Source organism: Nycticebus coucang, chromosome 10 (genome assembly GCF_027406575.1).
Source record: "Nycticebus coucang isolate mNycCou1 chromosome 10, mNycCou1.pri, whole genome shotgun sequence".
Lineage (NCBI taxonomy): Eukaryota > Metazoa > Chordata > Mammalia > Primates > Lorisidae > Nycticebus > Nycticebus coucang.
Genome location: NC_069789.1, coordinates 122,285,850 through 122,357,938, shown reverse-complemented (window position 1 = coordinate 122,357,938; position 72,089 = coordinate 122,285,850). Strand labels below are relative to the sequence as shown.

Sequence of the window (72,089 nt, the reverse complement as noted above, 5' to 3'; positions counted from 1 at the left end):
CGGTCTCTCTTATTTTCCCTTTCCTCTCTCTCTTTCTCTTTTCTCTGCTCTTTTTCTTCCTCAGTTTCTCTTTTATGGTATACTTTCTCAGCTTCCTTAACTAAATCCTGCAAGGTATAGTCCTGCAATCCTTCAATCCTCTGCAGCTTTCTTTTAATGTCTACAGCTGACTGCCCTATGAAAGTCATAGCCACGGAAGCCCTCTGTCCTTCAGAGGCAGGGTCAAATGGGGTGTAGCGCCTAAAAGCTTCCATTAGGCGCTCAAGAAACACTGAGGGGGGGTTCCGTGGCCCCCTGTATTACTTCTCTTACCTTAGCCAAATTAGTGGGGCATCTTGCCGCCCCACGGAGGCCAGCCACTAGAGCCTGGCGATAGACTGTCAGTCGCTCCCTACCTTCTGCCGTGTTGAAGTCCCAGTCAGGTCTGGAGAGGGGAAAGGCAGCCTCGATGATGTTGGGGAGCTGGGTAGGACGCCCGTCCGCCCCGAATACATTCTTCCTAGCTTCTAGTAAAATCCTTTCCCTCTCTTCAGTAGTGAAGAGAGTCTGTATGAGCTGCTGGCAGTCATCCCATGTGGGCTGATGAGAGAACATCAGGGACTGTACCAGCCCAGTCAGGCGTTGGGGGTCTTCTGAAAAAGGGGGGTGATTAGTTTTCCAGTTATACAGGTCTGCGGAAGAAAATGGCCAGTACTGGAGGGGCTGGAGAGGAGGTGGTCCCTCATCTGTTGCCACCGGCAGGGGGCCGTATGCCCTCAGGGGCAGGGCAACAGTAGTGTCGGGAGACATTCCTTCCCGCCGGTGACTCCTGGTACCTTGTGCGGGCCCCAGTGAAGGTTCCCCCGGAGGTGCAGAGGGGGCAATCGCCGGATCCGGCGATGCTGGTCCTCCCTGCCCCCTGACAGGAGCCAAGGCGGGAGGGTATGGGGGCGGAGGGGGCGGAGGGTTGAGGAGAAGATGATCAGTCTGAATTTCCGGGTAGATCTTCTTAGGGGGGTCCGAGCTGTCGCTCCCTTTTCTGGAACCGGAAGATTGGACAGTGAGCACCCGATGATTAGACGGGGGCCTGGATGTGGCAGTCCATGGCCGAACCCAGGGGGGCGGATTCTGCACCAGGTCCTGCCAGACAAAGATGTAAGGTTGTTGATCCAGATGGGCTCCCGATCCTCTCTGAAAAACAATCTTTTTGATAGCAAAAATAAGAGATAAGTCAAAGGTTCCTCCTGAGGGCCAGCCGACGTTAAAAGTGGGCCACTCTGAGGAGTAGAAAGTCTGCCATGGGCCTTTTTTAACCTCTACTGACAGGTCATGACCTCTTCTCTTCACTTCAGTCCAATGATCTAGAGTCAAACTCAGAGGGGTTGTTACAGTCTGTCCCATCATCAGTAGATATGTCAGAAACACAAATAACAGGAATAACAGACATATTACAGATACAAGGACCTACCTACCACACTTGGTCCCTCACAAGCCTACAACAGAATCAGACGGGCACGTTTCCCGTAATTTTTGATCGAACAACCGGACTCGATCAGCGCCCTTACAGCAGGAGACAACCAGGCGTCCCTGGTTCTCCTCAGTTCCTGGGGCGTCCCCCAGGATTTCAGCCTGTGGTCCTCCAGGCACGTCTACTGACCACTGTCCGGCCACTCTCACGAGGTGCCGGACGGCTGCAAAACCGAAAGTGCGCACAGAAAGTCAAACAAAAGACTGAAGACACAGACCAGACAGTTTTCGGGGTACCCCTTTCTTACCTCCAAGGTCAACTCTGCAGGTGAAGGGTGGTCGTCAAATCCTGGGAGAGCCCCCAAATGAAAGACTTGGGGCAGGACCCCCCACTCTGCCCTGAGCTCTGACGACCCCCCAATCAACCGCAAGAGACGGCGCTTGATGCAAAACGCAAGAGGATTTTATTCCAGCATGCTGGGACTTGACTCACAACTCTTTTAGGAGCCGAGAAGTCAAGCCCTGAACAGCAGTTTTTACAAGCTTATAAAGGCAAAAACCACAAAGTAGGGAGGGGCAGCAGACATAGCAGGGGCTTTAGGGAGGGGTAGGAGACATAGCAGGGGCTTTAGGGAGGGGTAGCAGATATAGGGGCTTTTCCAGATAAGAAGAACTCTGGTTCATTACTCATCTATCTTAAGACAAGATCAGCAGTCAAACATTTGCTTAGTTTTTTTTCTTTCAGAACCAGTTACCGGTTATCTGCTTCAGCTTGGGGCTATTTCGTAGGACAGTTACAAAAGGTCACATTCTTATGGTAGGGGGCGAGGGGTGCTGCTACATATCTGGTCCCACCCCCCCCTTTGGATTTGGTAGTACTTTCCTTTAATGTAATTCTGTACTCACCAGTTAATGAGATTAGCCTTTACTTCACTTGCTAAATAGTAATAAAATGGTTATTATTATTATTATTATTTTTTTTTAGTAGAGACAGAGTCTCACTTTATGGCCCTCAGTAGAGTGCCATGGCATCACACAGCTCACAGCAACCTCCAACTCCTGGGCTTAAGCGATTCTCTTGCCTCAGCCTCCCGAGTAGCTGGGACTACAGGCGCCCGCCACAACGCCCAGCTATTTTTTGGTTGCAGTTTGGCCGGGGCCGGGTTTGAACCTGCCACCCTCGGTATATGGGGCCGGCGCCTTACCGACTGAGCACAGGCGCCGACCAAAAGGGTTTTTATTATTAAGAGGATTCCAGAGAAAGTTTAACATAAAGTTCATACTAGATTCAGTAAGTCAGGTCAGCTTGGATCATTGATGTTCACTTCTACTTTAGCAGCCGTTTCCACTAATCATATGCTGTAAAGTTGGGTTCCAAGCAAAATCAATGTCTTTTTCATCTTGGGACTGAACTTCTGTCACTTTGTGATGCATGTGAGTGTTCTGACTTCCTGTGTTCTCTAAGTTTGGTTTTCTGTCACCAGGCAATTCACAGGATGAAATGAGCAACTGCCTAGAGGGAGAATCATCCAGGTTATTGAGATAAACACCATGAAGCAGAGTATATGAATGAGTGAATAAATAAGTGCTCAGGCAATGACTGAAAGAGAGGCTCTCTAGAGTCGGCATCTTTTAACTGTAAGTGCAAATGCTGAGTCATGCAAGCAAGGAAGCCAACAGCACAGTTGACGACATTTTGTATTTCTTCTCACTGTAGTTTGATAATCACTGGATTGATACCGTGATCTTTTGTTCCTTCTGTATTTATAAATGAAACACCTTTATTAGTGAGTCTAAACATAAAATCTACTTGGTTTGAAGTCAAGTGGTATGGAACACTTTCAACTGAGTTTAAGTATGTTGATTGAGAGTTTCATTGAGGAAGTTTTCAGTCAGCGTGATCAGTTTGATTCTGTAATGAGCATAGCACCTAATGTTTTTGGGTGTTCTGTTTTCAGGACTAATGCTCAAAGTGATTTTGTTTTTGAGCAGTATCCCAGTAGACCTGATTATTGGCTTGAGGTCTGATTTTTTTTTCCTAACAGATTTAAGAATTCTAATTGAAAACCTACACATTGGTGTGGAACAAAGCCTGGAAAAGAGAAAACTAGATTGAATATTAATCTAATTTCATCTTAGTATGATAGAGGAGGGAAAGTTTACGTCCCAAAGTTTCTCCCTTTTTGGTGTTGGACTTAAATCAGTTGAAATGTATTTCTGTACCACATTTAAGCTTCAATAAAAGTTTAATTGTCTAGTGACCTAAAAAAAAAGTCCTAAAAATAAGCATCAAGAGCCCTAAAAAAAAAAAAAAAAAAATACCATAAGGAGCCCTAAAAGAACAGCATGGAAAGTGCTAAATACCACTTGACTTCAAACCAAGTAGATTTTATGTTTAGAAACACTAAAAAAAGGTCTTTCATTTATAAATACAGAAGGAACAAAAGATCACGGTATCAATCCAGTGATTATCAAACTATAGTGAGAAGAAATACAAAATGTTGTCAACTTGCAGGGCCGTGTGCACAAAAAGAACAGCACACAGAAAGTCCTAACAGCATCAACAGTCCTACGAAAATCATAGCATGGGGTGGTGCCTGTAGCTCAAGGAGTAGGGCGCCGGTCCCATATGCTGGAGGTGCCGGGTTCAAACCCAGCCCCGGTTATGGTAATTTTTAGGGCAGGCTTGCTATGTTTTCTTTGGATTCTACATGCTATGATTTTTGTAGGACTGTTGATGCTGTTAGGATATTCTGGGTGCTATTCTTTTTGTGCACCTGGTGCTATTGTTTTAGGACCATTTATGGTAGTTTTTAGGGCACTTTTTGCTATTTTTTTTGGATTCTACATGCTATGATTTTTTTTTTTCTTTTTTTTTTGTTTTGCAGTTTTTGGTGGGGGCTGGGTTTGAACCCACCACCTCCGGCATACAGTGCGGGCGCCTTAGGACTGTTGATGCTGTAGGACATTCTGTGTGCTGTTCTTTTTGGGCTCTTGGTGCTATTGTTTTAGGACTATTTATGGTAGTTTTTAGGGCACTTATTGCTATGTTTTTTTGGATTCTACATGCTATGATTTTTGTAGGACTGTTGATGCTGTTAGGACTTTCGGTGTGCGGTTGTTTTTGTGCACCTGGTGCTATTGTTTTAGGACTATTTATGGTACTTTTTAGGGCACTTTTTGCTATGTTTTCTTTGGATTCTACATACTATGATTTTTATAGGACTGTTGATGCTGTTAGGACTTTCTGTGTGATGTTCTTTTTGGGTCTTGGTGCTATTGTTTTAGGACTATTTATGGTACTTTTTAGGGCACTTTTTGCTGTTTTTTTTTGGATTCTACATGCTATGATTTTTGTAGGACTGTTGATGCTGTTAGGACTTTCTGTGTGCTGTTCTTTTTGTGCACCTGGTGCTATTGTTTTAGGTGTATTTATGGTAGTTTTTAGGGCACTTTTTGCTATGTTGTTTTTGGATTCTACATGCTATGACTTTTGTAGGACTGTTGATGCTGTTAGGACTTTCTGTGTGCTGTTCTTTTTGTGCACCTGGTGCTATTGTTTTAGGTCTATTTATGGTAGTTTTTAGGGCACTTTTTGCTATTTTTTCTTGGATTCTACATGCTATGATTTTTGTAGGACTGTTGATGCTGTTAGGACTTTCTGTGTGCTGTTCTTTTTGTGCACCTGGTGCTATAGTTTTAGGTCTATTTATGGTTGTTTTTAGGGCACTTTTCGCTATTTTTTTTTTGATTCTACATGCTATGACTTTTGTAGGACTGTTGATGCTGTTAGGACTTTCTGTGTGCTGTTCTTTTTGTGCACCTGGTGCTATAGTTTTACGTCTATTTATGGTAGTTTTTAGGGCACTTTTCGCTATTTTTTTTTTGATTCTACATGCTATGACTTTTGTAGGACTGTTGATGCTGTTAGGACTTTCTGTGTGCTGTTCTTTTTGTGCACCTGGTGCTATAGTTTTAGGTCTATTTATGGTAGTTTTTAGGGCACTTTTCGCTATTTTTTTTTTGATTCTACATGCTATGACTTTTGTAGGACTGTTGATGCTGTTAGGACTTTCTGTGTGCTGTTCTTTTTGTGCACCTGGTGCTATTGTTTTAGGTGTATTTATGGTAGTTTTTAGGGCACTTTTTGCTATGTTGTTTTTGGCTTCTACATGCTATGACTTTTGTAGGACTGTTGATGCTGTTAGGACTTTCTGTGTGCTGTTCTTTTTGTGCACCTGGTGCTATTGTTTTAGGTCTATTTATGGTAGTTTTTAGGGCACTTTTTGCTATTTTTTTTTGGATTCTACATGCTATGATTTTTGTAGGACTGTTGATGCTGTCCGGACTTTCTGTGTGCTGTTCTTTTTGTGCACCTGGTGCTATAGTTTTAGGTCTATTTATGGTAGTTTTTAGGGCACTTTTTGCTATGTTTTCTTTGGATTCTACATACTATGACTTTTGTAGGACTGTTGATGCTGTTAGGACTTTCTGTGTGCTGTTCTTTTTGTGCACCTGGTGCTATAGTTTTAGGTCTATTTATGGTAGTTTTTAGGGCACTTTTCGCTATTTTTTTTTTGATTCTACATGCTATGACTTTTGTAGGACTGTTGATGCTGTTAGGACTTTCTGTGTGCTGTTCTTTTTGTGCACCTGGTGCTATTGTTTTAGGTGTATTTATGGTAGTTTTTAGGGCACTTTTTGCTATGTTGTTTTTGGCTTCTACATGCTATGACTTTTGTAGGACTGTTGATGCTGTTAGGACTTTCTGTGTGCTGTTCTTTTTGTGCACCTGGTGCTATTGTTTTAGGTCTATTTATGGTAGTTTTTAGGGCACTTTTTGCTATTTTTTTTTGGATTCTACATGCTATGATTTTTGTAGGACTGTTGATGCTGTCCGGACTTTCTGTGTGCTGTTCTTTTTGTGCACCTGGTGCTATAGTTTTAGGTCTATTTATGGTAGTTTTTAGGGCACTTTTTGCTATGTTGTTTTTGGATTCTACATGCTATGACTTTTGTAGGACTGTTGATGCTGTTAGGACTTTCTGTGTGCTGTTCTTTTTGTGCACCTGGTGCTATAGTTTTAGGTCTATTTATGGTAGTTTTTAGGGCACTTTTTGCTATGTTGTTTTTGGATTCTACATGCTATGACTTTTTAGGACTGTTGATGCTGTTAGGACTTTCTGTGTGCTGTTGTTTTTGTGCACCTGGTGCTATTGTTTTAGGTCTATTTATGGCAGTTTTAGGGCACTTTTTGCTATGTTTTTTTGGATTCTACATGCTATGACTTTTTAGGACTGTTGATTCTGTTAGGACTTTCTGTGTGCTGTTCTTTTTGTGCACCTGGTGCTATTGTTTTAGGACTATTTATGGTAGTTTTTACGGCACTTTTTGCTATGTTTTCTTTGGTTTCTACATGCTATGATTTTTGTAGGACTGTTGATGCTGTTAGGACTTTCTGGGTGCTGTTCTTTTTGTGCACCTGGTGGTACTGTTTTAGGTGTATTTATGGCAGTTTTTAGGGCACTTTTTGCTATGTTGTTTTTGGATTCTACATGCTATGACTTTTGTAGGACTGTTGATGCTGTTAGGACTTTCTGTGTGCTGTTCTTTTTGGGCTCTTGGTGCTATAGTTTTAGGACTATTTATGGTGCTTTTTAGGGCACTTTTTGCTATGTTTTCTTTGGATTCTACATGCTATGATTTTTGTAGGACTGTTGATGCTGTTAGGACTTTCTGTGTGCTGTTCTTTTTGTGCACCTGGTGCTATTGTTTTAGGTGTATTTATGGTAGTTTTTAGGGCACTTTTTGCTATGTTGTTTTTGGATTCTACATGCTATGACTTTTGTAGGACTGTTGACGCTGTTAGGACTTTCTGTGTGCTGTTCTTTTTGTGCACCTATTGCTATTGTTTTAGGACCATTTATGGTAGTTTTTAGGGCACTTTTTGCTATTGTTTTTTGGATTCTACATGCTATGATTTTTGTAGGACTGTTAATGCTGTTAAGACTTTCTGTGTGCTATTCTTTTTGGGCTCTTGGTGCTATTGTTTTAGGACTATTTATGGTACTTTTCAGGGCACTTTTTGCTATGTTTTCTTTGGATTCTACATGCTATGATTTTTTAGGACTGTTGATGCTGTAGGACTTTCTGTGTGCTGTTCTTTTTCGGCTCTTGATATTGTTGTTTTAGGGCTATATACCTATATAAGAGCTGACTTCTAAACCTGAGACTTCAGAATTTGTTCCTGACAGAACTTACACAACAGAGAGACGACTCATTATGGATTTCTTATTTTTGTGCTTCGCTGGATTAAGGATTTGCCTTCTGTGTTTTTCTTTTATGTTAAAGTTCCTCATAGGTAACTGGCTTTCCATAGCTGGGACTGTTTTACATTTTTAAACTTTTTAAAATTATTTTACATGGATGTACTTTTTTCATTTATAATAGATAAAGTCATAGATAAGGTGACAGAAAAAGTGGTTGATTCTCTCATCCATCAGCTATTAGCTTCTCCGTTAACACCTCCTGCAATGAAAACTAGAGTGGAAATAATCTTAAAGCAGATTATTCCATTTCTAATCAGGAACATACTGACATACACCCTGAACAAAACAGCTTCATTTTTCTGCAACCAGTTGTCTATTGAAGATACCGAAAACAACATTATAAATTTCTTCAGAAGGAACAGAAACAGCCGACAAGAGTAAGGAAGTGTGGTTTAATATCTGCTTATAATATGACTACTGTCTTAGGCATTGCCGGGAAATCCGAAATTATAGCACCACGTATGAGTTTTAAATTTATGACTTAACATTACAGAATGACAACAGAAATCCTTGCAGCGGTTACTTGCCAAATGGAATGGAAGTTTGAAAAATTGACAGTAGAGGCCAGGCTGGGTGGCTCTCACCTGGAATCCTAGCACTCTGGGAGGCCAAGGCAGGTGGATAGCTTGAGCTCAAGACCAGCCTAAGGAAAAGCGAGACCCCATCTCTAGTACAATTAGGAAAGCAAAAGCATCTCTCAGATGCAAGACTTGGAGGTTGCTGTTGGCCATGATGCCACAGCACTCTACCTGGGGCAACAGCTTGAGACGCTTTCTCAAAAAAAGAGAAATTTACAGCAGCGATTTATGGATACATTACCAATGATAAATCTTGTGCCTTATGTTCACCACCTTCAGGAGAATCAATACACTCCCCTATTATTTACTGACCCAATGATGTATGTTAACTATCTTCAGGAGAACAACCACCCTCCCTTGTTATTTGCTTACCCAGGGATGTATATTAACTATCTCATGAGAATCAACACACTGCCCTATTGTTTGGTTACCCAGTCAGCTATGTTAACTATCTTGAAGAGAATAATCACACTCTCCTACTATTTGCCTACCTGGGGATGTGTTTGTGTCACCATCAACCACTACTCAGAAATATCCCTCGTAAATAGTCGCTTTCATGTTACCAACTGTATCTCCACAACAAAACACACCTATGATTTTGAAACTTCCATTACTTTTCTCATGCTCTGCATTGAAGTTCCTACAATAAAGGGTTTTTGAAATGCAGTGCGGTCTCATGTGTGTTTCCCTGGTGATTCCCTGCCCTGGTTGGGGTGTCTCTGGCCTGTACTCTGAGAAGGGGAGTCTTCTCCGTGTGGAAAGAACCAGGGAGTGGGGGAGGAGATCTCCAAGGGTCTGGGGAGCTGAGGTCTAGGGACGGGCCTCAATTTAGGGAACCGGGAGGTGTTAGAGATGGGAATTCTGGAGGTCTGTCCTGAGGGTAATTGAGAAACTCGTGCCTCCGTGGCGGAAGTTCCAGCAGGCAATAAGTACAAAGTATAGGGCGGCACCTGTAGCTCAAGGAGTAGGGCGCCGGTCCCATATGCCGGAGGTGGTGGGTTCAAACCTAGCCCGGGCCAAAAAAAAAAAAAAAAAAAAAAAAAAAAAAACAATAAGTACAAAGTATGGGTGCTTTGGGGGTGCTATCCACTGAGCCAGAGGCGCAGCCCTTTTTAGGGCTCTTTATACTGTTTTTTTAGGGCTCCTTATGCTATATTTATTTAGGGCTTTTTACACTGTCTTTTTAGGGCTCCTTGTACTTTTGTTTTTTTTTACAGGTCTTTCTGCTACTTTTTTTTTATTATTAAATAATAGCTTTGTACATTGATATAATCATGGGGCATTATTCACTAACTTCACAGACCATTTACCAAGTTTCACATATACCCTTGTAAGATGCACCGCTGGTGTAATCCCACCCATCCCCTTCCCTCTATCTGCTACTTTTTTTTAGCCCTCCTTATGTTATTGTCTTATGACTCTTTATCCTGTTTATTAGGCCTCTTTATACTATTTTTTTAGGGCTCTTTATGCTATGTTATTTTTAGGGCTGTTTATGCTTTTTTATTAGGACCCTTTATGCTAATTTGTAGGGCTCTTTATGCTATGTGTTTATCAGGGCTCTTTGTGCTGTTTTTTAGGGGTCTTTATGCTGTTCTTGTAGAAGTTTTTATGCTTTTTTAGGGCTATTCATGCTATTTCTTTAGGGCTCTTCTTGCTGTATTATTAGGGCTCTTTATGTTATTTTCGTAGGGCACTTTATGCTTTTGTAGGACTCTTTATGCTTTTTTATAGGACTTATTCAGTCTTTTTCGGGCTCTTTATGTTGTTGTTTTAGGGCTATTTATGCTCATTTTTAGGGCTCTTTATGCTATGTTTCCTGTAGGGCTCTTTTTGCTGTTTTGTTAAACTTTTTATGCCTTTTGGGGGTGACTCTTTATGCTTGTGTCTTAGGCCTATTTATGCTAAGTTTTAGGCCTCTTTATCCTGTTCCTTTAGGGCTCCTTATGCTATGGTTGTTACAGGGCCCTTGATGCTGTTTGGTTGGGACTTTCTGTGCTGGTTTTTTGGGGTTCTTGATGCTGTTGTTTTAGTACTATGTATGCTAATTTTTAGGGCTTTTTTGCTGTTTTTAGGATTCTTTATGCTATGATTATTGTAGGACTGTTGATGCTGCTTTGTTAGGAGTTTCTGTGCTGGTTTTCTGGATTCTTTATGCTGTTGTTTCAGGACTATTGATGCTAATGTTTAGGGCTCTTTATGCTATTTTTTTAGGACTCTTCATGCTATGTTTTCTTTAGGGCACTTTTAGCTGTTTTGTAAGACTTTTTACGCTTTTTGGGGGGCTCTTCATGCTTTTGTCTTAGGGCTATTTATGTTAATTTTTAGGCCCCTTATACTGTTTTTTAGGGCTCCTTATGATTTTTTTTTTTTTTAGGGATGTTGATGCTTTTTTCTAGGACTTTTTTTTATGTCACTAGACAATTAAACTTTTATAGACACTTAAATTGTGGTACAGAAATACATTTCAACTGATTTAAGTCTAACACCAAAAAGGGAGAAACTTTGGCATGAAAACTTTCCCTCCTCTATCATACTAAGATGAAATTAGATTACCATTCAATCTAGTTTTCTTTTTCCAGGCTTTATTCCACACAAATGTGCAGGATTTCAATTAGAATTCTTAAATCTCTTAGGAAAAAGAAAAAAAATCAGATGGGTCTTCTCTCTGTCAGTGTAAGTTCTGTCAGGAACTAATTATGAAGTCTCAGCTTTAGAAGTCAGCTCTTATATAGGTTCATAGCTCTAAAACAACAGCATCAAGAGCCCCAAAAAACCAGCACAGAAAGTCCTAACAGCATCAACAGTCCTACAAAAATCATAGCATAAAGAACCACGAACATAGCAAAATGAGCCCTAAAAGTTAGCATAAATACTCCTAAAACAACTGCATCAAGAACCCCAAAAAACCAGCACATAAAGTCCTAAGAGCATCAACAGTCCTACTGAAAGAACCAAACCAGCGCCATCTTAGGAGTTAAGTTTGCCCCCACCCCACACCACCCCCCACCCACCCCCGCCATTTAGTTTCACTTTCCAGGCATGCCCGGACAAGCCCAGGCAAGCCCAGGCATCATGAGACAACTGCCCACCCCACCGAACCAATCCAGAAGCGCCCCTTTGTTTCAAGCTGTGCATGCCCACCCGCTGCACGGGACCATAAAAACCCCTTGCTCCACAACTCTGGGCTCCTGGCTTGGATCCGTTGTAACGGAGACCCCAGGAGTCCAAGTTTGAACTTGCAATAAAATGGCTTCTTTTGCTTTTGCATTGGTTTCAGCTCCTCGGTGGTCTTTGTGGGGATTTCAAGATCTGGGCACAACATTTGGTGCATTGGCAGGGAAAATCCCCCAGGACCCCCTGAGGACATCCAACCCGAAGAGCCGATATGTGGTAAGTGTTTGTCCTGTCTATTGTGCTAATTTTTTGGGATTGAAGGTCTGTAAATGGTGTGGTCTGCGTGAAGTCAAGGTGGATGCGCTGAAGGCTGCCGGCTAAGAGAGTCGCGGAGATGTCCCGGCCTCCTCTGGGGCAATTTCGCGGTCGCTCCCGCAGTACGTCAGATTACTTTTGGTTTTGTTTCCGTGGACCGTCTGTCTGGTTTGTCCTTTTGTGCGCTGTGTGTTTCATTGGTGTCTTTGTGTGGTTGTGGCTGGCCTTGACGGGGCGACTCTGACTTAGACTGTAACATGGGACAGACTCAAACAACCCCCCTTTCCCTTTTCCTTGACCATTTCTCAGACTTCAAGTCCAGGGAACAGGACCTAGGACTCATGGTGAAAAGAACTAAACTCATCACTTTTTGCAGCAGCGAGTGGCCAACTTTCAATGTTGGCTGGCCTCCCGATGGAACATTTCACCTTCCCATCATTTTCCAGGTTAAGGACATTGCCTACCGCTCATGGACCGGTCATCCCAACCAGGTTCCGTACATTACCACTTGGATGGATTCGGTGGAAGATCCCCCTCCTTGGCTTAAGGCTCTTTTGCCTCCAGCAGATAATCACTGCAACAGTACGGCAGTTCTTGCCGTAAGCGAGAAGCCCCTCACTGAGAAACCCAAACCCAAACCCTCTGCACCGCTTTACCCTGTGTTACAGGACAGCATGGACCAGGATTTCTCTTGTCCTCCTCCGTATCGTCCTCTCTCCCCTCCACAGGTTGCTTCTCCACCTCCTGGAGAGGAGGCAGTGGGGGAGCCAGCCGCAGAAGCTGAGTCTGTAGCTAGACCTGGCGCTGGGAGCCCACCATACACAAGGCAGCGGGCCCAGCGAGAGGCGAATGCTGACTCAACTGTCCTTCCTCTGAAGGCTGTAAGCCCCCCAGATGCACAGGGGGAACAAGATTTTTATTATTGGCCCTTTGCCACAAGTGATCTGTGGATCCCTTTTCCACAACTGGAAAATGCAAAACCCTACCTTTTCTGAACAGCCTAGTGTGTTAGTTAATCTTTTAGATTCTGTTCTCTTTACTCGCCAGCCTACCTGGGATGATTGTCAGCAGCTTTTACAGGTGCTCTTCACTACAGAAGAGAGGGAGAGAATTCTGTCGGAGGCTCAGAAGTCGGTTGTGGGTGCAAACGGGGCTGTGACCACTAACCCTGCTGAGATTAACGCTGTTTTCCCCCTTACCTGCCCTGATTGGGACTTTCATACAGGAGATGGTCAGACGAGTCTCTGAGTTTACCGCCAGACTCTAATGAGGGGTCTCCAGAAAGCGGCCCGTAAGCCGACTAATTTGGCTAAGGTAGGGAATGTGCAGCAGGAAAAGAATGAATCTCCCGCTGCCTTCTTATAGAGGATCATGGAAGCATTCCGTACTTATACTCCCATGAATCCTGAGGAAGGTAGTAGCAGGGCTGCAGTAATCATGGCCTTTGTTAATCAATCTGCTCCTGATGTAAGGAAGAAGCTTCAGAAAGTAGATAGATTGGCTGAGAAAACTTTACAGGATTTGCTTGCAGTAGCTGAGAAGGTTTACAATGACAGAGAGACACCGGAAGAAAAACAGACTTGCGCTCGGGCCAAACAAACTTGTGATTTGGCTAAAATCCTGCTGGCCGCCACAGCTGCCGAACCGAAAGATCGACAGGCTTGACTGAAGAGATTGACCACTGAAGGTGAGGAGAAACCCTGGGAGGGGGGACGCAGACGCTTACAGAGAGACTAGTGTGCCTACTGTAAGGAGATAGGACACTGGGCCAGAGAGTGTCCTAAATGGAGAGCTGGTAAGCCTGTCCCCCGTGGTGAAGCCCGAATCTTGGGGATGGGGGAATTAAGTGATTAGAGGGGTCAGGGTTCAGTGCCCCTCCCTGAACCCAGGGTAACCCTCAAAGTGGAAGGGACACCAATTGATTTCCTTGTGGACACCGGTGCCCAGCATTCAGTGCTTTTAAGAGACCAAGGAAAACTAGATACAAAGAAATCTTGGGTCCAAGTGGCAACCGGGGTGAAGCAATATTCATGGACTACCCGAAGAACTGTAGACTTAGGCACTGGCCGGGTATCCCATGCATTTATGGTTATTCCAGACTGCCCATACCCCTTACTTGGAAGAGACCTATTAATCAAAATCAGGGCTCAGATATCTTTTAGGGAGGATGGCCCTCAGGTAACAGATGGGCAAGGGCGACAAATACAAGTTCTGACTGTTCAGTTAGAAGATGAGTACGCACTCCACCAAACACCGCATGGAGCCCTGGCTGACATGGGCGACTGGCTCCACTCTTATCCATTGACATGGGTGGAAACAGGAGAGGTAGGGTTAGCCCTTCATTTGCCTCCTGTCTTAGTAGAACTTAAGCCGGGAGCAGAACCCATAAAAGTGAAGCAATACCCCATGGCCGTAGAGGCGAAGAGGGGCATAATCCCGCACATCAGACGCCTCCTTCAGGCGGGCATTTTGATCCCCTGTCAGTCTGCTTGGAATACCCCCCCGTTGCCTGTTAAGAAACCCCTTACAAATGACTATCGTCCAGTACAAGATTTACGAGAAGTAAATAAGCGGGTAATGGACATCCACCCCACCGTACCTAACCTGTATACACTTCTCAGTGCTCTGTCACCGACTCAAAAGTGGTACACAGTACTAGATCAAAAAGATGCCTTTTTCAGTCTGTCTCTAGCCCCACAAAGCCAGGCTATATTTGCTTTTGAGTGGAGCGATCCAGAGGAGGGCATCAATGGACAATTGACCTGGACCCACCTGCCCCAAGGCTTTAAGAACTCTCAGACCATCTTTGATGAGGCTCTACATGCAGACTTAGGTGAGTTTTGTAAATCTCACCCCAGCTTGACCTGTCTTCAGTACGTGGATGATATATTAATAGCAGCCGCCACAGAGCACGATTGCCTGCAAGGAACAAAAGATCTGCTTATTACCCTGGGAGACATGGGATATCGCGCATCAGTGAAGAAAGCCCAAATTTGTCAGCAAAACATGACTTATTTAGGGTATGTGCTTAAAGATGGCCAGAGATGGCTAAGTGAAGCCAGAAAGCGCACTGTGCTTGGAATTCCTGTTCCGACTACTCCCAGGCAAGTATGGGAATTTCTGGGGACGGTTGGATTTTGTAGATTGTGGGTGCCGAGGTTTGCAGAAATGGCTAAGCCCCTCTATGAGGCCACTAAGGCAGGACAGTCCTTCCAATGGACAGAGGAAAGAGATCAGGCATTTAAAAACCTTAAGACTGCCTTGCTAACCTCCCCTGCGCTAAGTCCCCCTGATATCACCAAACCTTTCCATCTATATGTGGATGAGCATAAAGGGGTGGCAAAGGGGGTACTAACCCAGACTCTGGGACCCTGGACCCGCCCAGTAGGTGACTTGTCTAAAAGACTCGATCCAGTTGCCTCGGGGTGGCCCTCTTGTCTACGTATTATAGCGGCTACTGCTCTTTTAGTGAAAGATGCCGATAAACTCACCTTGGGGCAGGAACTGTTAATAACAACCCCTCACACCATTGAGGGAGTTTTGAAGCAGCCCCCAGATCGGTGGATGAGCAATGCATGGCTGACTCATTACAAGGTCTTCTTCTGAATCCACCGAGGATTCAGTTCTTGCCCAGTACAGCTTTGAATCCTGCCACCCTTCTGCCCAACCCGGATGCAGAGGTACCGCTGCATCACTGTCAAGATATACTGGTGCAAGTCCACAGCCTCCGCCAAGATTTGGCCGATCAGCCGCTGCCAGATGCTGAGGAAACCTGGTACATGGACAGCAGCAGCTTTGTGAAAGACGGACACAGGTATGCGGGGGCGGCGGTGGTTTCAGAGACTGAAACGTTGTGGGCTGAACCTCTTCCAAGTGGAACTTCTGCCCAACGAGCAGAACTTATAGCCCTTACTAAGGCCTTAGTACTGGGAGAAGGGAAGAAGGTCAACATCTATACAGACAGCTGTTATGCATTTGCCACGGCCCATATCCATGGGGCCATATACCGAGAGAGGGGATTACTGACAGCAGAGGGAAAAACGGTAAAGAATAAGCAAAAAATACTAGACCTCTTGACAGCTATCTTGTTGCCAAAAAAGTTGGCCATCATTCACTGTCCGTGCCACCAGAAAGGAAATTCCCCAGTGGCCAGAGGGAATCACCGAGCCGATGAAATAGCCAAGGAAGTGGCCTTTACAATGGCCCAGGAGCTAATTCTCCATTTGCCAGATCCAGGGGCACCAGTGTTACCTGAAAAACCCAAATATTCCCCTGAGGACCTGGCTTGGCTCCGCACCATTCCTCAGGCCCATTGCCCAGACAAATATAATGGCTGGTGGCGCACTGCAGATGGCAAGACTATTCTCTCCGTGCAGTTAGGAATGGAAGTGCTCCAACGCATGCACCAGGCCACTCACATGGGCAACAGAAAGTTAAAAGATCTAGTCTGCCATGCAAAAATTAAAATAGAGCACCTAGGCAACAAGATAGACCAAATCATCGGGGCCTGTAAAGCCTGCCAGCTCACGAATGGCAGAGCGGGCCCTGCTGCTCCGGGAACCCGAGAACGAGGAGACAAACCTGGTGTGTATTGGGATGTGGACTTCACAGAAAGTCAAACCAGGTCGGTATGGATATAAATATCTTTTAGTCTTCATTGATACCTTTTCTGGGTGGACTGAGGCATTTCCAACAAAGCAGGAAACCGCCCAGATGGTGGCGAAGAAACTGCTAGAAGACATCTTCCCCAGGTATGGACTACCAGCCCTGCTAGGCTCAGACAATGGCCCTGCCTTCGTATCACAGGTAACGCAGGGGGTGGCTAGGGCTCTGGGAACTACCTGGAAATTACATTGTGCTTACAGGCCCCAGAGCTCAGGACAGGTAGAAATAATGAATAGAACTCTAAAAGAGACCTTAACCAAATTAACTCTTGAGTCTGGCAGAGACTGGGTGGCTCTCCTTCCCTTTGCTTTACATCAGGTGAGAAATTCTCCCTATAAGCTAGGGCTTACTCCTTATGAGATACTATATGGAAGACCACGCCCCATCATTCCTAACACTCGTATAGATTTAATAACTGAGGCAGATGATGAAAATTTCCTCCTCTCCCTTCGGTGTTACCAGCAGGTACAGAAAGAGTGTTGGCGCTGCCTGCGGGCTACTTACGAGGCTGGTCCCGTACCTAAGCCCCACAAGTTCTGGCCTGGCGATTGGGTCTACGTAAAAAGGCATCACCGAGAGACTTTGGAACCCTGGTGGAAGGGCCCATATGTCGTGATCCTGGCAACACCCACCGCTCTCAAAGTAGACGGCATTGCCTCCTGGGTACACCACACCCACGTGAAGCTTACAGACCTGTTTGCCATCCAAGAAGACTTCATTCTGCAATGGAGAATCCAGCAGGCTGAAGGCAATCCTTTAAAACTCAAACTAAAGCGCTCCCCACCTACTCGCTGTTAATATTGATTGTATGTATGTATCCCTTTGAGTGCCTTTCCTTACCCTAATCCCCATCAGCCGTATAATGTCACCTGGTACGTATATGGGGGACCCGTGCGGGGGAGGTTCCGGGGCACCTTTGTTCGAACTACTGACTGGATGCTGTTGAATGCTACATGGGGTATCCATCCTAAGAACACTTGGTACCCAGATTTATATATAAACCTAGATCAGGTAGTGGGGCTCACACACAGTACCTGGAGCCCTCGACACAGCTTATATTATGTGTGCCCAGGTCATAAAACAGACAAGTGTGGGGGAAAGAACTATTTTTTCTGTCAACATTGGAGCTGTGTATCCACGGGTCAGATCTGGTGGGCACCACCGAATACCCCAGACTTAATTACAGTAAAGAGAAGTCCTGGTCCTTGGTCACATACAGTCGGCAGAGACAACTGCCGGTGTACGGGGCTCCTCGGGTAATTAAGATTATGTGACCCGGTGTGCATTCAATTCACTAGCCTTGGGAAAATAGTTACACTACCTGGGAAATAGGAAAAATTTGGGGACTCCGTTTATACAGCCACAATCGAGTGGCAGGCTTTAACGGTGCTGTACATGATAAGGGAGGGTTCATTAAGATAAAAGTGGAATACAGACCAGTTCCTGATAAACCCGCCCGAGTTGGGCCTAATAGTATCCTCCCTTACCCAGCTAATGTTCAAGTATTTTCCAGATTGATCACTTGTGCCCCTATGGCGTCCCCATCGCCATCCAGTGCCAGTGAAAGTAAGGGTCAATTTGCATACCTGGACCCAACATGGGACCTGCTTACCAATACGTATCAAGTGTTAAATTTAACCCAGCCAGACCTAACGGCAGCCTGTTGGCTCTGTCTCAGTGTAAAACCGCCTTATTATGAAGCTGTTGCCATCCAAGGGCAATATACTACTGGAGACGCCACAGCCTGCCGATGGCATCAAAACCACCCTAGACTTACTGTTCAGACAGTAGTGGGAAAGGGCTTGTGTGTTGGAAAGGTACCCATTTCCCACCAGCGTTTATGTAATGCTACTAGCCCATGGGATGGAGCCGGGTATCTGATACCCCCGAGTGATACCTGGTGGGCTTGTTCCACGGGTTTGGCTCCGTGTATACATGAGGGGATTTTAAATCAGAATAATGATTATTGTGTCCTGGTACAGCTTATACCAACGATAATCTATCATAAAGAAAGTGAAATACTTCAGAAATATTCAGGTACCTTGAGCCCAGCCCCACGGAAGAAACGGGAGATAATCACCGCTCTCACTATTGCCACTTTATTAGGGCTAGGGATAGCAGGGGCTGGGACTGGAGTGTCGGCCCTAGTCCTCCAGAACAAGAATTATGGTGCCCTCCGGGATGCAATTGATCTAAATATTCAGCAATTAGAGAAGTCTATCACTCTCCTTCAAGACTCTTTGACTTCCGTATCCGAAGTAGTCTTACAAAACCGGAGGGGACTGGACTTACTGTTCCTCCAGCAAGGGGGGCTATGTGCCACCCTAGGGGAGGAGTGTTGTTTCTATGCTGATCATTCGGGGGTCGCGAAAGAATCTATGGCACTTGTCCGAGAAAGCCTGTGCCAACGTAAAATAGAAAGAGAAAATGGTCAGAGCTGGTATGAGTCCCTGTTCAATTGGTCCCCCTGGTTAACAACTCTGATATCAGCAGTGGCAGGACCTCTAATAATATTACTGTTACTTCTAACTATAGGCCCTTGTATTATCAACAGGCTCGTTACATTTGTGAGAGAACGTGTAGGGGCTGTACAATTAATGGTTCTTAAAGGTCATTAGCAGAACAAGAGATGATGGATACTCAGGTGTAGGGGCAAGGCCCATGATTGGGCCTCTAATTTACAAGTAGAAGGGGGAGTGAAAGAACCAAACCAGCGCCATCTTAGGAGTTAAGTTTCGCGCCCGCCCCCCCCCCCCCCCCCCGCCATTTAGTTTCACTTTCCAGGCATGCCCGGGCATGCCTGGACAAGCCCAGGCAAGACCAGGCATCATGAGACAACTGCCCACCCCACCGAACCAATCCAGAAGCACCTCCTTTGTTTCAATCGGTGCACCCACCCCCTGCGTGGGACCATAAAAACCCCTTGCTCCACAACTCTGGGCTCCTGGCTTGGATCCCTTGTAATGGAGACCCCAGGAGTCCAAGTTTGAACTTGCAATAAAATGGCTTCTTTTCTTTTGCTTTTGTATCGGTTTTGGCTCCTCGGTGGTCTTTGTGGGTGATTTCAAGATTTGGGGACAACACTACAAAAATCATAGCATAAAGAACCACAAATATAGCAAAATGAGCCCTAAAAGTTAGCATAAATACTCCTAAAACAACCGCATCAAGAACCCAAAAAAAACAGCACAGAAAGTCCTAACAGCATCAACAGTCCTACAAAAATCATAGCATAAAGAACTAAAAACATAGCAAAAAGAGTCCTAAAAATTAGCATAAACAGCCCTAAAACAACAGCATCAAGAACCCAAAAATACCAGCACAAAAAGTCCTGACAAAACATCAAAAGTCGTAACCAGAGCCCTACAAAAATCCACGTCAGAGTGCTATATTCAATGATTCTAATTTTGTTTTTACCAGTTTTGCTAAGAAGCAGTAACAACAGCAGAGTTGATTAAGAAAAATGAAAAAATAATGCAAAAAGAGAACACATGTAGAAGGTGATGGCTGCTTTCTAGATGTCAATACTGGGGGCCATGCTTTCCATCACCAGCACCTTGTAGTTGCAGAAAGCCCTAGATGTAATGATAGTGGGATCATTTGGAATTTCATGCGTTACTGTCTCAGAGTCAGGGATCTTGCATGAAAGCTGTCATCTGTGCTCAGCTGTTCTATGCCTTCTTACTGTGAAACAGACGTGCATGTAGAAAACACCATTTAGTATATGAAACTTTACAACACTTGTGAAAACAATTCAATGTGGTTTGTGCACAGTGTAATATTTCTCGAGGTATCCTCCAAAATTCCACGCAGACAAGGCTTTCGTCCTCATTAGGCGTTGGCCTCAGCCTAACCATCTGGGACGGTTCTTTTACATTGCTGCCAGAATTTTACATCCAGTTGCCTCCACTTTCTAGCACTTATTCTTTACTAATGTTACTGGGACAATTTCGACTTCATATGGGTGTTTTTTGCAACAGCAGTCATTAAAGTTTTCCTTCCACAAGTTGGGTCCTCTTAAAACGATTCCAGTTGTGTATTTTGCGTATTACTATTTTAAAATTATTTGTCTGTGCATTTAGACTCCTTTAATTGATTTCCTCCCTCACCATGCTGTCTCCCCCAAGCCCTCCACATAAAGCAATGCACTGTCAACACCCCGTGGTTGACGTACAAATCTTACACCCCAGGTGGGGAAAAGGGGAAATAGTCCATGGGCTTAATTTTCTTTTCAGTGCATGGGAATTTGGCCTCCTTTTTACTGGTAGGGATTCCGTTGGATGACAGTCACCAAAATAAACTTCTCCAGTGCTGATCAGCAAGGAAGACCCACAGAGAATTATGGGTGGGGATTAGGGTGTATTGGGTGAACTGGGGAAATCTTATGTACTTCTCTACTCATCAGTTAATGAGATTAGCCTTACTTCACTTGCTAAATAGTAATAAAAGAGTTTTTATTATTAAGAGGATTCCCGAGAAAGTTTAGCATAAAGTTCACACTAGATTCAGTAAGTCAGGTCAGCTTGGATCATTGATGTTCACTTTTACTTTAGCAGCCGTTTCCACTAATAATATGCTGTAAACTTTGGTTCCAAGCCAAATCAATGTCTTTTTCATCTTGGGACTGAACTTCTGTGACTTTGTGACGAATGTGAGTGTTCTGACTTCCTGTGTTCTCTAAGTTCAGTTTTCTGTCACCAGGCAATTCACAGGATGAAATGAGCAACTGCCTAGAGTGAGAATCTTCCAGGTTATCGAGATAAACACCATGAAGCAGAGTATATGAATGAGTGAATAAATAAGTGCTCAGTGGGCAATGACTGAGAGAGAGGCTCTCAAGAGTCGGCATCTTTTAACTATATGTGCAAATGCTGAGTCATGCAAGCAAGGAAGCCAACAGCACAGTTGACGACATTTTGTATTTCTTCTCACTGTAGTTTGATAATCACTGGATTGATACCGTGATCTTTTGTTCCTTCTGTATTTATAAATGAAACACCTTTTTTTAGTGAGTCTAAACATAAAATCTACTTGGTTTGAAGTCAAGTGGTATGGAACACTTTCTACTTTAAGTGTGTTGATTGAGAGTTTCATTGAGGAAGTTTTCAATCAGCGTGATCAGTTTGATTCTGTAATGAGCATAGCACCTAACGCTTTTGGGTGTTCAGGTTTTGGGTTTTCAGGACCAATAATCAAAACGATTTTGTTTTTGAACAGTATCCCAGTAGACCTGATTGTTGGCTTTAGGTCTGATTTTTTTTTTAAGAATTTAAGAATTCTAATTGAAAACCTGCACATTTGTGTGGAACAAAGCCTGGAAAAGAGAAAACTAGATTGAAGAGTAATCTAATTTCATCTTAGTATGATAGAGGAGGGAAAGTTTCCATGCCAAAGTTTCTCCCTTTTAGGTGCTGGACTTAACATCAGTTGAAATGTATTTCTGTACCACAATTTAAGCTTCTATAAAAGTTTAATTGTGTAGTGACATAAAAAAAGTCCTAGAAAAAAGCATCAAGAGCCCCCCCCCAAAAAAAAGCATAAGGAGCACTAAAAAACAGTATAAGAGGCCTAAAAATGAGCATAAATAGCCCTAAGACAAAAGCATAAAGAGCACCCCCAAAAAGCATAAAAAGTCTTACAAAACAGCTAACAGAGCCCTACAGAAAACATAGCATAAAGAGCCCTAAAAATTAGCATAAATAGTCCTGAAACAACAGCATCAAGAATCCAGAAAACCAAAAACAAACAAAAAAATAAAAGAATCCAGAAAACCAGCACAGAAAGTCCTAACAAAACAGCATCAGGAGCCCTATAACAATCATAGCATAAGGAGCCCTAAGGAAAACATAGCATAAAGAGCCCTAAAAATTAGCAGAAATAGCCCTAGAATCACAGCATGAAGAACCCCAATAAACCAGCCCCGAATTCCTAACAAAAGAGCATCAATAGTCCAACAAAAATCATGGCATAAAGAATGCTAAAAACATAGTATAAAGAGCCTTAAAATTAACATAAATAGCCCTAAAACAACATCATAGAGAGCCCAAAAGAAACATAGCATATGGAGCCCTGAAAAAAAAAAAAAACATCATAAAGAGCCCTACGGGTAAAGAGCCCTAATAAAGCATAAAATGTCCTAAAAGAACAGCATAAAGACCCCTAAAAAAATCATAAAGAGCCCTGAAAAATACATAGCATAAAGTGCCCTAAAAATTAGCATAAAGGGTCCCAATAAAACAGCATAAAGAGCCATAAAAATAACATAGCATAAAGAGGCCTACAAAAGCAGCATAAAGAGCCCTAAATAAATAGTATAAAGAGACCTAATAAACAGCATAAAGAGTCGTAAGAAAATAGCATAAGGAGCCCTAAAAAAAACAGCATAAAGAGCCCTAAAAAAACATAGCATAAAAAGCTCTAAATAAACATAGCATAAGGAGCCCTAAAAAAAAACAGCATAAGGAGTCCTAAAAAGGGCTGCGCCTCTGGCTCAGTGGATAGCACCCTCAAAGCATCCATAGCTTGTACTTATTCCCGTTGGAACTTCCCCCACAGAGGCACGAGGTTCTCAACTACCCTCAGGAGGAACCTCCAGCATTCCCCATCTCTAACACCTCCCCGTTCATAGACCTCAGCTCCCCAGACCCTTGGAGATCTCCTTCCCGACTCCCTGGTTCTTTCCACACGGAGAAGCCTCCCCTTCTCAGACTACAGGCCAGAGACACCCCAACCAAGGCAGGGAATCACCAGGGAAACACACATGAGACCACAATGCATTTCAAAAACCCTTTATTGTAGGAGGTTCAATGCAGAGCATGGAAAAAGTAATGGAAATTTTAAAATCATACCATGGGTGGTTTTTGTTGTGGAGGCAGAGTTGGTAACATGAAAGCGACTATTCATGATGGATTTTTCTGAGTAGTGGTTGATGGTGTCACAAACACATCCCCAGGTAGGCAAATAATAGGAGAGTGTGATTATTCTCTTGAAGATAGTTAACATAGCTGACTGGGTAAGCAAACAATAGGGCAGTGTGTTGATTTTCCTGAGATAGTTAATATACATCCCTGGGTAAGCAAATAACAAGGGAGGGTGGTTGTTCTCCTGAAGATAGTTAACGTACATCACTGGGTCAGTAAATAATAGGGGAGTGTATTTGTTCTCCTGAAGGTGGTTAACGTAATGCACAAGATTTATCATTCATAATGTAGCCCTAATTCTCTGCTGTAAATTTTTTTTTTTTTTTTTGGAGACAGCGTCTGAAGCTGTTGCCCCGGGTAGAGTGCTGTGGCATCATAACCTCCAATTCTTGCGTCCAAGAGATCCTTTTGCTTTACTACTCGTACTAGAGATGGGGTCTCGCTTTTGCTCAGCCTGGAGCTCAAGCTATCCACCCCCCTGGCCTCTGCTATAAATTTTTCAAACTTCCATTCCATTTGGCAAGTAATTGCTGTAAGGATTCCTGTTGTAATTTTGTAATGTTATGTCATGGATTTAAAACTCATAGGTGGTCCTGTACTTTCTGATTTCCCAGCAATGCATAACACAGAAATAAATTTATAAGTAGATCTTAAACCACACTTACTTGTTCTTGTTGGCTATTTCTGTTATTTCTGAAGAAATTTATAATGTTGTTTTTGACATTAGACAACTGATTGCAGAAAAATGAAGCTGTTTCCTTCAGGATGTATGTCAGTATGTTCCTGATTAGAAGTGGAATAATCTGCTTTAAGATTAGTTCCATTCTAGTTTTCATTGCAGGAGGTATTAATGCACAAGTTAATAGCTGATGGATGAGAAAATCAGCCACTTTTTCTATCTCCATATCTATGACTTTACCTATTATAAATGAAAAAAGTCGATCCATGTAAAATAATTTTAAAAAGTTTAAAAATGTAAAACAGTCCCAGCAATGGAAAGGAGAGTTATCTATGAGGAACTTCAACATAATAGAAAAACATAGAAGGGAAATCCTTACTCCAGCGAAGCACAAAGATAAGAAATCCATAATGAGTCTTCTCTCCGTCAGTGTAAGTTCTGTCAGGAACTAATAAGTTCTGTCAGGAACTAATTCTGAAGTCCCAGCTTTAGAAGTCAGCTCTTATATAGGTTCATGAAGCAGACAGGCAGTGTTCTGGACCAATGAGCGTGTGACACACTCAATGACCTCATTTCCTACTTGAAGTCACCACCTTCCGAAGAGATCAACACCCACATTAGGTAACAGTGCAAACATCAGAGATGAGGGGCAGGACCCTCACATGGGACTGGGGGAGTCTGATAACAGAAACTAGAGTTGCCATAATTAAGTACACAAGACAGGAAACGGATGGTGTTTTCTAAATCTGGTGTATATGAACCCAGAATATTTTGAAGTTGCCCCAATTCAGTGTTTCATTGAATAAGGGCTCCCCTCTCCCTAACTGGGAACTTTGGCCTGTGACCTGTGAGAGGTACCTGCTGTGGCAAAAGGGCTTTGGTGACTGTAGAGAAAATTAAATATCTTTTTTTTTTTTGAGACAGAGTCTCAGTGTGTCGCCATAAGTAGAGAGGTGTGGTGTCACAGCTCACAGCAACTCTTGGGCTTATGGGAGTCTCTGGGTTACACTGGTTGCGGTTACACCTGGCTATTTTTAGAGATCTGGGGAGGGGGTATCCCCCTGGCTCAGGCTGGTCTCCACCTCCTGAACTCAGGCAATCCACCTGCCTCCCAGAGTGCTGGGATTACAAGCATGAGCCACCCTGCCCATCCTAGGTAAATTAACATTGGCAGATTCTCCTGGATTAACTGACTGGAGCCCAGTGGAATCCTAAGAGTCTTTCTAAGTAAGGGAGAGGCAGGGAGTGATTTAAGCTGGGAAAAGAAAGAAGGTGACCTGAGGTTGGGTCAGGGATAAATGGCCATATTAGGTGTGGCTGTGAGCCAAACAGTAACTTGACCTCCAATAGAAGGCAAAGGCTCTTCCCCTCAGGGGCGCTAACCACCAGTCCTGACTTCCTGACACCCAGTTAAACATAAGGAGCCCTTAAGGGAGCAGTGTGAGAGAGGGACGCCCTCTAGTGGTAGCACAGATCCTAGCAGCTGTCGGTCCCCAATGTGGCCTCCCCTGGTACCTGACCCTGGCCGTCCTCTCAAGGCAGACCTTGGTGTTCTCACCACTTGGGGTTTTTTGCTGTGTTCTCCAAGTCGGTGTGGGTCTCCTACAGAGGAGCCACAAACAGGGCACGGGGTTTGAGAAAGAAACTGTCTCATCTCGGTTGTCTTCTTCTCTTCCTACTCACATTGAGTCTGGTCTGGGTCCTTGAGGGATCTGCCTGGGAGGTTTGGTGTTGAAAGCAGGAGTGGGCAGGAAGGTGGGGTCCTGAATGATGGGGCCCTAAGCAGGCCACCTTGGCATGAAAAATTGTACTGCTCGAGTGGGTATTTGGGGTGTGGGGTGTGATTTGGGGTTTTTGATGGTCTAACTGGGCCATGCCTGAGGGCTTTGATTTTGGGGAACTGAGGATGGAGCTGAGGATGCTGAGTGGGGTGTCGGCCCACCTGCTAAGGGAAGAGCAACTGAGCTTTTGCCTGAAGTGGAGGATACGTTCTTCCAACTTGGAGGGACGTGTGGGTGAGACCTAGACATGAGGAAAGAATAATTTTCTTGAGGACACACATTAATGACCTGACATTGGGGTGGAGAAGGAGCAGCAGACATACGGACTGAGGAGGCCATGCGACAGAGCACACAGACAAGATGGAGAGCAGGATTCAGGGGAGGCCAGAGAGCCAGGAGGGATTGATGGCTGGCAGGGGAGCTCGGATGCAGGTAAAGTTGAAGGCATTTTGGGACTCAAGTCAGGAAGGGTGGCTGTGCAAAGGGAGTCAAAGGTGCTAACCTTGTGGCCGGGGACAGGCTTGGTGAACTCAGGGCAGGTTGGTGTGTATATTGTGGGAGGTGAGTATTGGGGTCCACTTCCAGCCAGGTAGACATGAGCACAGCTTGCTTTAGAGCATGTTCTGGGGTCTGACATTTCCAGCATCCCTTGGCAGGGCTGTAGAACAGCACGACCTCATTCTTGTACCCCAAGACCTCTGTCAGGTGAGCCAGCACGGTATCCAGATCCCCAGGGTATCTGTGTGGTAGTGAAGTGCCTGAGCTCTTGAGCAGAACCTTAGAGTGCGGTCAGGGCAGGGAGTGGGGAATGGCAGATGTGGGCGCATTGAGGGCTGGGCTCAGTCTGCTGTGTGTGTAGCCTCCCCTTCCTTGCTGGGTGCTCAGAGTGAATTTGCCAGGAGTGAGCAGGTGACAGCTGCACGGCAGGCATCAGAGCAGAGAGCTAGGTGTCGTGACGGTCTGGGCTAATCCAGGGTGCACCACTGGCAGGTCATGAGGGTGCTGCTCTCCTCACCTGATCTTAGTGGTAAGGCTGTGGTCCCCAAACTCTTCTCTACACACTGGTATTGGACCCAGGTTATTAGAAACCAGGCCCACAGCAGAGGGTGATCACCAGGTCAGGGACTGAAGCTTCCTCTGGATTTGCAGCCACTCCCCTTTGCTCCCATTCCCGCCTGAGCTCCACCACCTGGACCATTCCTCCCTCCCACATTCCACTGGAACAGGGTCTTCCACGGAAACAGTCCCTGGTGCCCACAAGGTTGGGGACCACTGATTTAGGGGGACTGATCAAAGGCCCTAATTAGATCCTGGGGAGAAGTTCTGACTCCCTGATCCCTTCATGTGTCATGGGCAGTCGAAGCATCCCATTCAAGGCCTAGAGACCTGTCAGGAGCTGTGCTTTTATTGTTACAAATGTGGAATCGTGACCTGGAACCCTCACGGTCTCAGGGTCTTTGCCCTAACTCTCAGAGTCAGGAGTCAAAGGCCTGGGACTTAGCCTAATTGCAGCGTGACTAGGGTAGGGGCTGCCATGGGCCCTCTATGTGTGTGTGTGTGTTTGTGTGTGTGCGCGTCTGTCTCTCCATTTAAGAAGTTATGCTGCATGTCTACACACCAGTCTCCTGGGTCTTATGGGCTGGAAGGTTAGAGAAGGGGCCTCCCACTAAGGGAGCCACGGTGGGTCGTGGCACTGGGATAAATGTGAGAGAACGGGAGAAGCCCGTAGACAGGAGAAGCCCCAGGTGTGAGCAGGGAGAATCCCGGGATTTCCTGGAGGCAAGTGGTGCTGGGGCATTAAGTTTTTCAGGAGAAAGAGGGAGTTTGGTGCAGGGGTGTCCTGGTCACCAGCCTGGGGGAAGGTGGAGGAGTGAAGAGTAGAAAGGACCAGGGTGAGAAGTGGATAGAGGGGACAGAGTGTTGCAGAAGGAGGCTCTGTATTTTCCAGAGTCCCGCTCTGACTAGGAAATGATTTGGTCAGCTGGATCTGCAAGAGAAATTGGGGTGGGGCAGTGGAAGCATCTTGGGGGGTGGGGGAGGCTTTGCAACAGAAAATATTCACCTCTGTCTTCTTGTGGACCTTCCACCAAGCTTGTTGATTACTGAGACTTAGAGAGGCTTTGTTACTTAGTGAAAATTAGGAAGACCCTAGCAGAGGCTGAGCAGAAGCCTGAGCTTGGGGAGGGAGAGGGGATGGAGGTTCCAGAGGACATAGGAGAGGAGACATGTGAGTGCACAGCCTGAAAGGATGGCGGAAACAGGGTGGGGAGCACAGGCAACCGAGGCCTGGAGGAACCTAGTGGAGATACAGAAAGATTCAAGAGAAGGGTGACAGGAATGCCTTGGAGTGCCTAGAGCCCGTGGAGAAAGTGGCCTTGCTGGTGCGGTAAGATGGCTGAGTGTGCAGGCCCCTGGGAGGTCACTCTCACACTGCCAGGGTTTTCTCTGCACATTCACAGCTTCACCGTTCCTGCGTCACACATTCATTTGACCTTGAAGGCTTCACTCCATTGGAGCAGATCTGGGCTCCCATTACTCGCCATCCTCAGTTCCTAAGGAGGCCATTTCTACCTTGCTCCCAGTTTGATTCCTCCTATGAAAGAGGACAAGGCCCCTCAAGGCTTGTTCCTATTCCCCCTGGAACGTTCCTCTCAGAGGCAGGAGTTTCTCATAACACACCCAGGTCTCCAGTATGGAATTTCACCTTCTGAAGACCCTGTTCTCTAAACCCAGGCAGGCTCAGAGCCCTCAGCACCCCCAAGCCCATGGGGATCTCCTCTCTCATCTCACGGTGCTCTCCACATTGACAGCCCTAGCCCACCTCCACCTGAGCAGGAAGTCACCATGGACGCAGACGTGGGACCACGCTCTGGGTCAGTAACACTTTATTGCTGCGGTTTCAACACTATATGTTGTGTTTCTAGGGGAGGCAGAGTTGGTGAGATGAAAGCACCAATTGTGATGGAAATTTCTGAGCGGTGGTTGGTGACACAGGAGGAGTGTCATCAGTTCAGCAGACAGTATGGGAGTGTAGCGGTCCTCCTGAAGATGGTTAACATAAGGGACAGGATTTATAATCGCAGTTCACTCATAATCTCCATCGTGAAGTTTAAAAAATGTTTGGATTTGGCTCGGCACATGTAGAATAGTGGTTAGGGCACTGGCCACATGCACTGAGGGTGGTGGGTTCGAATCCTGCCCGGGGCCTGCTAAACAACAATGACAACTGCAACCAAAAAATAGCTGGGTGTTGTGGTGGGCACCTGTAGTCCTAGCTACTTGGGAGGCTGAGGCAGGAGAATCCCTTGAGCCCAAGAGTTAGAGGCTGCACTGAGCTATGACGATGCCACTGCACTCTTGCACGGGCAATAGACAGAGACCCAGTCTCAAAAAAATGGCACTTTCTAAGGAGCAAATGATATTTCCTTAATATTGTGTATAAATCTAAAACTGTTGTCCACGGGGCCTACAGTCAGTAGGACTGGGCCCAGCATGCTGTATCGGTCATTTTAAAATCTGTCTGGCTAACCTCCTATTCCTTTCATTCAGTTATAATGACTACCTCAAACCACCAAGCTTCTCTAACGTAATAGGGCACGCAGAGGTTTATTTCCCCAAGTGGTTGCGGCCTGCCGTAACTGGGTCCATAAGCAAAAACCATTTCTTTACAATTATTTGTAGTTCTCTTGTGTTTTGAGTTCCCAAGACAGTAAGATTCGGTGACCAGAACTTTGCAACTTTCTGTCACACTGACGCCTTCCCTTTGGAATTTCTCTCCCGGTACTAGTGGAAGCTCCTTGCAGCCCTGAGAAAACTGCAGAGCCTTACACCACGTGTTTGAAAGGCCACAGAAGATTGTGCCCAAGGACCCACCCAGCCTGGGCCCAAGGCTGAAAGAATGAGTAATATTAATCCGTCGCTCTTGATGAAACTAAAGCCCCTGCCCTGGGGGGGACAGACCCCCTTCACTGCTCATGGGATGTGGCCTGGCAGGACTTCTGGCTGCACCTGTGTGTCCTGCTGTGCACTTACTCCCCTCACGCGTTGTTCATTCTCCCCTCTGTAAAGCCCCATCCTGTAGGTTGCTCGGAGAGGGGGCTCGGAGGCCCCCTGTACCTCCCCCCACAGGAGGCGCATCTCCTGCAGTAAATCCTTTCCTCCTTGACAGTCCTGCTCGTCTCAGTCCCTGGCTTTCTGGGCCCCGAGCATCCTGAGCCCCGCTTGTGACTTCCTTAGCACTGCGTGTGGCCATCCAGCGTGCTGGGAAGCCCAGCCTGAGGTCAGAACACCTGCTTCAAGGGAGGGACAAACGGAACAGGAACTTCTGCAGAGGGGTGGACAAGTACACAGGCTTATCAAGGTACAGGAGTCAGGAATACGGATGACAGGGGCACGTAGGCAGGTAGCAGTCACACTTCAGAGCCCTCTATGGGGTCCATTCAGTCCCCTGGAGGGGCTTAGGATTTCATTTTCAGTTCACAAAGTCCCCCCTGGGCTAAGATGTCAGAGACAACAGTGGGGTCTAAATTTCTTCTGCCACCCATGCTGCCAGGGTGATGTGGGTCTCTGGTCTCTGCAGGCCCTCGGTGAGATCCCTCTGGCCAGGAGACACGGTTTAGAGGCACAGAGGCTTACAGACAATTAACCGTTTGGGGCCATAAGGGAAAAAGGAGGGCAGATACTCATTAACCTTTTCAACTTTTAAAGCAACATAGCCAAAACCAAAAGCCAAAAACAAGGTTATGAGATTCATTTATCTATAAACATCAAGTTATTGGTTTTAGTTAGAGACTTGTAGTAATTAGCTAAATAAAGCAAAAGCATTTTGGTTGAAAGCAGTCACTGTTTATTAACTGACCTGATTACAGAATAGTCAGGGTAGAAGGCTTACTTCATTCTTCTAATGAGCCTGTTGATCTGCTCTTCCCTATTGATTCTGCTGTCACCATCCTGTAATAACCTCATTGACTGACTTCAGGTCTGGGTACCCAAATGTACCGTGTGGACCTACAATCCTCCGCATGTTAATTGAAGCCATGTTGACCTTAACAAAGATTCCACTGAGGATCTAGTGAAGGTGAAGAAGCTTCGCAACTTTTGGACATCGAGGCTGACATGATTGATCCCTGTGATCCTGATGACGAATGTCAGTTTGGGCTCTGCCAGGTGAGTAGAAGTTGCCAGCTTCTGTTGCCATCCTAGCTAGTCAATCTGGGTTCTGCACGTCTGCTTATATTCCTTGTGATAAAGCTTAGCGCTTTATAGATGAGCTTCCTCCTTGCCTTCTGAAGCATCTTTGGGCAAACTTCTTTCTCAGGGAATTGACCTTCAGCTCTGAGGAATTCCTTCACTGTTTCTTAAGGGTTTCTGGTGTAGCAGGAGCCTTCTTTTTCTTTTTGTGGTTTTTGGCCGGGGCTGGGTTTGAACCCGCCACCTCAGGCATATGGGACCGGTGCCCTACTCCTTGAGCCACAGGCGCCGCCCAGGAGCCTTCTTTTTCTTCTCTGAGATATCCTCTATGGTTCCAACTGGAAAAGAAGTGAGCATTTTGTTAAGACCATTTGAGTGAAGGAATTGAGAGACTTCTGCATCTGTGTGCCCCTCCTAGACTTTTGGAGGCTCTGAACTAACTTAACTTTATTCTTCTGAACTGGCCTTTGCTCTGTCACATGCCCTTCTCTTCTGCAGTCATCCCTGGGCTGGTGGGTGCGGGGACTCTAGAGCAGCAGGACGTGGTCCATGGGAAACCAACCGGGCCCAGTGGGATTTAGATACAGGAGGGTTGTAGACTTCGTGGAATGGTCTCTAGTCTTCAGGCTGTATTGATTCTAGTTTTCTTGGAATTAAACAAGAGATAAATACCATGAATGTATCCTCTCTGTGTTAACATCCCAAATAAGCCAAATGCGTGTCTTTTGGATTTTTAGTGTCATTAATATCAAAAACTAGATTCAGGTCCAAAAGATTGAATTTAGAATTTTGATATTGGAAAGCATGTTAAACATTGAAGGTTTAAAACACTTGTCATAACAGAGTATTACAGATTACTATAAATTAATAGCCATTTTTTTCAGCTTTTATTGAAGGATATTATTTAAAAAACAACAAAAAATAGTCATTTATTCAGCCAAAGTAATAGTTGAAAGATTATGAGAATAAAAACTTTACCCTTTTATAGAGAAGAGACTCAGCTTCCCAAATGATAAGATCTAATCAAGCTGAACAAAGAAGCTAATAAAGCAGCAGACTGGTTCTTCCCTTACGCCCGTCTTTTTGTTTTTCTTTTGCAGTTTGCTCCCAAGGTGAGCAACAATCTGTTACTATCTCTATTAACATTACATGAAAATACTGCTTAAAAGAAAAGAATTGTCAGGCGGCGCCTGTGGCTCAGTGAGTAGGGCGCCGGCCCCATATGCCGAGGGTGGTGGGTTCAAACCCAGCCCCGGCCAAACTACAACAAAAAAATAGCCGGGCGCTGTGGCAGGCGCCTGTAGTCCCAGCTACTCGGGAGGCTGAGGCAGGAGAATCACATAAGCTCAAGAGCTGGAGGTTGCTGTGAGCCGTGTGACGCCACGGCACTCTACTGAGGGCAATAAAGTGAAACTCTGTCTCTACAAAAAAAAAAAGAAAGAAAAGAATTGTCATCTTTACATGAGTGTATAAAATGTTGAAGTTAATTTTAATATACCATTGAAACCCTTTTCTTTAAGATCAATTGGACTATAAGGTAAGATTTTTAGAAATGTTTAAAGACATTATCATCTTTTTCAACTTTTGTATCTGTAATTTCATCTCTCATTTTCATTTATTTAAAACAATTAATAAATCTGGAATGAGGCAAAAATGTTTTTTAACAAAACTCACATTGTATGATCTTTTCTAGCTCCCCTTTTGCCCCCAAATCATACTATTTTCCATATGTATTTTGTATATAGAATATTTTTTATACATACTAGTTTTAATCACATATATTAGCTTTAATTACATGTATTAACCAAAATATTAATTTTTTTTTGAAACAGAGTCTCACTCTGTCCCCCAGGCTAAAGTGCCCTGGTGTGATAGGAACCTCAAACTCTTGGGCTCCAGTGATCCTCTTCTCTCAGCCTCCAGAGTAGCTGGGAGTACAGCCACCTACCACAAGGCCCAGCTAGTTTTTCTATTTTTAGCAGAGATGAGGTCTTGCTCTTGCTTAGGCTGGTCTCCAAATTCTGAGTTCAAGCGATCCACCTGCCTTAGCCTCCTAGAGTGCTGGAATTACAGGTGTGAGTCACTCCGCCTGGCCCAAAATGTTATTTCATATTAATTGCCATTTCCTGTAATAAACCTAGGAGATGAGCACTTATAATTGTATGTCAGACTCAGAGTCCAGACCAAAAGACAGTGTGTGCAGTGTCTAAACCCACAAACACAGCTAAGTCAGAAGAGACGGGCCAGTGTCAGTTCTTCCTACGAGTCACCATAGCCTAAAGGTTTACAATTAAAGTCATAAAGGTTTCCATTAGTAATTACTACAAATGTGACAGAGTTATGACCTTAAGCCATGTACTCAGCTGGCATCAACCTACCTGACCAGGATGTTCAGAAAAAAAAATGTCTAGATGAAGTTTTGAAGATGACTTTATTGTGTCAATAATTAAAAAAAATCCTTCTATTTATCAAAAACTTTAGAGTTATGTGAACATGGAAAGTATTTTGCCTCATTTCTGTAATTGATGACCCATTCCTGTGTCCACACGAACTCAGGAATGTTTATAAAACTCTGCCCACGATCCCTGCCCAGTGCGTCACTGGGGTGATCTCAGCACTCTGAGAGGCCAAGGAGGGTGGATTAAGGAGTTGGAGACCTGCCTGAGGAAGAGTAAGACCTCGTCTCTACTATATACACAAAAACTAGCTGGTACTTGGGATGTGCACCTGTAGTCCCAGTTACTTGGGAGGCTGAGGCAAGAGTTGGCTTGAGCCCAAGAGTTGGAGCCTGCTGTGAGCTATGATGACACCAGAGCACTCTACCGAGGGTGACAGAGTGAGACTCTGGCTCAAAAACAAAACAAAACAAAAAAGCAATGCAAACAAACAAAAAACTCTACACCCATGACTGCTGAAGAATGGAATAATAAAAATTTCTCTCCTCTCATACATGGCCTAAGGCCTCAGTGAGATTCAGAGGACACAAGGTATTTATTAACATCTAAAAGCAGAGTGGAAGAAAATTAAACCCTTTGTAAGAAAGGATTTGGGAAGGAAGACCTGAAAGGATACCAAGGTTACATAAAACCAGAGCAATTCACTGCAGGACTTTAAGGACACTGGCTTTGTTCTGACAGGGAACACTGAATGCCAGACCCCACCAAAAATCTCTCTCTAGATTGTTAAAAACATAGCACCTGAAAGGGGTGGCCTTGGAAAGTTTTCAAAAATGACAGGACAATACCTGGTCCTACAGTTTCCTAGTAAGAGTAACCATCAAGTCTTCTAAGTTTCTTCCTAGCTGGCACCCTCACACACAGGAATTCTCTCTTGCACCACTCTGGAAAAGGCTGAGCCAACAGAAGGTGATGTAAATCCTTCTCTTTTGAAATTGCTTTTGAGAATTTGAGCTTTTGATAATTTGTGTTGCACAGAGTTCCTGGGTAAACAGCAATGAAGGAACTTCAGTCTTCAGACTTGTCTCTGGGACAAACCCTGCCCATCTCTTATGATACATAATCCTGATAATCCCAACTCCTAAGAAATACAGAGGAACCAGCTTTGACATCCACCCAGCTGTTTTTCTTGTTTAGCTGCTACTAAGAAGGAAGAAAGGGGCTGACAGTTTCCCGACTGTCAATTTGCAACAGCCTCTCTGCCAAAGCCTTAGGCCTCACCTAACAGGCACAATGTAAGGATACCTCCTACCTATCCTATCCTATCCTACAACTACAACTTGGACTTTACCTCACCAAGGAGAACAATGTAACCTAATCATCTGACCCCTATACTAATCTGAAAACACACGCAAGCAACAACAGCAGCAAAGGGGGCCTCTGGGCCTCCGCTGGGGGCATTCTTCCCTCCTTTCTCTGGGAGCCACACTGACTGCCTGCTCTCCTCTCTCCCTCTCTTTCCCTACTCTCTTTCTTTTCCTTCCATTCTCCTTCTAAGAATATGGAATAAGCTTAATGCTAAACATCTAGAGAAATTCTTTTCTTGTCATGCTAGCATCCACTGAACTTTCCACCTAACACCACCAAAGGCAGCCAAGAGGAAGGAAGAGTAGGGAGGAGTCGGACTGACTGGGAGCCGATTTCAGCAGGACGAACAGCCATATTTCCTCGGGTCGCAGCGTCTCAGCTGACCATCTGGACATAAGCCCAGAGCTGCATGTTCCCCCCAACGGTGGAAGGAATCAGGAAATTAAATGTTGTCTGTGGAACGGAAAGGAACAACAAATGGCAAGAGTTACACAGAATCAAAGCAAACTTCCTTCCGGAACTGGGAACTCACCCAGGCTGTAGGCTGAAAGCTACAACTTTAGCCCGTAGGCCACAACTCCAACTGCCTTTGGTTGGTCCTGCAGGGGGTAGTGTAGAAAACACTTTTATTTATTTACCTATTTATTTTTGTCTTTTAGGTCTGATTTGGGTGTTCAGTTTTGCCGAGAGCATTTTAAGGCTAGCCACAACATCGCGTGTCTCTGTTTTGACATCTCGTTCCTCTATTATTTAAATAAATCAATTATTTAGAATGAGAGATCTTTAGAATTTATTTTTTAAAAATAAGGGGGTGGGGAGTTCTATTTAATTTAGAAACTCCATTACTTGGCCATCATAGTTAGAATCCTCAGTGGTACTGAGAGAGGATGCCCGGGGAAGGTAAGGTCTGAGAGAACAAAAGTCTTCTCACGGGAAGCCCCAAGGAGACACCTGCAAGGGCCTCCCTGTGGTGACTTGGAGAAACTTAGGAATCCGTAGAAACTTAACTTTCTGGTGACTGGAAACTAAGGCCTGCTTCTGCTTCTGTAAATGCCTGCAAGCCCGTCTTCTGCAGCTTGGCTCAAGCTGACCAGCGAGAAAGGCCCCTGTGAATGAGGAACCCCTGACTGGAGAGAAAAGGGAGAAGACTGAGCAAGCCAGGGGGCGCCGCAATTTTTGGACTCTAGTCTGCTGTGCGTGGTTCTGCCGCCTAAAATAAAGCCCTTGCACCATATCTTGGTGTTTGGGTCATTCTCTCTCCATCCGGCCTTTATCTTTCTGCAACATTTCATTTATCCCCAAACTGAATTGAATAGTTCCTCAGAGGGAAAAATCCCCTAACTCTCCTTTCTTTCAGTAATAGGCTATGAGAAAGATGACAGAAGCTTTTTTTGAATAGGACTTTCATGACAGACACTCCTGAGGACATGTCGTGGTTAGAAAAAATCTCAAGTTTCCAGCCACTTGTGTGGCCGCTGCTGAAGGCACATCCCGCACTTTGTGCGCCCCACTGTGGAGACCAAAAGGAAGGGCTCCCACATGGTCACAGGACGAGTCTTTAGAGAGGTAACAGGTAAGAGATTTTTATCTAGTGTCACTCATTATGACACAGGAACACAGAGACAATCACAGAGGGAAACAGCCAAAAGGACTATTTCAGAGGGGAAAGGGATTAAAGCTATGAAGATTCATCCACAAAGTACCAAAATGGAAGATACCAGATTTGGTTTACTAAGACTGGTCGTGCAAAGTTCTTTTTCGGTTCTCATCTTTGATCTAGACTTGATCTTTTGGAGAGAAAGACTTAACAGAACACAATTAATTATTAATTCTTTGCTTCTTTTCGCAGGGCTTTTAACTGCCTGTTCAATTCAGTCTTTTTCGGTTCTTTTAGGAGTCTTTGTTAAAGTATAGAGGATTGGTGGAGGCCTGTTAAATACATTATTTTATAAGGGGAGTACTTTAATTGTTTTCGAAGGAGTATATTTAATATAGAACATATTAAATACAGTGGCAAAGCCTGTATTTGATTGACCTTTGATTCTTGGCAAGGGGAATGTGGAAGAACTTTTTCAGAATTAAAAAAAAAAATTTTTAATCTTAAGGGCATATCTTATGTACATAACTTTTTTTTTTTTTTTTTGTAGAGACAGAGTCTCACTTTATGGCCCTCGGTAGAGTGCCGTGGCCTCACACAGCTCACAGCAACCTCCAACTCCTGGGCTTAAGCGATTCTCCTGCCTCAGCCTCCCGAGCAGCTGGGACTACAGGCGCCCGCCACAACGCCCAGCTATTTTTTGGTTGCAGTTTTTTGGCCGGGGCTGGGTTTGAACCCGCCACCCTTGGTATATGGGGCCGGCGCCTTACTGACTGAGCCACAGGCGCCGCCCTGTACATAACTTTTATAATCAACTTTGGATTTTTACATAGTAAACTTTGATATTCAGGGAGGCATGAATTGGTCAACTAATGGTGCTTTTTGGTGTTTATAAGAGTGACCATTGTGTATGGTATCTGGACTTTTGAGTTTTGTGTTAAAGTTAACTCATTAGTCTTTCGTACGGGGATGGCAGTGTTGTAAGTGTTCTCCTGGCTTCTGCATGACTTCAATCACCTTACATACGTTTGTGGCTTTCTGGCTTTCTTATACTGATAGGGATGAAGTCAAGATTGAGTTCAGGGCAAGAGAATGAAACTTGTCATTTATAAATATCTACAAGTTCTGGATTTTAAGGCTAAGGTTTACAAAATGAGAGCATTTTATAGTCTTAGCACAGTTCTTAAGATAATACCTAGTCTTAAGAGTCTCTAGCGATCTGATTTAAAGTTGAGTAATTTAAGTGAATATTTAGGTTTTAATTTTCTTTTTTTCAAAGACAGAGCCTCAAGCTGTCATCCTAGGTAGAGTGCTGTGGCATCACAGTTCACAGCAACCTCCAACTCCTGGGCTTAAGCCATTCTCTTGCCTCAGCTTCCCAAGTAGCTGGGACTACAGGCACCGCCACAACGCCCAGCTATTTTTTGGTTGCAGTTGTCATTGTTGTTTAGTAGGCCTGGGCCGGGCTCCAACTTGCCAAACTCAGTGTATTTGGCTGGGACCCTACTCACTGAGCTACGGGCATCACCAACATGTTAGCTTTTTAATTTAAGTCCTGGAAGTTTGTCTCTAGTCTAATGGTCTAATGGTATTTAATCTCTAAAGTCATAGACAGTTACAAAAACACTTTCTGAGATGAATTAACATTATTACCGATAATATACACTAAGACAGACCAATATTTTATAATATTGGAACATATATAAATGTAATTTACATAAAATTAACTACCATTTCATATTTGACAATATTTTGACAAAATTAAATAAGCCTAATATGTCTTTCTCAGAGTTTCAGTGGTCTTAATATTTCAAAACGACCAAATTTAGAGTTTTGATTTTGGAAAGTTTGTCAAATATTAAAGGCTTAAAACATTTGTTCAAACAAGATTATAAGCCAAAAGATTCTAAAGGCAATACGTAGTCAACTGGGTCATATGTAAGTTTTTTTACAATTTTCCTTTTATGAGCTTCATTTAACCTGTACAGACAATCTACAAACATTTTTAACCTCCTTTCATTTTTTTCTCCTGCCTTTCATTTTCTTAAATAACCTTTCTGTTTCAGGACAAAATTTATCACACAAGATCTTTTCTTATACAAGCCATTTTCCTTTCTGTTTAATTTTTTTACTCTCAAAAAACCACTTTTTAGGCTGGGCACGGTGGCTCACGCCTATAATCCTAGCATTCTGGGAGGCCGAGGTGGATGGATTGTTTGAGCTTAGGAGTTTGAGACCAGCCTGAGCAAAACCAAGACCCCCGTCTCTACTAAAAATAGGAAAACTGAGGCAAGATGATCACTTGAGCCTGAGTTGGAGGTTGCTGTGAGCTATGATGCCACGTTACTCTACCCAGGATGACAGCTTGAGACTTGGTCTCGAAAAACAAAACAAAACAAAAAACACTTTTCATAAAATAGGATCAGTTTACTATGAAGTTAATTATTTACTTGGATAAACTGATAATTACAAGGTTTAAAAGGTAAGAATCTTTTTTTCTTTTTATAAAGATTCAGTTTCTCAAACAATCCAAACAACCAAATTATTACATTTTATAAATGAAACGAGAGACATTTTATGGAATATAACATTGATACACTTTTTTTCCCCCACTCAGAGCTGAACAGGGTACCCCCCAGTTATTTATTTATTTATTTATTTATTTGCAGTTTTGTCTGGGACTGGGCTTAAACCCACCACCCCCGGTGTATGGGGCTGGCACCCTATTCCTTGAGCCACAGGTGCTGCCCACCCCCCAGTTTTTTTGGCACAAACAGGCTGCTTTGTCTAGGCTATACTCTAAACTTTAGTGAAGTTAAGAACAAACCAGTCCGAAACATCTCTGGGAGGTTTTACCTTGAGTAAGGAGCACACATCTCAATCTTTTTTCTTGAGGAAAAAAAACTATAAAGATGTAATAACCTTGCTCTAGTGGAAGGACTACATTTATTTATTTGTTAAAATACTCATTTAGCTTGTAAAGGTGTTTTTTTCACTTACTAAGTCTTGGCTAAAATTTCTCTTAGGGCTGGTATTTACCTTTAGACAAAGAATTTATACAGGGGAGTTCTAATTTGGGTCTCTTCTCTGCCAAAACCTCTGGCATTCTTTACTTTCTTTGCATGCCTCTCTGTTTAACAAAATGTTATTTTATCACTGATCTGTGGCTCATGGGTTTATTTCTTGAATTTTTGAGACTAAGGACCTACTGAAGAAAGAAATTCTGGTAATAAAACTATAACATAGGCATCTTTTCCAATATCTTTTCATTGTCCTCCTAAATCTCACATGGCCACGTGGCTTCAAAGATGGCCACAAAGGACAGGACCTGTGTTTTTAATTTACTTACTAGGTGTAGAATTTAAGGTAGAAAGCAGGAAACCAGAACATCTAGTTTTTCTTAGAATCTCCAGGGGGCAAAGTTAGAGCAGGGAAGAAGGGGCCATGTGGGCTACACTGTGCTGCAGCTGCTGGCTTAAGTATGGGGAACATGTCCTTAGGCCTCACAGAATTTAGAGGTTTAAAATTAAGAACATAAGCTCATAGTCAAATCTAGTAAACCTAGAAATATTATAGAGGTGGTAGTTTTCTAATCTTTGGACACTTGAACTTTAATAACAGGTGTAAAATTGATTTTATCTCAAGGGATACTATAATCACCTGAACAATGAGGTATTTGAATTATTTCTGTTCACATGAAGTTCTTAATTTTCTTGGAGACATAGCAAAGTTCTTTTAAACTTTTTCTTAAAACACTTTAGCATAGTTCCCAAAAGCATAGGCTTCTCATGTGTGTTTCTTATTTTTTTCTCTCAGACAAACTATAAACATGTCAGAGTTGGAGTAAACAGGGCCACAGACGGGGGCCATTCACACTATTAGTTCGCCTTGTGAAGGGAGGGGGCAAGGGCCCTGTTTATTGTCTAAAAGATCTTCTGGGGGATCAGGGACAGGTAATTGAGGATAGAGAGGAGTATACATTGCAGGGGGGTTTACAGTGGAGACAGATCATAACTTCTGTTCTAATTCAGATTTCTGCTCATCAGTTCTTTTAGGCAAGTTTTTAAGGCTAGCTACCACACTGATGCTTGTTTTTCTTTCAATTTGATCTTTTTATAAATACAAATAAGGCAATTATTTAAGATGAGAGCTTTCTAAGATTTTCTTTAAAGAGATTTTCTAGTTCCAAGGATCTATCTTCTGGCTATTTATAGTTAGAATTTTCTACAGTATATTTCTTCTAAAAGCAACTTAATTCAATGCCTCTTTATAAGGCCCAAAGCCTCTTTATCGAAAAGGCTATTTTCAAGATTCTCAAAAATTCACTTTCAGAAATAGACTTATGTTAGAATAGACGATGACAAAAGACTCACTCTTCAGAGTTTGACACATTCAGTACACACTGAGTGCTGCTTAGAATCTTACATGTGCCAGACTCCCAGTCTTTAATAGACTGGCCACCTGATGTGTTCTTGAGAAAACATGCCTTCTGGATGGCGGAGACTAAGGAGAGAATACTCGGTCGAAAAGTCAAACTCAGAGACATAAAACAGGACAAGAAGGAAACTTCATATGTTTTTTGTTTTGCAACAAAGTTTGTCTTAAAAGACACCAAACTAGCTAGACCAATGCAGGGCCTGTTTGAACAATGGGCTGGTGGGGGTGGGGGGCTACGCCTGAGTTCTGCCCTATGGTAACCCTCTTTAGACAAAGCAGCACAGAAAAACAAACGACAAAATAAAAACAAGTAATAACAATGACAGCAGTTAGAATCTATTTCTGAGAGGAGATGGAATCAAACATATGAATATTTATACATTAACAAAACATTTCTCTTATTAATTGTAAATATGAAAAGAACAAAGATCTTTTATCATCTGCTCAACCAGAGCCCACAGAGAGGAAGACTGGGAGCCTGACTGGTAAACAAAATATCTCACCATGTGCCAGCTGGTGTTAAGGTTCCAATCCTCCTGCTGTTGCTTTCAGGAGAGCAGACTAGCTTTGAGATCCTGCCAATTACTGAAGCTGTAGGAATCATGGTGAAACCTACCCTTTCCTCTTGAGCTGGTTCATTGAAAGATCAACTCACAATTATGGTAGATTAATAAGAGAAAGGTTTATTTTCTTTCTTTCTTTTTTTTTGAAACAGAGACTCAAGCTGCTGCCCTGCAGAGAGTGCTGTGGCATCATAGCTCACAGCAACCTCCAACTCAAGCTCAAGCAATCCTCTTGCCCCAGGTTTTCTATTTTTAGTAGGGGGGGGGTCTCAATTTTTGCTCAGGCTGGTCTTGAACCAGTGAGCTCAAGCAATCCACCTGCCTCAGCCTCCAGTGTGCTAGCATGAGCAGAAAGGTTTATTTTCAAATACCATGCACATGGGGGAACCACAAGAATGATTTCTCGAAGCTGCAGTGATGGCTAGATACCTTTATAGATGGCTTTTGGAAGGAAGTGGGGAGAATGTGGAAAGTATAGGTACAATGGTGCAATAAGTCATTGCTAGGAGAGATGGGTAGATGGAGGGAAACAGATTGATTTGTAAATTAACCTGAGAGACAGGTATTGTGCTTCAAATGACCTTGAAGCCAGGTCTATTAGCATGTGATAGGGAAGTCAGCACTTCCTCAGATTTTAGGTAGACAGAGCAAAGGCTTTGTTCAATGTTTCCTGATTATCAATGGCATTTGACTTAAAATAATCTGTATATCAAAGAATCATATTTTGGGGTGAAATTTCCTTGGCTCCTTCATCTCATTAACTTTCAATCCAGGAAGGAAAAAAGGAGATAAGGACTTTTTCAGTGTGTCGGACTGGACACCAGAGAGACAGAAATCTGGAGGCTTTTTTTTTTTTTTTTTTTTTTTGAGACAGAGTCCCATTTGGTTGCCCTTGGTAGAGTGCTGTGCTGTCATAGCTAGCAGCAACCTCAAATCCTTGGGCTCGAGTGATTCTCTTGCCTCAGCCTCCTGAGTAGCTGGGACTACAGGCACCTACTGCAGTGCTTAGCTATTTTTAGAAATGAGGTCTTGGTCTGCTCTAAGCTGGTCTCGAACATGTGAGCTCAGGCAATCTCCCACTGGCCTCGGCCTCCCAGAATGCAGAAATCAGGAGTCCTAATGGGGAGAAGCTCTTACCCATTTTGCCAGCTTTTCAGGCCATGGCTGGCCTTTGCTGTGGCCTCCAGGAGAGCAGCATTTGGCTTTGATCACCCTGTTTACCATGCCAAATGTCAGAGGGTTCACTGAAAACATAATTCCCTGTTTCTCTCCTCTCTTCTCATTCATGATGAAGCACCCACTTCCAACTCTCTTTCGAAGTGTTCTAAGTGTTCTCTTTGCTCATAAACAAAATTTCTCTTCATTACACTGGAAAAAAAGAAGAAAACAGGACTCTCAATAAAGCAGATTTTTTAATAAGGGAAAAGCTATCAAATTTATTTTAATGAGAGCCAGGGATCATAGCTTACACCTGTAATCCCAGCACTCTGAGAAGCGGAGGCCAGTGGATTACTTGAGCTCAGGAGTTCCAGACAAGCCTGAGCAAGAATGACACCCTGTCTCTACTAAAAATAGAAAAACTAGCTGGGTGTTGTGGCCGCCACCTGTAGCCCCAGCTACTTGGGAGGCTGAGGCAAGAGGATCACTTGAGCTCAGAAGTTTAAGGTTGTTGTGAGCTATGAAACCATGTCACTTTACCCAATACAACAACAAAGGCCAGGCACCGTGGCTCATGTCTATAATCCCAACACTCCGGGAGTCAAAGGCGGGTGGATTGTCTGAGCTCACAGGTTCAAGACCAGCCTGAGCAAGAGCCAGATCCCATCTCTAAAAGGAGCTGGGCATTGTGGTGGGTGCCTATAGTCCCAGCTACTTGGGAGGCTGAGGCAAGAGAATTGCTTGAGCCCATGAATCTGAAGTTGCTGTGAGCACTCATGACACGGCACTCTACCAAGGGCGACACAGTGAGGTTCTGTCTCACAAAAACAAACAAATAAATAAATAATAAAAAATAAATAAATAAAACAGTAAGAACTGAAACTCTCAGGCAATCCACTTACTTCTGCCTTCCAGAGTACTAGGGTTACAGGCGTGAGCCACCGCTCCAGGCCCAGAAAGAAAAATCTTGACTTTCTAGGCATTTTGAAGCTGGCAGCTGAATGTGAACCTGACAGTTAGTGTCCACAATTGTGGAGACCAAGGAGAAGTGAGTCAAAAGGCTTTTAGACCCTAGAAATGGGGCCTAGAGAAGAAGGAGGGTGAGCAGAGGGGATGGGGACAGCCAACAGGCCTGGCAAATCCCCAGCAGGGAGTTTCCGAACTGCTGCAGAGGGCCTGCTTGGCCTTTGCATCCCTCAGTCCATATCTGTTGCAGGGTGGGACATATCAGGAAGAGAGAAGCCCAAGGGACTGGGGGAAGGAAGCCCGCTAGCCCCAACAGGGAGCCAATAACCATGAGCCATTTCAATTTGAAAGAGCCAGCCAGAGTGGGCCACCAATCACCAGGAGGACACTTAAGGCTTAATGTCCCCCCCCCCCCCCCCGCAACACACACACACAGAGCCAATATGGGCAACCTGCTTGTGACCCCCTCTGCTGCACCAGAAGTTTTCCTCTCTCCTTTCTTCCCAGCAAATTGTCTTCCTTTCCTTCACTCACTCATGGTCTATAAATTCATTCTTCTACTCCCAGACCAAGGCCCTGGCAGGATAATTCCCTTCTCCGAAGGGCTCCCCGTTGGCCTCAACACAAGGTCTTAAGGACAGAAGAGATGAGAGGGAATTGAGAGGGAATTTTTAACCTCATATCACTTTCTATGACAGAACAACAGAGAGACTATCGCAAAGGAAAGCAAACAGGAAAACGGTTTTTTTCTGAGAGGAAAAGGATCAAAGCTCTGAATTTTTGTATCACAAAGTACCAAAAACCAAGACAGCAGAGTTGGTTTACCAAGACTAGTCATGCAAAAGGCTTTTCTCTATTCATCTGAAATTCAGAAAGGAAAACAGGAGACAAGGACTTTTTCAGTGTGTGGGACCGGACACCAGAGAGAGGGAACCCAGGAGTCTTAATGGGGAGAAGCTCTTACCCATTTTGCTGGCTTTATCGGACCCTGGGTTCCCTTTGCTGTGGCCTGCCGGGGAGCAGCGTGGCTGTGGTCACCCTGTTCACTGTGCTGTGCCAGAAGTTTTCCTCTCTCCTTTCCTCAGAAGGTTCACTGAAAGTGCAACTGTCAATAAAGCAAATTAGCAAGAGAAAAGTTATCAAATTTATATAACACAGGACCTGTCAGAAAAATCCATGAGGTACAGAGGATTTTACAGAATGGATTGAAAAACAGAAAAACAGGTTTGAGGCGGGTCAGAGGAAGCAGCTTGATAATTAGTAAAACATGGTCATGTCATGTAAAGGGAGCCTCAGAGGCAGCAGCTCTGAGACATGACAAATGTTTCTTTTAATGCTTCTAAAGGTGTCGAACTGTGAGTTCATCTTTTTATTTATTTATTTATTTTTGAGACAGAATCTCATTATGTTGCCCTTTGTAGAGTGCTGTAGCGTCACAGCTCACAGCAACCTCAAACTGTTGGGCTTAAGTGATTCTCTTGCCTCAGCCTCCCAAAGAGCAAGGATTACCAGTACCCACCACAACAGCCAATATTTTCTTTGTTGCAGTTGTGGTTGTTGTTTTAGTGGGCCCGGGCAGGGTTCTACCCTGCCAGCCGTGGTGACTACGGCCAGCACCCTAAACACTGAGCTACGGGCGCCGAGCCTGTGAGTTCATCCTGTCAGGAAATGACAGGCCTGGCTGCTGTTTCTACAGATGTAATTTTCTCCCACAAAAAGCAGCTGAACAGTGTCATTTCTATCTGTGAGTCTCATGGTAGTGATCTCAAAATACCTCAAGGACATATATTTGGGGGTAAAATCGTTTACATTTTTTTCATATATGTTAAAAGCCAAGCTGATAGCTTTGCAGAAATTTAGGTTAGAGATGGTTAGAAATAGACAAAGGAGTGAAAAAGTGGGGAAAAAATGAAGATAAATGGAAAAAGAAAAAGGCAAATTGAAACATACCATCTCCATCACCTTTAGCCAGACTCTCAGTTGTGTGAATAGGTCATTTACTGAAGCAGCTGTGTCCCGTCCCAAGTGCCAGCCTTGCAGAGGAGCTTTGAAACAGTAGAGAAACAAAGGTTAATATTTGCAGCAGCTTTGAAAGCAGTTTTCTGATAATTGGGAGGATGCGGTCATGTTTTTGGTGTAATGTGAAGGTGATGAAAACCTCAACTGTTCTAAGAGCAGGGGTGAAAGGAAGATGCCAGAGAGGGAGGAGGGGGAGGAGAGGGAGGATGTGAAGCAGGAAGAACACGCCATCTTAAATATATTTCTCACATGCACCATTTTAAGTTTTTCTTTCAAGCTTATGGAGTCTCCTAGTTTAATTTCCAGTTTTTTTTAATTTTTTTGTAGAGACAGAGTCTCATTGTACCGCCCTCGGTAGAGTGCCGTGGTGTTACATGGCTCACAGCAACCTCTAACTCTTGGGCTTAGGTGATTCTCTTGCCTCAGCCTCCCGAGCAGGTGGGACTACAGGTGCCCGCCACAATGCCCGGCTATTTTTTTTGTTGCAGTTTGGTGGGGGCTGGGTTTGAACCTGCCACCCTTGGCATATGGGGCCGGCGCCCTACTCACTGAGCCACAGGCGCCGCCCCCAGTTATTCTCTTTAAGGGAGGTTATGGAAGACTCTTGCTTTTATTTAGAAGTTGTGAAATATACTATTATAGAATGATTTTCAGTATTTGGGGAGGTTTTATAGCTTCTGATTTCACTGAGTGCACAGATAATCTAGAGATCTTCTAAGATTGTGGCCCTCAAAGTCCTAAATCATCTCAGAGTAGCCTTACGCAGGACCCCAGGTATGTACAAACATTATTTCATAGTTCTGAAATATGTTATCTGCTGGAGTCCTTGAAGGTAGCGCATCAGAGATTTTCTTCTTAGGACCGAGCATTATTACACTGTCCCTTACTTTTCCGCAGTATCCCCACAGAAGTGAGGATTTCCATAAGTGCACAGGCCTCCCTTCCATGCCCTTAATGTAGTGTCCTCACAAACTTTATGGAGCAGCTGAGTGTTGCTAGACTCCTCCCCACAAATGCAGGACTGGCCGAGACATTCCCTCGGGGGTCTGGCTGGAGGCAACTGGAACTGGGGAGGGATGGAGAGAAACAGAGTGTCTAAGACCATCATCTTAAAAGTGGGAAATCTTACAGGGGAGCTTACCTGAATTTTTCCCACCAAAGTCCAAGAGACAGCTCAGCTATCAGTGGGCTTGTGTAGACGATGGTACTTTGACTTCTGATCATGCTGGGGTAAACCTGGGTCCCTCCCAGGGGCCCACATCAGGTCGCCATTTTGTTAACTCAGAGAAACTACAAAAAGGTTCATAATTTAGAAAGGAGCGCTTTATTTCTTCCAAAGGCTTACAGGCTGCAGGTGTCCATTCTGGCAGAGTGAGAATAGGGCCTGGAGGATATAAGGTGTAGGGGAGTGTGCAGCCTTGAAGGACCTAGAGAAGAGGGCAGGGAGCCCAGGTGTCCAAGATCTGAATGAGCTTAGAGAGTGGGGAACTCAAGAGAATTAAGAAAAGGGAGAGAGAAATGCCTTAGAGTGGCTGGAGCCCAGAAGAAAGGTGAAACTGGGTGTGGTGGCCTGGGGGCCAGATGTGGGAAGATGTCTGAGGTCTTTGTCACACTGCCACAGTTTCTCTGCAGCTGCCGAGCTTCAACTTTAATCTGTCCCAATCAAAATTTGGCCCTTGAATTCTTCCAACCAGTGGACTGGATCTGGGCCCCATTCATTCCCCATCCTCTGTTCTACCTAGGTCCCGGCTCGATGGCTCCTGTGAAAGTCAAAGTCCCGCCAAGGCACCAATGGTTTGTACTTACTCTCTGCTGGGCCTTCCCCCATGGAGGCATAAGGACTTACCTCCAGAATTTCCAATCCATAACACTTCCTCATTCCCTAAATTGGGCCAGCTCCTAGATCTCAGCTCCACAGACCCATGGAGATCTCCTCCCCCACCCACTGGTTCTTTCCACATTGAGAAATCTCCCCTCCTCACAGTTCAGGCCCAGCCTGGGCATGAGACCACACTGCAGGTCAGAAACCCTTTATTTTAGAAGTTTCAATAGTATGTGTGGTCTTTGTTGGGGAGGCAGAGTTGGTAACATGAAAGGAATGTCTCATGATGGGTATTTCTTTTTCTTTTCTTTTGTTTGAGACAGCTCACAGCAACCTCAGATTCTTGGGCTAAAGTGATCTTCATGGCTCAGCCTCCCAAGTAGCTGGGACTACAGGCACCCGCCACAATGCCTGGCTAGTTTTTTAAGGCTGGGGTCCTGCTCTGGCTCAGGCTGGTCTCAACCTCCTGAGCTCAGGCGATCCACCCACACCGCCCCCCCCCCCGAGTGCTAGGATTACAGACGTGAGCCACCCGCCCAGCCACGATGGATATCTCTGAGCCGTAGGTTGATGGTATCACACATGCATCATAAGTCCAGCAAATATTAGGAGCGTGCGTTTGTCTTCCTCAAGATGGTTAACATAATGCACTAGATTCATAATTCATATTCCATCCAAACAAGATCACCGGTGTTAATTTTGGTAAATTCCATTGTATTTGGCCAGTAATTCCACAAGGTAACTCCACAAGGCCTGTTATTCTTTTTACATGTTGTCATTCCTTTCCAAATCATGGTGTTGTGGTTCATGATATCACATGTGCATCATAAATCCAGCAAATAATAGCGGAGTGTTCTCAACATGGTTGACATATCGCACGAGATTCATAATTCATACTGCATCCATACAACATCGCTGGGCTTAATTTTATTAAATTCCATTGCATTTGGCCAGTAATAATTCCACAAGGCCTGTTATTTTTTTACGTTTTATCATTCCTTTCCAAATCATAGGTGTTGTGATATTTTCCAATTTCCCAACAATTCCCACACACACAGGAATGGATATGTAAAATAGAAATTAAACCACACTTACTTGTTCCAGTTGGTGATCCATCTTCTTTTTTAAAAAATACGTCATGATTTTTTTGACCCATTTATCATACAACTGGTTGTATAAAAATGAACGTGTTTTTTCCAGTACAGCTATCAGCACTTCCTTGATTAGAATTTTAGCCATCTTCTTTAAGACTGTCATCGTTTCTCTCACATACGTTCCCTCCGTTGGGAATTTTATCATCTTAGATATGAGAAAATCAACCAGTTTTTCTAGCAAAATGTCTGAGACCATATCGTTCATACGTGAAAAGAGTGAATTCCTGGAAAATAAATTTGAAAAGTTAACATTTTCAAAAACATTTCCAAAAGGAAAACGACAAATGAAACTACATAACAGCATGAGAAAGAATAAGACAGTAAGAATATTTAAAACCAAATACAAGAAATTCATGGCAAGTTTTTCTCCGCCACCGCAAGTTTCGTTATGACTAGATCTGGAAGAATTTAAAATTTAGCGGTCTGCAAATACGTAGGCTATTTCAATGGGAGTTGTTCCAGTTACACAATGGGAGGTGTTCCGGTGCTCCTTGACTCAGCAACTGCCATCATTTTCTCCTTAAAGTGACCGTGTCCCAAATGGTCCATGCTCACATGCATCACACGGATCCCAGCAGCTGTCAGACCTGTATGTGGCTTCCCCTTGCAAGGGACCCTCCTCCTGTCCTGGCCTTACTCTCAAGGCAGATTGTTTGTGTTCCTGCCCCTGGGCCATCCTGGCCATGTTGGCAAAGCTGGAGTTCTCCTACGAAGATCCCATCAACAGAACAAGGGGATTTAGAAGTAGACCCTCCCATCCGAAGTGACTTGCTTTTACTACTCCTCATAGTGAGTCAGATCTGGATCCTTCAGGGGCCTGGGAGGTTTGGTGTTGAAAGCAGGAGTGGACAGTGAGGTGAAATCCGGAGTGATGGGCCCTGAGAAGGCCGACCAGGCGTGAGAACATGTGAAGCTCGAGTGGATATTTTGGTGGTTGGTTGTTTGGGGAGTTTTGTTCTCACATATACCGTATATGTGCAGGGTATTCCAAAGGTTACCATATATATACCTACGTAGTAGAAATGGGAAATGTAGCTCAATGTAGCTCTATTTATAAAATATTCATATAATTTTGTATAGGAAAGAATCTTGTATGAACACTTTTTGTCTTAAAGTAAGTGGTGGTTTTAAGAAAGAAAATTTAAGACAAAATGAGGAATTTTAGAATGTTGAAAGATGGTGCATGTAAGTTGTAAAGATTTATGAAAAAGATTTCAGAAAGAATTTTGTATGTGATTAAGTTGATTGTAATGAAAAGGAAATCCCTAGTTAAAAGAACAAAGTTGTCTGTTCTGGCTCTTGAACACATTCTTCTTTTTTTTATTATTATTAAATCATAGCTGTGTACATTAATGCGATGAACATATTCTCTTTTCTTTTCTTTTTTTTGAGAAAGAGTCTCAGTCTGTGCCCTGGGGTTGAGTGCTGTAGCATCATAGCTCACAGCAACCTCAAACTCTTGTGCTTAAATGATTGTCTCGCCTCAGCCTCCCAAAGAGCTGGGATTACAGGCATCCGCCAAAATACCCAGCTATTTTTTTTTTGTTATTGTTGTTACTGTTGTTTAATAGGCCTGGGCCAGGTTCGAACCTGCCACCCCAGTATATGTGGCTGGCACCCTAATCCCTGAGCTCCGGGCGTTGAGCCTGTGAGTTCACCTTGTCTCTGTCACGAAATGATAGACCTGGCTGCTTTTCTACAGATGTTATTTTCCCCCACAAAAAGCAGCTGAACAGTGTCATTTCTATCTGTGAGTCTCATGGTAGTGATCTCAATATATCTCAAGGATATATATTTGGGGGTAAAGTCTTTCACGTTGTTTTCATACATGTTAAAAGCCAAGCTGCTGGGCGGCGCCTGTGGCTCAGTCGGTAGGGCACCGGCCCCATATACCGAGGGTGGCGGGTTCAAACCCGGCCCCGGCTGAACGGCAAAACCAAAAAATAGCCGGGCGTTCTGGCAGGCGCCTGTAGTCCCAGCTACTCGGGAGGCTGAGGCAAGAGAATAGCTTCAGCCCAGGAGTTGGAGGTTGCTGTGAGCTGTGTGATGCCACGGCACTCTACCGAGGGCGATAAAGTAAGACTCTGTCTCTACAAAGAAAAAAAAAAGCCAAGCTGATAGTTTTGCAGAAATTTGGGTTAGAGATAGTGAGAAATAGACAAAGGAGTGGAAAAAGTAGGAAAAAAGCACACGAAGATAAATGGAAAAAGAAAAAGGCAAATTGAAACATACCATCTCCTTCGCCTTTAGCCAGACTCTCAGTTGTGTGAATAGATCATTTACTGAAGCAGCTGTGTGTGGTCCCAAGTGCCAGCCTTGCAGAGGAGCTTTGAAACAGTAGAGAAACAAAGGTTAATATTTGCAGCTTTGAAAGCAGTTTTCTGATAATTGGGAGGATGTGGTCATGTTTTTGGTGTAATGTGAAAGTGATGAAAACCTCAATTGTTCTAAGAGCAGGGGTGAAAAGAAGATGCCAGAGAGGGAGGAGGGGGAGGAGAGGGAGGATGTGAAGCAGGAAGAACACGCCATCTTAAATATATTTCTCACATGCACCATTTTAAGTTGTTTTTTCTGGCTCATGGAGTCTCCTACTTTAATTTCCAAGTATTCTCTTTAAGGAAGGCTATGGAAGATTCTTGCTTTTATTTAGAAGATGTGAAATACTAATTATAGTGTTGTAAAAAGACGATGCCCAATGGAGAGAAAGAGCGCCCAAACACCATGTTTATCAGAGGAAGGGCTTTATTTCAGTTGGCAGAGCAAACAGCATAAAAAAATTCAAAATGGCCAGATGCCCTGACTGGCTTAATCTTTCTCTTCTTATTCCCTGTCAAAAAGTTCCAACCCACAGGTACCTTTCTCACTGATCAGTTTGAATCAAGCCGGAGAAGATGTTCCAGCCCCTAGAAAACTACACGATTTCACAGAAGGGCAAAATTAAGTATCTACAAATTCCTAAGAACTGAGTCACCGCAGAGAGGACCCTGCAGGTGGGTCTTTAGGGCTCTCCTTGAGAAGATCTCTGTTCTCCTAGACCTCACCCTTCCCAGGGATCCTCTCAACAGAATGATTTTCAGTGTTTGGGGAGGTTTGATAGCTTCTTCGATTTCACTGACCGCACAGATAATCTAGAGATCTTCCTAGGACTGTCACTGTGGCCAGCAAAGTCCTAAATTATCTCAGTCCAGCTTTACGCAGGACCCCAACTATGCGCAAATCTTTTTTCATAGTTCTTAAACATGTTATCTGCTGGAGTCCCTGATGATAGCTCATCAGAGACTTTCTTCTTAGGACCGAGCATTATTATACTGTCCCTTACTTTTCTGCAGTATCCCCTCGGAAGTGAGGATTTCCATAAGTGCACGAAGCTTACACAGGCCTCCCTTCCATGCTCTAAATGTAGTGCCCTCACAAACTTTATGGAGCAGCTGAGTGTTGCTAGACTCCTCCTTCCCCAAATGCAGGACTTCCCTAAACATTCCCTCAGGGGTCTGGATGGAGGCAACTGGAACTGGGGAGAAGACAAGGGGAGGGATGGAAAGAAACAGAGTGTCCAAGACCGGAGGTCGTGCTATCTACAGCCCTGGCAGGGGATGCTGGATACATCAGACCCCAAAGCAACTGAGCTTTCACCTGTAGTTGAGGATATGTTCTTCCAACTTGGATGGACATGAGGGTGAGACCGAGACATGCTGGAAGAATAATTTTCTTGAAGACACAGATTAATGCCCTGACATTGGGGTCAAGAAGGTGCACCAGACGTACAGACTGTGCCATGGGACAGAAGACACAGATGAGATGGAGAGCAGGATTCAGGGGAGGCCCGAGGCCAGACAGCCAGGAGGGATTGATGGGTGGCAGACAGGCAGGGAGATCGATGGGATTGATCGGACCACGGATGCAGGTTAAGTTGAGGGCATTTTGGGACTCAAGTCAGGAAGGGCTATGCAAGAGGGAGTCAGACCACCAAAGGTGCTGACCCTGTGGCCTGGGATGGGTGGTGAACTCAGGCAGGTTGGTGTGTATATTGTGGGAGGTGAGTATTGGGGTCCACTTCCAGCCAGGTAGACATGAGCACAGCTTGCTTTAAAGCATGTTCTGGGGTCTGACGTTTCCAGCATCCCTTGGCAGGGCTGTAGAACAGCACGACCTCATTCTTGTACCCCAAGACCTCTGTCAGGTGAGCCAGCACGGTATCCAGATCCCCAGGGTATCTGTGTGGTAGTGAAGTGCCTGAGCTCTTGAGCAGAACCTTAGAGTGCGGTCAGGGCAGGGAGTGGGGAATGGCAGATGTGGGCACATTGAGGGCTGGGCTCAGTCTGCTGTGTGTGTAGCCTCCCCTTCCTTGCTGGGTGCTCAGAGTGAATTTGCCAGGAGTGAGCAGGTGACAGCTGCACGGCAGGCATCAGAGCAGAGAGCTAGGTGTCGTGACGGTCTGGGCTAATCCAGGGTGCACCACTGGCAGGTCATGATGGGTGCTGCTCTCCTCACCTAGTCTTTTGATTTAAGGGCCCTAACAAAAGCCACTCAATGGCAAGAAGTTCAGAATCCCTGATCCCTTCATGACATGTGGTCAGACACTGCATCCCTTTCAAGGCCTAGAGGGCTATCAGGAGCTCCATTTTTACTGCCACCAAGGTGTGGTCTTGATCTGGAACCTTCAGAGTCTCAGGTCTTAGTGCTAATACTCAGAGCTAGGACTCAAAGGCCTCAGGGCTTAGTCTAATTCCAGGGTGACTTGGGGTAGGGGAAGTCATTGGGCTGTGGGTTTGCGTTTGTGTGTGTGTGTCCATTTAGGGAGTTAGGGTGATGCTTGCTAGACACCCATCTCCTGGATCCCAGGAGCCAGAGGGTTGGGATGGAAGGTCTTAGTAAAGAAGCCAATGTGGGCTGTGACACGGGGAGAAGTTTGAGAGAATAGGGAGAATCCCATGGAGGGAAGAATTCACAAGCATGAGGAGGGAGAAGCCAGAGATTCACATATTCTGGAGGCAAGTGGTAGTGAGGTAGGAAGGCTTTTCAGGAGCAGGAGGGAGTTTGAGCAGGGGGGCGTCTGAGCAGAGGGGACCAACAGCCCAAGGGAAGGGTGGGGAGTGAAAGGTGGGACTGTGGTGAGGAGTGGAGACAAGGCAAAGTGGTGTCCAGTGTCCAGCTCCAACCAGGGAGGGATTTGGAAAGCTTGATCCCAAAGAGGAATTTGGGTGGGGCAGTTAGAGCATCACAGGTGTGGGTGGGGGCACTGCGGAAAAGCAAAATCTCCACCTCTATCCTATGGGAGGACGACTCCAGGGAGATTTTTAGTTAACGGAAATTAGTTAGACACCAGCAGAGGCCAAATGGGAGCATTGGCTGGGGAGAGGGCGGATCTCCAGGGCCCAGAAAATGCTGGAAAGTGGACAGCCCTGAAGTCTGGAAACAGTAAGTGTGGGTGTGTGGAACCCTGCAGTCCCTGAGCACCACGGGCCCAGCAGCGCAGAGACATATGGTGCACACTGGAGAGTTCAGAGCCACAAGAATCCAGACAGAGATGAAGGGCAGGGAATGGAGGGCTCAGAAGATGTGGGAGTGGGCAGGGTGCCTCCAAGGTAGCTTTTACACTGCCAGGGGAACCTTGCTGGATTCAGACGACAGTTTCTGGTTGGGCAGACAAAAAGAGATCTGGGAAGAAATGAACAACAACAAAGTGAACGTGATGTGATGCCTCTGACCTGTACATGCACACATGATGAAAACGGTTAATGTTAGGTATATTTTAGCAAAAAAAATTATTGACAAAAAAGAAAGACAGAAAATTTCATGACAATTTCAAGATCCTGTCCATGTGAAATTTGGGTTCCTGGTCAACAGGGACCTAGAAAAGACTCTTCCAAAGGCTTCCCCTCAGCAATGGCCCTCTGACTTAAGATGGATCCAGAAAAGTGTCTTAGCCCCAAAGGACAAAAGTGAAGTTTCATTTAAGAATGTTTTCCTCTACTTTATAAAGACTTTCCCATATCCAGGATTATTTAAAGTCAAGTCTTCTACTTTTGAGAGAGCTGAAGTTCCCGTCAATTATCATGTTACTTCTAATATTAACTCTTAAATCATTTATTACTTTATATACTCCAGGAATAACTAAAGGTAACTTGTGAGTTGCTTGAATTGGTTAATGACCTCTGATAAAAACATTCACTTGTGTTCAGTCTTATATGACAAATACCAAGTGATCCTAGCTCTCTGGGAGGCTGAGGTGGGTGGATCACTTGAGCTCACGAGTTCAAGACCAGCCTGAGCAAGAGGGAGACCCCATCTCTACTAAAAATGGAAAACTAGCTTGGCATTGTGGAGGGCTCCTGTAGTCCTAGCTGCTTGGGAGGCTGACACAGGAGGATGCTTTGAACCCAGGAGTTTGGGGTTGCTGTGAACTGAAATGATACCACGGCACTCTAATCTGGGCAACCGAGTGAGGCTTTGTCTCAAACAAAACAAAACAAACAAACAAAACTACCAAGAGACCAGAAAACATGTCAGGATCAAACATGTCAGACCATCTGTCTTTTCCAATAAAGGTAACCCAGGCATCCTTTTGTCTCATCAGAGGTGGGTATTTACATGCTGGGCTCTGCTTGCTGAGGCTGTAGAGTCACAGCCTTGCAGGCTGCACATCTCCAGGTGACTCCCAAGAGCTCCTGAGTCCCACACATGGGGTGCGGACAGTGGTTGTGCTCACACCCTCTCTCCCTCCCCTCATGGTGGTCACTGGGTTTTTCTCTGTGCCTTCCCTTTGGGTTTCATCCTCATCACCCCAACAGTATTTCCCATAAGCTTGCTTACCCCACCTGTGACCTCCAGGGGGCCAGTATCCTCGGGTCCTGTTTGAGATAGCTCCTTCCACTCAGAAAATGTGCTTTGAGGTCACTGAAGTGTGCACAGCTCCCAGCTCCAGCTTCCCTTCCCAGACAGGCGGCTCCCCAAGCCCCCTGGGCTCTTCAGTGCAGAATTTCAGCCTTTGAAGGCTTTCTCTTCCTGTTGGTCAACCCTCACAGGCAGCCCTGTGGTACCTGAGACCCTCATGGACACCTCTACCACCCCAGTGCCTGGGCTTTTTCAACCCTGAGACATTTTCCCTCCTCTGGGTCTCCATGTCAGACCCTGAGCTCAGAGGAAATAGACAGAAGCCACCACAGAGCCAGGCACAGAGGACTACAATGCCTTCTATATTAAGTCTGTTTATTTGCTTGCAGACTAGCCAGCCTTCTCAGAAAGGCAGTTGCAATGGGCCCAACAGGAGGAAATCCAAGAGCGGAGGACACAGTTCCCCAGAGACTGGCTGGTACATCACGAAACTCATCATGGTCATCGAGGATGTGGTTGTTCGACCACCCTGGGTCTCCCTCGAGTCTTTAAAGTACAATTTCAGTTGGTTTCTGAAACATCTTCTTTGGAAAAACATGTCATATAGTTTTTTCTATTAATTTATGGAGTCCAAGTGTAATCTTGTTACATGACTATACTGGGTAGAGGGGAAGTGAAGGCTTTTAGTGTATCCGTCACCTGAATAAATGTACATTGTACCTTAAACTACGAAGCCGAGAAATCATTTCACCGGTTAAAGCCTTCTGGACCACACTGTTGAAGGTTGACCACTTCAATTTTCCGGTGGCAAGAAAGAGATAGGTTCATTGTTTTACAAATGAGGAAGCAAACCCCGCCCATGACTAAAGCAGGGGGGCCCTGATACCATTTAGCGGTTAAAACGTTTGGGGTGTCCAACCTGTTGCCCACTGGCCATATGCAGATTATCTGAGGTCTGTTTTGCTTATCTGTGGAGTTAGATATCGCAAAAATTATGCTTGAACCCTTTTTCCTTTTTTGCTTGTCGGCTTTCATTACTGTTTGTGTACTTAACGTGTGGCCCGAAACAGCAATTCTTCCACTGTGCAGCAGGAAAAAAAAGGTTGGATAGCCTTCATTGTTGCTATATTCAGTGCTTCCTGTTTTTAGCAGATGAAATGACTTTTTTTTAATACCTGTAGCAACACAGAAAAAAAGTCAGCCTGCTTCTGCTGAAACCAACAGAAAAGCAGTGACACAGAAAACATGGCGGTTCTCAACCTGTGGGTCGCCACCCACAGGAACTGTATCAAAGGGCCAGGGCATTAGGAAGGTTGAGAACCACTCATAGACTAACACCGTTGATGTGTTGAGCGCTTTTCTCAGCTACAAACCAGACATCCTTTTTATTGCACCACAGCCAAAAATCCAGCCTCACCTCTGATGAAACCTACACAAAAGCAGAGAAAGTGAGACACTGTTTAACCTCTTAAAAGAGTTAGACCAGTGTTTTTCAACCTTTTGAAAAGCACACTTGAACCTACAGTTAAACTTCTGTAGTACACTTCAATTATTGATAAAAAGATAAAAAGAGTAAAAATAAGAGTATATTTTACTGTGATTTGAACTTCTTCTGAAAATAGTTTAACTACTAATTTTTAAAAGTTTTCAAGAGGCACACCTAAGATCTTATGGCACACCAGTTGAAAATCACCGAGTTAGACCAACACAGTTGATTTGTTGAGTGCTTCATGTGAGGCCTGGGGACCCTAAGACTGGCTTCAGCACTGCCAGGGCAGCATCCCAAGGGGGAAGGAGGAGAGATGTGGGATTGGTGTGCTGTGCTCTCAGGGAATGTCTAGAGGCACAACTCTGACACAGACAAAAATTCCCCAGCAAAATTAATTTTATTTATTTATTTATTTATTGAGACAGAGCCTCAAGCTGTCACCCTGGGTAGAGTGCGGTGGCATCACAGCTCACAGCAACCTCCAGCTCCTGGGCTCAAGTGATTCTCTTGCCTCTGCCTCCCAAGTAGCTGGGACTACAGGCACCCGCCACAACACCCAGCTATTTTTTGGTTGCAGCCATCATTGTTGTTTGGCGGGCCAGGCTGGATTCGAACCTGCTAGCTGAGGTGTATGTGGCTGGTGCCCAGCTGCAAAATTAATTTTGCCAAAAAAATTTTAACAAAAAAAAATTTTTTTTTTAATTCTCTAAAAATGAGAAAAGATGGCTCGATGCTGTAGCTCAGCAGCTAGGATGCCAGCCACATACACCGGAACTGGCGGGTTCCAATCCAGCTCAGACCTGCCAAACAACAATGATAACTACAACCAAAAAATAGCCGGGCATTGTGGCGGACCCCTGTAGTCCCAGCTACTTGGGAGCCTGAGGCAAGAGAATTGCTTAAGCCCAAGAGTTTGAGGTTGCTGTGAGCGGTGACGCCATGACACTCTACTGGGGGCAATAAAGTGAGACTCTGTCTCAAAAAATAAATAAATAAGAAAAGACACCATGGGCATGGTGGCTCATGCCTGTAATCCTAGCACTCTGGGAGGAGTTCAAGATCAGCCTGAGCAAGAGCGAGATCCCTATCTCTACTAAAAATAGAAAAACTGGGGCAGTGCCTGTGACTCAAGGAGTGGGGTGCCAGCCCCATATACCGGGGGTGGTGGGTTCAAATCTGGCCCCGGCCAAAAACTGCAAAAAAAAAAAAAAAAAACCAGAAAAATTAGCCAGGCATTGTGGCAAGGGCCTGTAGTTCCAGCTACTTGGAAGGCTGAGGCAAGAGGATCACTGGAACCCAATAGTTTGAGGTTGCTGTGAGCTATGACACCATAGCACTATACTGAAGGCAACAAAGTGAGATCCTATCTCCCCTGGCCCCCCCACTCCACAAGACAACAAAACTAACCTCCTTTGAGCACCCCAATTGGTTTTAGATTTAATAATTATGAACTCTCTATTTACAAATAGTTATAGAAACAAAAAATTTGAAGACATCTTGGTTTTCTAAGACTGCATCTGAGTATGTGTTATAGCCCATTCTGGTACACATTTTTAAATTAATAGACAAGATGCTTTAAAAAAATTAAAAATTCAGGACTGGTGCAGTGGCTCATACCTGTAATCCTAGAACTCTGGGAGGCCAAAGTGGATAGATCACTTGAGCTCAGGAGTTCAAGACCAGCCTGAGAAAGAAGAGACTCCCAGACCCCCATCCCTACTAAAAATAGAAAAAAAAAAAACTAGCCAGGCACTGTGGCAGGGCACTTGTATTCCCAGCTACCTGGGAGGCTGAGGCAAGAGTGCCATGCCATTTGAGGATGTCACAGCACTCTACCCAGGGCAATAGAATGAGACTCTGTCTCAAAAAATAATAAATAAACAAAAACTCAAATGGCCAACATGTAACTATAAAGTTAAAATACAAAGTTTTCTATATTCACTATTTTCTTTTCTGCCCACTTTAAATTTGCTATTACTAGACTACCAGGGTTAAAATAAAACTCTCCATTTTACTGATTCAAGACAACTTGGAGAATTTATTTTTCTTATACAATTGGCTAGTTGTAAATAAAATATAAATATTTTTATATTTTATCAAAAACTTAACCCTAAAGTCATTTAAAACTAAAATAAATAATTACAATTTTAAATCAAACTGCCATAAAACAGCTTAAACCAAATTTTGACCCAGAGCCTTTAATACTTTATCTATCAAGATAACTGAAGTTTACCCATTCCCATTTTGCAAAAACAATTGAAATCTAGCCATCTTTTAGAAACCAGTGACAATATTCCTATCTCATGGCTAGAGTTTCAAAATAAAAAGTACAAAATCATTTTTTATATATGTTTCTATGTACCTGTATTTATATATATACATACGTATATTATGAATTGTATCTATATTATGAATTGTATCCACATTGACCCGTCAATCAAAACATACTCATAAATTAAATAAGTACGAATATTTTTCAAATCCATGTTACTTTAATAATCTTTAATAGATAAAATCCCTTTCAGAGATTATTAATAAAATAAAACGTCAAAATTAGCAACATAATCTTTTGTTTGGGTTTATTGGTCAGTTTTGTACTTGTCTCTACTAAATAATTTAAGGTGTCAGCATTAAGACACAAAATTATAAAACTACAAAAATAACCTAAACCGTAATAGTCCTTCTTTATATAACTTTAAATAATGAGACTAATTTAATATTACTAGTTTCATAAAAACTACGATATCTTCCAAGTTATCAAAAAATATCCATGTGTTTAAGATTCTTACTTAAATAAACTTCACATGACTATTAGCAGATTATAAAAATAAATAACAAGATAACTTTAAAGAAAAAATTTAATATCTCAGGTTTAATCCATTATCTAAATAAACTGTTAAAAGTAAATTAAATGAATTTAAATAAAACACTGTGAATAAAATTTGTGTATAATTTAACAATCTTAAAATTATTTTACATTAAATAAAATATATCCATTATATGTATGGATCCATTTCCAATTCAAATAACTATTTTATAAAAACACACAAGTATTTATAAATAAAAATTATAAACTAGTTCTCATCTATAAAATACTAATAGATGACAGACAATTAAAAATTTCCTATGTTCCAGGTTTTCACTAAAATTTAAGGCTACTTAAAATAAATACTCTAGACAACATACACAATTCTACAAAAATATGCCAAAAATAAATATGCAATGCATTAGTAATAAAAAAACAAAAAATTCTGTATTACAATAATAATTTTGTCAATTTTAAAATTATTTAAAGAAAGATCAATTCAAAATATACATTTTAAGCCATATGTCGTGGCTTACATATATCATAATCCTAGCACTTTGGAAAGCTGAGCCTGGAGGATCACTTAAGGCCAGGAGTTTGAGACCAGCGTAAGCAATAGTGAGTCCCTATCTTTACAAAAATTAAAAAATTATCTGGGTTAGGTGGTGCATGTCTGTAGCTAGCTAGAGCTACTTAGGAGGCCAAGCCAGGAAGATTGCTTGCAACAAGGAGTTTGAGGTTTCAGTGAGCCATGATTGTGCTGCTGCACTGTAGCTGGGGTGACAGTGAGATCCTGTCTCAAAAAGTAAATAAATAAGTAAAATAAAATAAAATAAGCGAAACATGATTTTTAAAACATAAAACTATAATTTTAGGGATGGCGCCTGTGGCTCAAAGGAGTCGGGCACTGGCCCCATATGCTGGAGGTGGCGGGTTCAAACCCCGCCCCAGCCAAAAACTGCAAAAAAAAAACAAAAAACAAAAAACAATAAATAAAAATAAAACCATAATTAAAAAAATGAATACAAGAAAGATGTACAAATATTATAAATACAAAAATTATTTTTAATTAAAAATATTTTAGAAATAATTCCACTTTAAAAATCTGAACATAATAAATTTTTATCCTAAAATAAAATGAGTAGGGCAGCGCCTGTGGCTCAGTGAGTAGGGCGCCAGCCCCATATGCCGAGGGTGGCGGGTTCAAACCCAGCCCCGGCCAAACTGCAACAAAAAAATAGCCGGGCGTTGTGGCGGGCGCCTATAGTCCCAGGTGCTCAGGAGGCTGAGGCAAGAGAATCGTTAGAGGTTGCTGTGAGCCGTGTGACGCCACGGCACTCTACCCAAGGGTGGTACAGTGAGACTCTGTCTCTACAAAAAAATAAATAAATAAATAAAAATCAATAAATAAAATGAGTAATTTTTTAATGAAAAAAACAAACATGTCACATGTGGTCTGTAGAAGTTATGATAAAATTTACTTTGAAACATTATTAAAATTTTTATACATTTATAAAATTAACTATAATTAAAAATATAATAAGGATTCTGAAAATTATATTTTATTTTTTATTTTATTTTTATTTTTTTGAAAATTATATTTTAATATTAAAATTATACTAAGACAAAATGTATACTAAAAAAATTAGAACAAGTTAAACCAATAAATATGCAGAAAATATTAATGTACTCTTGATAAAATCTCAAGAGATTTTAACTTTTACTTTTAAAATCTATTTCTTTATAAAATTTCTCAAATATGTATCTCGGAATTTCAACTTTGACGATGTCTCACTAAATTCAGCTTTCTATCCCCAATAAATACCTAAAGCATTAACTCTCTCCTTCAAAATTTTTATCCACTGTTATTACTTTTATCTCCAATTCTAACTACTATCATGGCCTGACATTAAAATATTTATCTTAAGGATTAAAAAAGCAATATTTTTCTCCAATATAACTAATTCTCTTGATTTTTCTTCATATGTCTAAATTATTTAATATGGTCAAAAAAAGTTTCATATAGTTCCTAAGATATTTGTTTTTTTAATATGCATTCTTTTCACTCATAACCCTAGATAAACCCCACTTGTCTAATTAATTTCAAACATCTTTTTTGTCTGATTTACTTCCAAGTTGTCTAAATGGGCTTCCCCTTAAAAAAAAAAAAAAAAAAACTACAATTTTTTTTTCTTGGCCTTTTAAATAACTGGACTGAAAATAGTTTATCGAAATAATTTCCATATGCCTTTATTAGATTTTTATTTACCTAAGAAAACTGAGCTTTAAAAAAGCAAGGTTTTTATATCCATATAACTTTCTATATTGCTTTTAAAGTCATCTAATTATCACTCTTGGTTAAATAAACGACTACTATTTTACAATGACATATAATTCTATTTTAATCAATTTTTTTAGCATTTTTTTTTTTTTTTGTGGTTTTTGGCCGGGGATAGGTTTGAACCTGCCACCTCTGGCATATGGGACCGGCACCCTACTCCTTGAGCCACAGGCGCCACCCAATTTTTTTAGCCTTTTAAATATCCTTGACAAGTCTTCTCATGAAATTTCTCATGAAATTATAAATTAAATCTCTGACATAGGTTATTATAAGGGCTTATCAAAATCATACAAATGAATAATTACGAAGTTATAAAATCTTTTAAACTTCCCTTTAACCATAAATTGAAATATCACCACCTCTAGCCTAATATTGCTTATACAAAAAAAAGACATTAATTTAAAGAACTTCCTCAAGCCTCATTAAAAGGGTCCCCATCAAATATTATGAACCAACCCATACAGTATTTAGTTACAGGGCTTTGGCTCCTGGCTACACATATTTCATCTAAAAAAGACAACTAACTCGTACTAACTAATACATGTCAACACCAATACCTGAAAACAAACTCAAATTAACCAAAGACTTGACTAAAGAAATTAACCAAAGAAAAAAGAGGCATTAATCAAAATAAGCTGCATTCATAGAACATACAACCAGACCCTACAGATGAAAATATTAAAACTTATTGATACTTTTATCTTTCCCTAATCTATTCTATACTTTTGCAATACATAATTTAAATATTTAACTACCTTAAAGCATCATTATCATGTCATTGTCAAAATTAGAGAGCACTTAAAACCTTTTTGTTTTTAAACTAGTTTTTCCTTATTTATTTTAAATTATTACTTTTTTGTATTTTATTTTCCAAAGTAAGAAAAAATTGAAAATTCTCTGTACTTAGTATCTCTAAAAATTTAAAACTATTAAAAATCCCAGTAAGCTCAAGCTGTAGTCCATTGCCAACGCACAACTATTAAAGGTATACTACATAGGCAGTGCCTGTGGCTCAGTGAGCAGGGTGCCAGCCCCATATACCGATGGTGGTGGGTTCAAACCCAGCCCCGGCCAAACTGCAACAAAAAAATAGCTGGGCATTGTGGCGGGTGCCTGTAGTCCCAGCCACTCTGGAGGCTGAGGCAAGAGAATCACCTAAGCCCAGGAATTGGAGGTTGCTGTGAGCTATGACGCAACGGCACTCTACTGAGGGCAATAAAATGAGACTCTGTCTCTACCAAAAAAAGAAAGGTATACTACATATACACTGTCAAATTCCCTCTCTCTAGGCCCAAAGACTATCATAAAAGAGGTGGACACATAAATTGTAAGGGCCTCTATTAAAAGAGAAAATTTAGGCCCTTTAAATAAAAAACGAACACATGGATTTTAAACTAACTTTGAGACGTGTAATTATTGGCTCTGATATTATTTAAAAGGTTTTAAAGAGGGTGGTGCCTGTGGCTCAAGGAATAGGGTGCCGGCCCTATATACTGGAGGTGGCAGGTTCAAAACTGACCCTGGCCAAAAAAAAAAAACTGCAAAAAAAGAAAAAAGGTTTTAAAGAATAATGAGTGCCTTTCCAACTCCTTTTCTGTCCGCACTAAAATATTTATTTCCCCATAAGGCTTTGACTTTAAGTGCCTTGTACATATGGGTCCCACTGAGGAATGAAGTGGACCCAGGGGAGGGAGCCACAGCTGCCCAATGACAGGATGAGACCTCCAAGTATTTGTCCATCAAGGCTGCCTCTGGCAAATCTCAGCCAAAGGGAGGAAAAAAACTGAAAAGTAAAATTCTGTGTTCTCCAACTACCTGATTGAAGCCTGTCTTTGCAAGGACCCAGAGAAATCTGAAAAACTGAGTTCCTGGCCAAGTTAAATAGAGATGCTGAGACTGATCATAAGGACTTTTTGTGACACTAAGATATCAAATTATAAACAGAACCTAAACCTCAAACCAAGGTTACAAACACCTAGAAGCCATCAATTTTAACTAACAATTTAATCAAGTATATTACAACTTGCTCCATACTGAACAGACTTCACTATCTTAACTTAAACATTCTTTTCTACCGACACCAATTTTAAGACAGAACTTGATTGCTTTACCAATTACAAACTGAGGAATTTCTAAATCAACCTATGACTTGTATGTACCCCTTTCAAAAACTCTTTTCCTTTCAGGCCAAACCAATGTATACATTCCATAAATTAACATGTGTCTTTGCTTAAAATTGTAGCCTCCTCAAAACATGTAAGACCAAACAATGATCCAACCACCTCTGGATTACTTACTCAGGGTTTCTTGAGTTTCTGTTTCTCTGGGCTGCAGTTAGTCCCACTGGATGAAAACAAATCTCTTCAAAATATTTTACACACTTTAATTTTTCCACTAACATCAGAGAGCAAAGGACAACCACACAGAGGCAGGGCGAGAGGGACAACTGTGTTTGAAAATGTGAGATCTTGGCTGGAGTTCCCCAGGTGTGCCCAGCAGTATCCACAGAGGCCTGAGCACCTTCTGCTGCTCTGAGTGCAGCTAGGGACCTTGTTTTGTTTTTATGATTGTTTCCATTTCAATGGAGGGCATTGCTCTTTCTTGTCATCCTCTTGATTGTCAGTGCTCCAAAGTGAGAAGCCTTAGCTGCCTGGCCCAGGTCTGGCACTCACCAGGCACAGAGGTCACCAGATAGCACTGTTCATAGTTCTGAGGTTCACTGAGGAGTCCCTTGTCTGAGTTGAAAAGGTTCTTTTTAACAGAAGGACGAAGGGGAAGTGGTGGTTAATCTTAAGTATAACAGAGGTTTTGAAGAAAACGGCTGAGGATCACATTTTTCTTTTCACTTTTTTTTTTTTTTAACAAAGTGCAAACGATTTTTTTTAACTTAAGTGCAAACGATTTGTTCTGTTTGAGGCAAGAAGTATAATCACATCTTTTTCTTTTGCTAATTTCAAGGCCACGTGACAACGTTGGACACTGTTAACAGATCATTTTTGGTTGTGCTTTTAATTTCCATTTCTCTTAAGATTAGTGATGCTGAGCATTTTTTCATATGCTTATTTGCCACTTGTCTTTTATTTATTTATTTTTTTCACTTTTTTCCTGTTTGACATTTCATTGTTTTTTGGAAAAGTAGTCTGCCTGTGTCCTTTGCCAGCATTTAAATGGGATTATTTGTGGGTTTTATCATTAATACTTTCCCAATGTATGTTCTCGTTGACTTTGTCAAAGACAAGTTAGCTGTCGGCATGTGGCTTGATTTCTAGTTCATCATTTCTGTTCCACTGATCTTTGTGGCTCTTTTTCCACCAGTACAATGATGTTGTCATCATTAGAGCCTTGCACTGTAAGTGTGTAGTTTCTCAAACGTTGATGGAACCATTGGGTTGTGCACAACTGACAACCCTTTTTTCAGGGACCAGAGAAATATCTTTTTCAGTAGCAGAAACATAAACATCTGCTTGAATGAAGAGTTCTGCTGGTTTTCTGGACATGTCATGAACTCTGGTTTTAGATACATGCTCCCCATATACAGAACACACGAAGCCACAGCATCCATCATCAATTCAATGGCTGTCTCTCTCATGGTCAAAATCAAAGAATCCTTGGAGAGCATAGTGAGGGTACCTCTTAGCATCAGTGGCCTTGCGGCATCTTCACACTGGAGAGAGTCGCCCTATTCTAGAATAGACCAGGGTGGCTCAATCACCCCTGGCCCCACCCACAGAGTCCTGGGCCAATGAGCTTCTCCCAGAGCACCAAACCCCGCCCTTCAGTTCTCCTATGGGGGGAACAGAGGCTAGCAGGTCCCCAGATGCTCAGGCAGGGGAGGAGAAGAGCTGGGGACTGTCAGACACTGGTTTGCAGAGAAGAGCCGTGTGAGGAAATGAAGAGCCGAGAGTCTGATAAACAGCCTCTGTGGGGAAGAACAGAGCTGAGAAGCTCGTGAGGGGACCTTGTGGGGAAGAAACGATGTAAGAGGTTAGTGAGGGGGCCGTGTGTGGAAGAGAAGGTCTGAAAAACATCATTTTACTCACGCAGGCTCGGAGATCTACTCTATCAAGTTGCTGTGTTCTCGCTTTTTTAGGCCTGTAAAATGGAGAAAGAGAAACGACAGAGGTTCCTCTGCTCTTCTGCCCCTTCTGAGACCAACATACAGATAATGCAGCTGTGAAAAATATAAACAAGTAACTAATGTAACTATTTTCTGAGTGTTTCTAATTTCTTGTAGGAAAGAAGGACGTGTGATTTTTTTTTTTTTTCCACGCAGTTTTTGGCCAGGGCTGGGTTTGAACCCACCACCTCTGGCATATGGGGCTGGTGCCCTACTCCTTGAGCCACAGGCGCCACCCAGATGTGTAATTTTTTTATGATAGAGGTGGGATGTCAGCCCACCTTAGAAAAACATCTAAAAAGCAGTAAAAGCCTTACTTGCCTTAATTTTGTCCCGACAATTGGGCCCATTGACTGTCTAAGGTAAAAGGATACTGCTTTGTAAATCTTCTTACTTTGTAAATGTTTCTTTCTCACTAGACTCTGTTTCATGCTGCCCTACAAAAAATAAAAAATAAAAAGCAGGAAAGCCTTAAACATCAGTCATTAATTCAGTCCTTTAGATCTATCTTCTGATTTGTCGCCTACCTCTTCTTCTGGGCAGTCACGATGAAATCTGTTATTTTCAGAGAGACAAAGAAAAGAAGTCGGTCTCCCTCTCCTGAGCCCAACATAGAAACAGTGATTCCAGGAGAAAGTTAAACGAGAAAGCAGCAATGTGGTTCTTCTGGCTGCTTTGAATTTCTCCCACCAAAGAATGACATGTATCATTTTTCAGTAACGTCCTAAAGCTGGGAGGGAAGTCAGCTAGTGTCTGAGGAGCCTTTTACAAAACCAGCAGAGCTGAGAAGCTCTTCTTGGGTGCCCCTATGAGGAACAGCAGAGCTGAGGAGCACCCTTCTACTGGTTCAAGCACTAAGATCTTCCCTGTTGAGCTGTTGTGTGGTTCTCATTTTCTGGCCAGCAGGAGCGTGACTGACGGGTTATTTTTACACCAAGAAACTGAAAGAACCAGACCAGCGCCATCTTAGGAGTTAAGTTTCGCTTTCCTCGCCATTTCGCTCAGTAAGTTTCACTTTCCAGACAAGCCCAGGCAAGCCCAGGCAATTCCCCAGAATCATGAGACAACTGCCCACCAATCAGGGACACCTCACCTATCCAATCCACAAGTGCCCCCTTTGTTTCAAGCAGTGCACGCCCACCCGCTGCGTGGGACCATAAGAACCCACTGCTACCTTTGCAACAGAGTCCCCGGGAGCCCAAGTTCGAACTTGCAATAAAAGGCCCTTTTGCTTTTGCATGGGACTCAGCTCCCTGGTGGTCCTTGTGGGGGATTTGGAGATCTGGGCACAACAAAAGGACAAAGGCTACTCTGTTTCTTTGCCCCTCCTGAGACCAACATGGACACAATGAAGCTGGGAGAAACTTAAACAAATACCCAACAGAACTATCTCAAGTGTTTCTCATTTCTTGTAGCAAAGGAGGACCTGTGTGGTTTCTTATCAGGGCCATAAAGCTAGGTGTGAGCCCACCTCTGAGGAAAACATCTAAGAAGCAGTGAAGGCCCCTTGCCTTTTCTATGTCCAAACAGTGGGGCCCCGTTTGCTGTCTAAGGTGAAGGGATCCTGCTTTGTAAACACTCTTACTCTCTAAACATCTTTCTCACTAAACAGTTTTGTGCTGGCCTTACAAAAATAAAAAATAAATTAGTAAGAGGAAAGACCTGAACACCATCATCAGTTAAATGGTTTAGATCTATCTTTTGAATTGCTTTGTACCTCTTGTTCTGGGCAGCAAGAATGAGACATTTGCTTCTGTTCACAGTGAAAGAGGAAAAAAACAAACAAACCTGGTCTTCTTCTCCTGACCTCAGCAAAGAAATAGTGATCCTAGAAGAAAGTGAAAGGAGAAAGCAGCAAGGTGGTCGTTTTGAGAGCTTTGACTTTCTCCCACCAAAGGATGACATGTGTTATTTCTGAGTAAAGTCGCCAAGCTGGGAGGGAAGTCAGCTAGTGTCAGAGGAGCCTTGTACAACAACAGCAGAGCCAAGAAGCTCTTTTCAGGCGCCCCCGTGAGGAACGGCAGAGCTGAGGAGCGCCCTTCAGCTGCTTCAAGCACCTAGATCTTCCCTGTCGAGCTGTTGTGTGGCTGTCGCTTCGACCAGCAGGAGCGACGTGTGATTTGTACACAGAGGAAGAACGGTAGTTCCTCTGCTCGTCTGGCTCTCCTGAAACCAACATAGACACAACGGAGATGGGAGATGCTTAAAGCCGTGACTAGCATCACTAATGTTTTGAATGTTTCATTTTCCTTGCACTGAAGAATGCTGTATATAGTTTTGTTGTTTGTAGAGACAGAGTCTCACTTTATTGCCCTCGGTACAGTGCCAGGGCGACACAGAGCTCACAGCAACCTCCAAATCCTGGCTTAGCCGATTCTCCTGCCTCAGCTTTCCCTAAGCTAAATAGGGAAACAGTTATGTGTAAGTAGTACTGAGACATAAGAAGGAATTATTTTTTAGAAAGGGGCCGTAAGTTCTAAAAATTGGACCTTCCACTTTCTTTACAATTTTCCCCCCTAAACATTCCTGGTGCCCATAGGTGTTTTTTTAACACACTGATAATATGTGAAAATTACACCACAACATCTCCAAGGTCAAGTAGTGGCCTTTGACTTCATCATCTCAGTTCCGGTGGTCTCACGTTTTTCTATCAGCTTTTCCTGTTTTTGATCGGGGTACTTAGCATCTTTTCAACTGCGTGTTAAGCAGTGCCTGCTGGTTCCCGGTCTGAAAACTTACTCTGTAATGAACAGACTTCATCATCTTAACTAAAACCTTCTTTGGGACCAACTCCAGTTTTTAGGCAAAATATGAGTCCAACCACCTCTGCATTACTTACTCCAGAATTCTTGGGATTCTATTTCTCTGGGCAACAGTCACTCCCACTGCATGAAAACAAACCTCTTCAAAATATTTTACACACTTTATTTTTCCACTAACATCACAGAGCAAAGAACAAGGACACAGAGGCAAGGTCTGAGGAGCAGGGGTGCGTTGGCTGGAGTCCTCCAGATGTCCCCTGCAGGATGCACAGATACCGAGTACCTCCTACTCCTCTGAGTGCGGTTAGGGATGTTTGTTCGGTTTTCCTCATTCTGTCAGTTTCAATGAAGGGCATCGGTCTTGTCATCCTCTTGGTCATCAGTGCTCCAAAGTGAGACGCCATAGCTACCTGTCCCAGGTCTGGCACTGAGCAGGCACAAGTGTCAGCAGACAGCACTGTTGACAGTACTGAGGCTCGCTGAGGAGTCCCTTATGTTAGTTGAAAAGTTTCTTTTTAACATAAGGACAGAAGGAGAAGTGGTGGTTAATCGTAAGTATGACAGAGGTTTTGAAGAAAATGGCTCAGGATCACATTTTCCTTTTTACTTTGTTTTTAACACAGAGACTTAAGTGCAAACGATTCGGTCTGTTTCAGCCAGGAAGTATAATCCTATCTTTTTTTCTTTTGCTAATTTGAAAGCCATACGACAATGTTCAACACTGTTACCAGGTCCTTTTTTTTGGTTGTGCCTTTAATTTCCATTTCTCTGAAGATTAGCAATCCTCAGCATCTTTTCATGTGCTCGTTTGCCATTAGCTTTTTTTTTTTTTTTTTTTTTTTTTTGTGTGTGTTTTTTGGCCAGGGCTGGGTTTGAACCCGTCACCTCTGGCATATGGGGCTGGTGCCCTACCCCTTTGAGCCACAGCCATTAGCTTTTTCTTGTCTTTTTTCTTCTTCATTTTTTCTTGTTTGCCATATCATTGTTTTTATTACTATTATTATTATTATTATTTTTATGTGGCCTGAGGTTTGTAGTTGTTGTTGTTTTATTTGCAGTTTTGGCCGGGCTGGCGTTAGGCTTGACACCGCCATGCCTGGTATATGGGGCTGGTGCCCTACTCCTTCAGCCAAAGGCACCACCCAATATCATTGTTTTTCTGACAAGAAGTCTATTTGTGTCCTTTGCCAGCACTTAAATCGGATTCTTTGTGGGTTTTATTGTTAATATTTTCCTAGTGTGCGTTCTGATTTACTGTGTAAAAGACAAGTTAGCTGTTGGCATCTGGCTTTATTTCTAGTTTATCGTTTCTGTTCCACTGATCTTTGTGGCTCTTTCTCCAAGAAAGGACAATCACTACACTATTCCTTTGCCCCTCCGTGAAACCAACATAGAGACAATGAAGCTGGAAGAAACTTACAGAAGTATCTCGAGTATTTCTCATTTCTTGTAGCAAAGGAGGACCTGTGTGATTTCTTATCAGGGCCATAAAGCTGGGTGTGAGCCCACCTCTGAGGAAAACGTCTAAGAAGCAGTGAAGGCCCCCTTGCCTTTTTTTGTCGAGACAGTGGGGCCCGTTTGCTGTCTAAGGTGAAGGGATCCTGTTTTGTAAACACTCTTACCCTCTAAACATCTTTCTCACTAAACAGTTTTGTGCTGGCCTTACAAAAAATAAAAAATAAGTTAGTAAGCAGGAAAGACCTGAACACCATCATCAGTTAAATGGTTTAGATCTATCTTTTGAATTGTTTTGTAGCTCTTGTTCTGGGCAGCGAGAATGAGACATTTGCTTCTGTTCACAGAGAAAGAGGGAAAAACAAACAAACCTGGTCTTCTTCTCCTGACCTCAGCAAAGAAATAGTGATCCCAGACGAAAGTGAAAGGAGAAAGCAGCAAGGTGGTCGTTTTGAGAGCTTTGACTTTCTCCCACCAAAGGATGACATGTGTTATTTCTCAGTAAAGTCGCCAAGCTGGGAGGGAAGTCAGCTAGTGTCAGAGGAGCCTTGTACAACAACAGCAGAGCCGAGAAGCTCTTTTGAGGCGCCCCCGTGAGGAACGGCAGAGCTGAGGCGCGCCCTTCAGCTGCTTCAAGCACCTAGATCTTCCCTGTCGAGCTGTTGTGTGGTTGTCACTTCGACCAGCAGGAGCGATGTGTGATTTGTACACAGAGGAAGAACGGTAGTTCCTCTGCTCGTCTGGCTCTCCTGAAACCAACACAGACACAACAGAGATGTGAGATGCTTAAAGCCGTGACTAGCATCACTAATGTTTTGAATGTTTCATTTTTCTTGCACTGAAGAATGCTGCATATAGTTTTGTTGTTTGTACAGACAGAGTCTCACTTTAGTGCCCTCGGTACAGTGCCGGGGTGTCACAGAGCTCACAGCAACCTCCAAATCCTAGGCTTAGCTGATTCTCCTGCCTCAGCTTTCCTAAGCTAAATAGGGAAAGAGTTATGTCTAAATAGTACTGAGCCATAAGAAGGAATTATTTTTTAAAATGGGGCCGTAAGTTCCGAAAATTGGAGCCTCCCCTTTTGTTATAATTTCCCCCCCTAAACGTTCCTGGTGCCCAGGGGTGTTTCTTTTAACACACTGATAATATGTCAAAATTACACCACAACATCTCCAAGGTCAAGTAGTGGCCTTTGACTTCATCATCTCAGTTCCAGTGGTCTCACGTTTTTCTATCAGCTTTTCCTGTTTTTGATCGGGGTGCTTATTCGCTTTTCAACTGCGTGTTAAGCAGTGCCTGCTGGTTCCCGGTCTGAAAACTTACTCTGTAATGAACAGACTTCATCATCTTAACTAAAACCTTCTTTGGGACCAACTCCAATTTTTAGGGAAAACACTATTCCTTTACCAATTACAAACTGAAGAATCTCTCAGTCCACCTCTGGCTTACACGCCCTGGGTTCAATCTACGCTGCCTCTTCAGGCCAAACCCATGGATACATCCCATCCATTCTTTGGCATGTTGGTCTAAAATTGTAGCCTCCTTAGAAACCTATAAGACCAAACAACAATCCAACCACTCTGGATTACCTAGTCAAGAACTTTTGAGTTTCTATTTCTCTGGGCAACAGTCACTCCCACTGCATGAAAACAAACCTCTTCAAAATATTTGACACACTTTATTTTTCCACTACCATCATAGAGCAAAGAACAAGGACAAGAGGCAAGGTCTGAGGAGCAGGGGTGCGTTGGCTGGAGTCCTCTGGATGTGCCCTGCAGGATGCAC

General features: G+C 43.4%; 1 protein-coding gene and 1 long non-coding RNA gene across 2 annotated transcripts in view; both read right to left on the bottom strand.

The window, feature by feature from the left end:
• LOC128596591 (uncharacterized) overlaps positions 1–1,380 on the bottom strand; it is a 3,167-nt gene extending 1,787 nt beyond the window's left edge. The window contains 2 exon segments of the mRNA XM_053606163.1: positions 1–293; positions 295–1,380. The exon segment at positions 1–293 is cut by the window's left edge and continues 1,401 nt beyond it. Of these exon segments, the coding sequence (XP_053462138.1) occupies positions 1–293; positions 295–1,380 (1,379 nt within the window).
• Positions 1,381–31,214: 29,834 nt separating this feature from the next.
• LOC128595842 (uncharacterized) lies at positions 31,215–64,708 on the bottom strand. Its single transcript, XR_008382996.1, has 8 exons — positions 64,253–64,708; positions 55,314–56,495; positions 50,733–50,827; positions 48,442–48,724; positions 46,412–46,590; positions 44,470–45,550; positions 42,519–42,749; positions 31,215–31,358 (listed from the first exon to the last, which is right to left on the bottom strand). It is a non-coding gene; the product is annotated as an uncharacterized LOC128595842 (long non-coding RNA).
• Positions 64,709–72,089: the final 7,381 nt, after the last annotated feature.